The sequence below is a fragment of the Neomonachus schauinslandi genome, chromosome 4, assembly GCF_002201575.2.
Source record: "Neomonachus schauinslandi chromosome 4, ASM220157v2, whole genome shotgun sequence".
In the NCBI taxonomy this organism is placed as follows: Eukaryota; Metazoa; Chordata; class Mammalia; order Carnivora; family Phocidae; genus Neomonachus; species Neomonachus schauinslandi.
Genome location: NC_058406.1, coordinates 61,608,820 through 61,680,908, shown reverse-complemented (window position 1 = coordinate 61,680,908; position 72,089 = coordinate 61,608,820). Strand labels below are relative to the sequence as shown.

General features: G+C 37.6%; 3 protein-coding genes and 3 non-coding genes across 8 annotated transcripts in view; all 6 read right to left on the bottom strand.

Moving 5' to 3' along the window:
• MSH4 (mutS homolog 4) overlaps window positions 1-3,285 on the bottom strand; it is a 98,920-nt gene extending 95,635 nt beyond the window's left edge. Inside the window, exon 1 of the mRNA XM_021678131.1 lies at window positions 3,051-3,285. Coding sequence (XP_021533806.1) covers window positions 3,051-3,285 — 235 coding nt within the window. The remainder of the gene's footprint in view (window positions 1-3,050) is intronic.
• Window positions 3,286-5,766: 2,481 nt separating this feature from the next.
• RABGGTB (Rab geranylgeranyltransferase subunit beta) lies at window positions 5,767-14,230 on the bottom strand. Of its 3 annotated transcripts, XM_021678127.1 has the most exons (9): window positions 14,161-14,230; window positions 13,022-13,129; window positions 11,678-11,875; window positions 10,975-11,080; window positions 10,092-10,144; window positions 9,898-10,008; window positions 8,833-8,958; window positions 6,720-6,869; window positions 5,767-6,337 (listed from the first exon to the last, which is right to left on the bottom strand). In XM_021678127.1, exons 1-9 carry the CDS (start codon window positions 14,227-14,229, stop codon window positions 6,197-6,199), a joined length of 1,062 nt encoding a protein of 353 aa, XP_021533802.1. In that variant the 5' UTR covers window position 14,230; the 3' UTR covers window positions 5,767-6,196. The 3 variants fall into 3 exon arrangements, with proteins under 3 accessions (XP_021533802.1, XP_021533803.1, XP_021533805.1); XM_021678128.1 differs by lacking the exon at window positions 9,898-10,008; XM_021678130.1 differs by lacking the exons at window positions 9,898-10,008; window positions 10,092-10,144 and having other exon boundaries at window positions 8,833-8,942.
• On the bottom strand, window positions 11,458-11,529 carry LOC123324759. The gene has a single exon (XR_006540025.1). It is a non-coding gene; the product is annotated as a small nucleolar RNA SNORD45 (small nucleolar RNA).
• Window positions 12,609-12,692, bottom strand: LOC123324758. The gene has a single exon (XR_006540024.1). It is a non-coding gene; the product is annotated as a small nucleolar RNA SNORD45 (small nucleolar RNA).
• LOC123324760 lies at window positions 13,327-13,405 on the bottom strand. The gene has a single exon (XR_006540026.1). It is a non-coding gene; the product is annotated as a small nucleolar RNA SNORD45 (small nucleolar RNA).
• Window positions 14,231-31,980: 17,750 nt separating the features above from the next.
• ACADM (acyl-CoA dehydrogenase medium chain) lies at window positions 31,981-62,619 on the bottom strand. Its single transcript, XM_021678126.1, is given in 13 exon segments — window positions 31,981-32,517; window positions 33,859-33,888; window positions 33,890-34,108; window positions 38,658-38,753; window positions 39,344-39,484; window positions 43,255-43,363; window positions 45,799-45,929; window positions 54,842-54,922; window positions 55,761-55,861; window positions 56,431-56,500; window positions 56,621-56,718; window positions 58,978-59,065; window positions 62,423-62,619. Coding segments are annotated over 13 exon segments (1,266 nt in total). The 5' UTR covers window positions 62,453-62,619; the 3' UTR covers window positions 31,981-32,445.
• Between the last annotated feature and the right edge of the window lie 9,470 nt (window positions 62,620-72,089).

Sequence of the window (72,089 nt, the reverse complement as noted above, 5' to 3'; positions counted from 1 at the left end):
GTGAAAAGAAGGGCCATACGCACCCCAACGTTCATAGCAGCAATATCTGCAATAGCCAAACTGTGGAAAGAGCCGAGATGCCCTTCAACAGATGAATGAATAAAGAAGATGTGGTCCATATATACAATGGAATAGTACTCAGCCATCAGAAAGGATGATTACCCAACTTTTACATCAACATGGATGGGACTGGAGGAGATTATGCTAAGTGAAATAAGTCGAGCAGAGAAAGTCAATTATCATATGGTTTCACTTATTTGTGGAACATAAGGAATAGCTGGGTTAGCCCAGTGATGGGTATTAAGGAGGGCATGTATGCATGGAGCTCTGGATGTTATACGCAAACAATGAATCATGGAACACTACATCAAAAACTGTACGGTGACTAACATAACATAATAATATTAAGTTAAATTAAAAAAAGAAAAAAAAAAAAAAACGACTTTACTTCCAGACACTGAAACCTGAATTTCACATAATTTTCACATGTCACAAAATACTCTTCTTCTTTTACTTTTCAACCCTTTAAAAATGCAAGAACCATTCTTAGGTCTATACCTGCATTGTTCAATATAGTAGCTACTGACTGTATTTGACAATTTAAATAAAAATTAACTAAAATTAAAAATTCTGTTCGCCATACAAGCCACATTTTAAATGCTCAAAACCCACATTTGGCTATTGGCTACCATTTTCGACAGCACAGATATGAAATATTTCTATCATCACAGAAAGTTCTATCAGTGTGGCTCTATGTCCCTAAATCTACCTTTTAAATCTTTTTTTTTTTTTTTTAAAGATTTTATTTATTTATTTGACAGAGACACAGCGAGAGAGGGAACACAAGCAGGGGGAGTGGGAGAGGGAGAAGCAGGCTCCCTGCAGAGCAGGGAGCCCGATGTGGGACTCGATCCCAGAACCCTGGGATCATGACCTGAGCCGAAGGCAGTCGCTTAACCGACTGAGCCACCCAGGCGCCCTAAATCTACCTTTTAGATGTAAACTTTTAGATATCTTTCCAGAACTTTTAAATGTTCACAAATATACTCATTATCTTTCCCTCAAAACTTATTTATAACCAGTTTTGGCCAACTATAACATCTTGTACCTTGTCACTTGAGTCATAAACTCAGGAATCATTCGTAATTCCCCTTTCATCAATCCTAACACCCAATCATTTAAGTCTAGTAAAAAAAATTTTTTTAATACCACTAAAATTTCTGTCCGTCTTTACTCCTATTAGCTCATTTTAAGCCCATATCTTCTTCAGGCCTTCTGCAAGTCTCTTAATTGTTCTCCTTGCTTCTAGTATTATGCCTCTCTAATCCATTCTTCACAACATCACCAGTGATCTTTCTGACAAAGAAATTTCACCATTTATCTCCTTTCTCACAATTCCTCAGTGTCTCCCCATACCCACCATAGGATAAAATCAGACTTCTTTACACAGGTACCGGTAGGAATTGGATGACACATTCAAACTAGGACACTTTGAGAAGTTTGATAAAGAAAATATTTGCAAAAGTGTGAATGCAGCATAAGGATATCATCGTACAGAAGTGTATAGAACCCATGTGCTGCACTAGATAGACTTAAAGGAACTAAGGAAGGGAGTGGTTACCAGGAATAGAGACAGAGAGGCCTGTTTCTTGTCCTCAGGTTACTTTTAGACTCTAAGCTCCTTCTGGAAACTTACTCACTTATCTTAGTTGCCGTCCAATTTCCTTGACATCTATTTTGCTGTTTCTTCTTTATCTTCTCCCCTCCGGCCTCAAATATACTGGTAACTTTCAAATCTGAATCTCTCCTAAGTTTCTCTTCTTAATCCAAGATCCATATATTCAATTGCCTCAGTGTGACCATATGGATATCCTAGAGGTTCTTCACATTTAACATGTCCATACAGAACACATTTTCCTTCTAAAAGTTGCTTCTCCTACAAAACCCACTTTATCAGGAAATAGTACTACCATTTATCCAGTCACAAAAGCCAGAGTTTGATGCAATAATTCACACATAAAATAATGACAGCCTATAATGGCACAAACACAGAGCAGAAAAGAACTATTTAAAAGATAAACATAGGACTTACTAACTGTTTGGATGTTGTGAGGAAACTATTGAAGTCTTAACGGGTTTAAGATTTAGACAATCCAATGATTGAGTTAAGTAAAAGAAACAGCTCAGGAACTGTAGAGAGATGAATTCAATTAATAATATAGTGAGTCTGAGGTGTCCATTGGTCTCCCACTAGAAACTTCAGAAGACAGTCTGTAATAGGAATCTGGAGCATAGGGGAGACCTGAGCAGTGATAATCATAACCAAGAAGCGGCCTAGAAAAAAAAAACCCAAAACTCTTAAGAACAAACCATAATTTGGGAACTGATAACGGTGAGCAAAGCAGTTCTCTGAAAGACAGGAGAAAAACGGGAGAGCAGAATTAGGGAAACCAAATTAAGAGTTCAAGAGAAGACTAGTCAAGAACATTAAACACAGGGGAACTGAAAAGTGACCACTGGATTTGGCATTTGTTACCTTACCATTATGCTGCAATGGTGTGTGAAAAAAGTGATAGTTTTTCCATGAAGGGAGAGTTGTCCAAATATAAAAGGGCTGAACTCAAATTGAAAGACATACATTTTTAAATACTTAAACATATTATTCAACTGAATTAGACGAAATGCTAAATTTAATCTATTTCCATCCCATCTTAGTTCAGGAGCCAAGAGGAGCCACTCCTATCACCAAACTGCTGCACAAATTCTGCCATTTGCCATACGCTTTTGGGAGCGCAGAAAAGGGGCATTATACCGGATGTTACCGCAGCCTTCCTCAGAACTGAGCCATTATCATCGCGGCCTCGTACAATTTGAAGAGTCCAGTCTCTGACTCACTCAGACCCATCAAATTCCTAGAGCACCCCATTCTCACCCTCTCAGCCACATCACAACTCAAACTTCTCTGAGGTAACCACCCGACACCACTCCCCGAAACCGCCGGGAGCTGCGGACCTCTAGCTGACCGCTGAATCCACCCAACCACTCCTTGCCTTGGGCTGGCCGGGCGCGAGGCGGGTGGCGAGGGAGACTCGTGCTGCTGCTCCGGTCGCCGGCGGCTCCAGATGTGCCAGAAGGCGTGGACGCAGAGGCCTGCGCTGAAGGGCGGCTCTGAGGAGTCTCCTGGAGTCCGAAATTATAGCGAGGACCCTGAGACCGAGCCTCTCCCAATGAGGGGGAAGCCGCAGGGACAGAAGGCGAGACTGATAAGACCTCAGGCCTCAGCATCCTCACAAATCTTCCCAGGCAGAAATCTGAGATTGCTGAGCGCGCCTTCACCGACCTGAAGTACAGAAGCGTCGCGGAAAAAGGCCCGAGCACGGCGCGCAGACGCACAGAGCCCCAGTGCGCAGGCGTAGTGAGCCCCAGCTTCCCCCATCCACGCCTGGAGCCCTACTTCCACCGGTGACCAGTCCCTTCACCCGCCACTGGATTTGGCTTTGAGCTTAATCTGAGGTACAGCTCTCTTCAATCTGCAGGGATCAGCTGAACGGAATTCTTCAGAGCCTATCAATGACCATCCAATTTGGTAGCCCCACTATTCTCACAGCACTGTATTTTACTAAAGGTGTTTGGTGCTTTTGAACCACACCCCCACATACACTGAGCTTTTTAAATTTACAAACTGTCCACCACTAGACACCGAACGCCTATGATGGTGTGAACAAATGTGTTCAGCCCACCTACCTGCTCTTATGGAGAAACAGAGAAAGGAGCCATTGACCCCCTACAGCTTAAATATCCACAAGGCTGTTGTAATTATCACAATATTCACCCAATAAGCACATGACTGCATGCACAGTACCCTAAGAACCAGGTCAAGATGGATGAGATCGGGGCACGTGGGTGGCTCAGTCGTTAAGCATCTGCCCTCAGCTCAGGTCACGATCCCAGAGTCCTGGGATCTAGCCCCGCATCGGGCTCCCCCCTCTGCGGGAAGCCTGCTTCTCCCTCTCCCACTCCCCCTGCTTGTGTTCCCTCTCTCGCTGTGTCTCTGTCAAATAAATAAAATCTTAAAAAAAAAAAAAAAAAGAATGGATGAGATCGCTCTTGGACAGTTCCCAATTTATTGTACTGTAGGTACAAATTAGTTTTTTTAAAGATTTTTTTGACAGAGAGAGACACAGCGACAGAGGGAACACAAGCAGGGGGAGTGGGAGAGGGAGCAGACTTCCTGCCAAGCAAGGAGCCGGATGCCAGGCTCGATCCCAGGACCCTGGGATCATGACCTGAGCTGAAGGAAGACGCTTAACGACTGAGCCACCCAAGCGCCCCTGTAGGTACAAATTAGTTAAGAACAGACTATACAAATCCAAGCTCTAGCTTTTCAACAAATGATCTCCATGAAATTGTTCTGTGCCTATTTTCTTGAATATAGAAATAGTACCAACTTCAGAGACACTAGGATTGAGAAAATACTTTGGGATGCCTGGGTGGCTCAGTCGTTAAGCGTCTTAAGCGTCTGCCTTCCGCTCAGGTCATGATCCCAGGGTTCTGGGATCAAACCCCACATCAGGCTCCTTGCTCGAGAAGCCTGCTTCTCCTCCCCCACTCCCCCTGCATGTGTTCCCTCTCTGGCTAGGTCTCTATAAAATAAATAATTAAAGAAAAAATACTTTGGATACTGCTATTGGAAGATACTCAAACATTACTGAACATAACAGACTTGTGGAATCACTATGTTGTACACCTGAAACTAACGCAACACTGTCAACCATACTTCAATAAAACAAAAAACTGAATTCATACAACTGCTAAATTACCTCTTAAGTCAGGTGTCTTAACAGCATAGTTCACCCAGATGCAATGACTGGAATCCTCAAAATTCCTTCAAATACTTCCAGTGATAAAATTTACATAAGATTATATTCCACCCAGTTCCAAACTTCCAGAAAAATAGTGGCAATTCAGCCCAAACTCTTAGTGAACTGTCAAAATAATGGTAAACGTTTCAAGAATCTCATGTAAGCACTTTTTCATCTAGATGTTACAACTGACATTGGTGAATGATGTATAAGTGAACCACCACTACTCATTCTTCAGAAAACTCTACCCCAACTATGGGGCTAGAACTGACCAACCCAAGTCAAGAGTGGCATGCTCTACCAACTGAGCCAGCGAAGAGCCCCACTAATCATTCTTAAAACAACTACTAGAGTATTGGCAAAATGCTTGAGAAAATTTCAACTTCCATTTCAAGAGAAATGTTCACTGAAATACTTTCATAAGAATGTAAAACTCTCAGAATACTTGTGCTCATTTTTTTTTTTTAAAGATTTTATTTATTTATTTGAGAGAGAGAGAATTAGAGAGAGCACATGAGAGGGGGGGAGGGTCAGAGGGAGAAGCAGACTCCCCGCTGAGCAGGGAGCCCGATGCGGGACTCGATCCAGGGACTCCAGGATCATGACCTGAGCCGAAGGCAGTCGCTTAACCAACTGAGCCACCCAGGCGCCCCACTTGTGCTCATTTTTGTCTTTTGAAAAACATTTTCAAAAACATTGTGGAAACTATCAACTTCTATTTCCTTAAAGGCCAACAATTCCTTAGGTACACCGCTGGCATTCGAACATAAAAATGTTTAAAAAATAAGAACGTAGTCCAGAATGCAGTCCTATTCTAAGATGGAAATGCGCCATTTATCTAAATTACTGCGATCAATTCAGAGTAACCATAAACTTATGAAACAGTTCCAAATTTCAAGAGCCATTTATTCAGGTGCATCTTTTAATTCATATATGGATGGGTTTATCAATTATCAGTTAACATTCACACTGATATAGATGAATTTACATTAGCCATTATATAATATGAAAGAAGCAGATGGGAAAAACAAGTAGAACACAAGACTTCTTTAACTCAATAGTTCTTTGAGTTTGCTTTTAAGGAAACATACAAATAAATACAATGAAGCAGAAACAAAATACTGTACTCAGAGTAATAGCATTGCAGAAGGAAATCTAAAGCTGAAGATAAAGATTTTTATTTTACATTATGTATAATTACATAATTTATTAAAATTAATACAATTCATATATAAAATAGTAACACAGTGGTCATTTTAAGTTTGATCGGCACATTACAGAAATGTTAAGATGGCACAACTATACTAAGCAATGTCTCATGTCTCCATCAACATCTAGCTCACTAGTTCAGGCTGAACATTAACTCTCCGAAGTACTTCTTCAGGCATGCAAAAAACAGGACTAACAGGTTTAATCTGTTCTTCTCCCAAAAGCGACAATCCAGCAATTCCAAATAAAGTATGAAAAGGATCTACCTATTTAAAAAATAAGAATTTATAGAGTATTACAAAAATGAAAACTTCTAAAACCCTACTTCTGAACAAGTTATATTGGGTTCCATTGTATTTTCTTTACTTGAATAAATGCTTAGTTTTCTAAAATAAAAATGATGGCTTCAAATTGTGTTTTTTTTTTTAATATAAGACCTTTTACCATACAGTATTTTTTTGACAAGTGATGAGAAATTTCTGTAAACTTGTTTTATATCCTTCATATATTCTCAAATAAAAATTACCAGAAAAGTATCCTGCTTTAAAAGCAACACTTTAAATATCATCCATTTCTAAGTCTGGAAATGCAGTAAAAGTAACTCAAAGCAATGTAACTATTGCATGGACATGTCAGAAATATACTTGCCATATCTCCTGGTCGGTCTGCAAATCCTCCTGTTTCTTCATCTTGACATGCTAAAATGAAACTTCGAAGTTTCTCTCTATCAATCCAATGAAGCCTTCCAATTATCTTTAGGGAAGCCAACACCCACCATGAATAGCATACATCTGGTAACTAGGAGGGAAAAAACCACAAGCAGTTGCCACAATTTTATCCTCTAGTCCAAACATGGGGTGGTGGTGATTAAGGGATATACTGACATGCAGTTAGAGATGCTAAAATCCATAAATACATTTACTTAGAATTAAAGATCATCACTGGCATAAAGACCAAACATTTCAATCCACAGACACCTATGCTAAATGTTTCAGAGTTTAGGTACGCAGTGACAACTATCCCTGTACCTTTATTTTATCCGCAGTGAATGCCCCTTATCCAAGAAGCTGGTGGTTAACGCTCATGAAATCCATGGTGATATGTTCTATTTCCCTAGGTAGAGCATTTTCAACAAATGCTGTCCAGGTAGACATATACTTACTTAAAAACCTAAAGCCTGGTTCCTCAAAACATGGGTCACTTGGGTTTAAAGAATGCAGAATATCTCACCTCGATGCCAGAATCATTTCAACAAAATCGGGTGATTCATAGGCACATAAAATACTGTCCTACACTGTTAAGTGCAGATTCCTGGAAATCCCAACCCTGACCCATTTTCTAACTGTTGAAAGTTGCGCAGGTTTTTCATTGGATTGTAACCAGCTAGAAACCACCTGTGGGTATTTCCCAACCCAACTTGTTCATAAATATTGAGCAAGCAAAGCTAAAACAAAAATACAATGACCCAGACAAAGGAACCACCATGCCCTATCACAATACTGTCAGGGATCCAGCAAGCTACAGCCCTTGAGTCAAACCTAGACTACAACCAAAGAATTTTTTTATATGTGTAAATCGTTTTTATTTTTTTTTAAAGATTTTATTTATTTATTTGACAGAGAGGGACACAGTGAGAGGGAACACAGCAGGGGGAGTGGGAGAGGGAGAAGCAGGCCTCCTGCGGAGCAGGGAGCCCCATGCGCGGATCATGACCCGAGCCGAAGGCAGACGCTTAACGATTGAGCCACCCAGGCGCCCTGTAAATCGTTTTTTAAAATACGCAGTCTAAAAATAAAAAAAACCAACCCCCCCCCCCAAATAAACAGGAAAACAAAATACATAGTCTTGTGATAGGAAAATGATACGAAATTCAAATGTAACCACTGTTACTTTACTGAAACACAGCCATGCCCACTGGTTTCTTATGGTCTATGGCACCATCTGCTCTTTAGGGTAGTAATGTACTTGCCAACAAGACTGTATAACCTACAGAACTGAAAACATTTACTACCTGGCCCTTACAGACCCAATTTAATGTGTGAGAGCTAAAGCGAACTGTGGACGTGCAAAGGAAAATCTGATTCCCTTTTCTCCAAATCAAAATGTCAAAAACTGGGTCTTTCTTAAAAAATTTAGTAAGGTTTTTAAATAAAAATTTTGTAACATAATTTTTAAAAATCACTGATTTGGTAAATTGTCCTTTCACACCCATAAGTAGACATGGAGATTTCTGTACAAGATACATGTATTCATTTAACAGTACTCTTTGGGTCCCAGATATAAAGAAAGCTTTTAATACAGGACTGATTTTCTCTGGTATAGATCTAGAATTAAAAGTTTAAAGAAACAGCTTCATTTCAATGCCTGAAAAATACAAGACCTTCAGGATAGGGAAAAAGACACTTTAAGAATACATACTGTATCTGAATACAAATATATTTCAAAGCAATTTGACATTTTTTTGTTTTCCTTCAGATAACTCCAGAATCCACTTCAGGATAGGGAAAACCAGAAGACAGCTTTGTCATAAAAAGATCATCAGAAGGTAGCATACACATCTTTTCCTCAAGAGTCTTTTAAATGGATACCATAATTAATAAGTAGCTCCACTCCAGTTGTTTTACTTTTGCCAAGAGCATTTTTTTAGGAAGTACAACTGAAAAATTGCAATGCGGGGAGGGGTAAAAGCACATTATCAATTTACAAGAAGCTATAGTGGCTATAAAGCTATTAGAACACAGTATATCTTACGAAGCAATACCTTCTCTGGCCTTCCATTGAGTCCACCTGATGGTAACTGTCGTTCACAAAGCCACCAACCGAGTAAATCAGAATTTACTTGATGCAACTGGCTAGTAATAGCCAGAAATCCTGTGCAACAATAGATCTAAAATTACAGACATAAAGTACATGTGTATAATAATTTTTCAACAGTAATGTAGTGATAAAAACTACTCAAAATGCCATTTTATGTCTAAAAACTAATTTTCTATTGACAAGTCAGAATTGCAAACACATAAGTATCACATAGCTATCTGAACAAATCCAAACATACTAATTCTAGGATACAATTCTGCAATGAAATACTGTCAACATTTCCTCATGGCTAAAAGCAAAAATTTTTTTTAAAAGATTTTATTTTTAGAATACCCAACATGGGGTTCAAACTTACAACCCCAAGATCAAGAATCTTTTTTTTTTTTTTTTTAAAGATTTTATTTATTTATTTGGCAGAGAGAGACAGTGAGAGCAGGAACACAAGCAGGGGAAGTGGGAGAGGGGGAAGCAGGCCTGCTGCCAAGCAGGGAGCCCGATGTGGAACTCAATCCCAGGACCCTGGGATCGTGACCTGAACCGAAGGCAGACGCTTAACCACTGAGCCACCCAGGCTCCCCCAAGATCAAGAATCTTATGCTCTACAAACAGAGCCAGCCAGGTGGCTCTAAAAGCAAATTTTATTGGACAACTACTGACAGATACAATGTAAATACTAAATACTATTTAAAAATACAATTTGCCTCTCTGGCACAAGGAAATAGGTGTTCAGGATAGGAATAAGGGAAAATAAAAATGTTCCTTTCATGATAACAAACCTACTTATGTTTGCCCAGGCCAGGGGATTCCACCAACAGGGAATGTATATAAAACTACTGTAAAAATGCCTTTCTTTATCTGTATTTAAGCAATTCCTATGTAATATCCCACACTACATTTAAATTGACTTCAGTCATAAATAACAGACACTGATACTGCAATTACTCTATTTTCCCAGTTTATCACTTATCCCTTCAAAACTGACATATTTTAATCTGCATTAATAAATTACCTGCCCAGCATGGGATTCAGAACCTGGCCTGCAACCAAATCCACCATCAAAGTTCATACACGATAAAACAAATTCAATTGCCTTTTCCACATTAATAGCATCTAGCTTCCCCTACAAACAGAAAAAAATAAGCCTATTGAATTCCAGAATAATCACGGGCACTTAATTATTCCAATACAATATTCAAAACTTACCAACAGGGCCAAGGTTGCCACCGCACAAAAAGAGAATCTTGTATCAATTTCTCCTAAAAGAAAAAGGAAATCAAATCAAAACTAAGTGTTACCCGAGGCATCTGATCCTAATATATAATGCCAGTTAACTAAAAGCAAACTGTACAACTGCCATGTTTAAATTTCCATGAGTTCAAGCTTAACATTTACTTTTAAATCACGAGGAGGAAAGCTGAATCTGAGGTAAAATCACTTCTAAGGAATCCAAGAACTAGAAAGTTTTGATACAGCAAATTATCTTAAGTTGCCTAGAGCACCCCGAAAGGTAACACAGAACCAAAATGACTATTCAATTTCTAATAATGACAATAAACTTACCCTACTATATAAAAGTAGATTTTCACATCCCATGAGGCAGCTGGTCTCTCCGGCCTGCACTGTTTTCAGCCCTAAAGCAGAGATTATCTACATTTATCAAGTATAGTACTATTCCCTCCCTCCACTCAAATATCCAGTAAGTTTGTAAAGTTTTTTGAATATTTCTCCCTCTCAAGTAGTTCATATAAAAAAAAAAAAAAAAACTTTACAAAGCCACCAAATATTGGGGGAAAAAATTTCACCTACCTCAAATTTTAGACTGGCCCCCTCTGTTCCAGTTCTCCTGTATGCTGATATAACTAGCACAGTGCATGCTGGAACTTCCAGCAGACCATTTAACTTCAGTAAGACCAGCTGCTTCGTGGGACCTGAAAAGATCAAAACCTTAAAAATCTCCTTTAATTATTAACAAAGCCTCCAATTCATTGTATTTAAAAACTTTCAACAAACCTTATCACTACAATAAACACCAAAACAGAGTTTTTAATATTGGTATTTTGGATAGCATGGATTAGACTGACATTACCCCAAATATCTCCAGCAAACGAACCATCCTCTTTCTGTAGACTCTGAACATATTCCACAACTTTATTTACATCAATAACATTAACACTATCATACAGAGTAAGAATCTGTAACAAAAACAAAACAAATTAAATACTTCAACACTGCTAAGTTTGTTGTAATGATGTTCTTCCTCAACTACCTTTTAAACTGTCAAGCATGTCCTTTTGTCTATGCATATTGTGGCCTTTTCGCAAACACGCAGACTATCTTCTACTATGCCACAAGCATTATCAACAAATCCAAACCAGTAACAGAATTTATTTCCTCCATGTAAATTGTAGCTTAGTATTTCAAAACTTTCAAATATACTAACTTACATATACAGAAGTAGACTTTAAAGCCACAATTGCGCATCTTCACTATCATCAAAATTAAAACACTTAACTCTACCTGGTGATTTTCAAATTATTTATATATACTGAAAATAAACATTTTATCATTCAAGGTCTCAGTGTAATTTTACAGTTTACATCAACTTTGGATTCAGCTAATACATGCCATCACATCATTGACCTTGTAGAATACAGGCTTCATTTAAAAAGACTGGGGAAACTTTTTTGACAGACACCAATTTTATCATGTTCCTAATACCCAGTGTAATTTCTCCATTCTCAGCTAAGAGAACACACTACCAAGACTGTTAACTTTTAGTAAGTATTTACCTGGACAGCACTTAGAGTGTACAAAAGATGAGGGTCATGTCCGATACTAGCACTTATTCCACCACACTCGTGTTGACATGATTTAATAAATGTCAGAATTTCTTCTCTATTCATCCGATGTAGTTGTCCCATGAGATCCATTACAGTCAGACCCCAATAGATACCACTCATTCTCAAATACTCAGACATACAGTATTCCTAAAATACACAATTATTTTAATGTGCCAGTCTGAATTGATGCAGGGTTATTAAAGTGATAGAACACATAAAAACTAACCAGCCACACTTACTGTTTAATTCAATTGATTCTAACAAAGGTATTTATTTTAAATTTATGGCTATCAAATCTGGGGGTGGGGAAAGGGTAAGTATCTGAGATGCATATGATAAACTTATCTGCGACTAATACAAATAGGACTTTAATCTCTCCTAAGAGCCAACCAGAACAGTAAGTCAAAAATATACCAACTTTTTTCAAGTTTGGGGACAGAGAATTTCTTTCAGAGTACCTACATCATATTTATCAAACATCCACTCTATTAATATATGGACTATGTACAAAGCCTATCTACTACCTATTAGTAAATGGTACAATGACCTGAAAACCAAAATGGCCAAGGCATGCAAAAATTAAGATAAAATAGCTAACAGTAGCTAATCAGAGACCTAAAAACTGGTAGAGACTAGATCAGAAATAAATTTTTGCTAGTCACCAATGCATTACGTTAAGGTTCTGAATCAGGTGAGTAGTCTTAGGGAATTTAACAAGTCACAAATTAATCAATACTAGAGGTTTCCCAAGATGGTAAATTAATTAAGTTGTTTGGACACTACAGGGAAAAATATTTACTTTCAGTTTCATTACTTTTTTCTAAGATTGTCCCAGAGAGGAAAACTACTCAAGGTTTGAAACTTAAGGTAAAACTTTTTCAAGGTCTCAGCGTAATTCTAGAGCTAAAGTGTTGTTACACATCAGCCATATATTCAGGTAATACATGCCAACACATCACTGACCTTGAAAGTAATACCTCAAGTACAAAAATACAAATCTCTTCTGTACCTCAAACCTCTTAAAAATCTGGGCAGATGGGGAATCTATTCTGTCTGTCAAAGCCTCTGAGAACCACGGTTAATTCTGGTTGACCCTCAACCTCACTCAGTAAAGGGTACACTCACTGCACTTCATGGAGAGAACTTCAGTCCTTGGCATGGAGGAGTTACCATTTTTAAGAAACATGGACAAAAAAATAACATGGGCCACAAATATTGACCTACTTACTGTTTATGCATATTAGTCTCATTTCTTCAAAATAAAACAAACTTTCAACATGAAATCATACATACATAATCATCTTTCTTTGAGCCATAGGACGCGATATAATCTGCATGCTTCTCTAACAATAGCATATCAGGCGCATCTGACTTGATAATAACATCCTTCTGCGGTGTGCCCTTTCAAAATAATAAAGCAGTGACTTCGTAACTGTTCATTTTTTAATGTTTGACCACAGTGTATATATTCAGTATACATCTGAACTTTTCACTTTGATTCCATCTTGCCACACAGAAACTTTCTACATAAAAATTGCCAAGTATCTGACCAGAAAGAACTTAAGCACTAAAGCCCTTGTAAAGATTCGGGTATTTTTCAGGTCTCAGAGTAATTCTAGAGCTAAAGTAGTAATAATCAGCTTCAGATTCAGAATACATGCCAGCTCATCATTGACCCAAAAAATTATTACCCTCATCTGTTGTTGCTTATCATTCACTTAAAGTAAAATAAACACCACAGAAAATACAATCTTACCAATTCAAAACTTAGTTTACATGCAGCAGAAAGTTGAAGCATTAAAATTAGAACATTTATATATAAAATATAGCTAGCCCATAATTTGTAGTTAAGATCTTTAATGAAATCTTATTAATCCTAGGTTATTCAATTTATCAGTAAGCTCCTTTAGCCTCATCTTCTCCAGCTTTAATCTTGATTTCTTCATTTGCAACAAGCCCTCAGGAAATGATGCTGCTCTAGTTCCCCGCATTTATTGTAAACTCATTTTAAGTAGGTCATGACGATTACCGAAAAGAATTTAGTGAATTTCCATCAGATCCCATTTAAAATTCACTGCATCTTCAAAGACCATACTTTATAGATTTTGAGCCATAAAATACAGAAAATAAAAAGGAACCACTGACTGGCCCGGCTTTTTTGAGGAATTAAGAAATCGGGCCGTTGAATCTTGAGGCCCGCGTCTTAGGAAGAAGCCTAGATAAAATCAGAAGCCGTAGGTGGGCCCGCGAAGTCTGCAGAAAACGCTGAGTAATACTTCACCCTCTCTGAGCCCTAAAGAAACCGTCCAAGGCCAGTGTCTTAACCCAACCGTTCTCCAATACTTGCTAAAAAATTAGGGTGACTGAGCTGCTCAGTATTACTCCACCCAGACGCCACCCGGGCAGCCACTGCTGAGAACAACCTTACTCACCATGTCTGAGACCGAAAAGAGAACTTTGGTTCGTTCCTGGGTGGATTTGAGCGGCCCGCGCCTGCGCATAAGCTCCCCCCAGGTCCCTTCCAAGCACCGGCATAGCTGACCACACTCCCGCCTGTAGCAAGGAGCGGTGGCTTGACTGCCCTAGGACCCCGCCGACTGCTGATAGGTGTCCTCGCTGCCTGACCCGAATTCTCTGGCGCCCATTTTCTCGTCCTGTAGTGACCTTGATGTGTCTAAAAGTTTTAAGTAATATTTAAGTATCTGAATTACTTTTAATTTGAACTCTGGAGTTCTTGGGGCACCTGGGTGTCTCAATCGTTAAGTGTCTGCCTTCGGCTCAGGTCATGATCCCAGGGTCCTGGGATGGAGCCCCACATGGGACTCCCTGCTCTGCGGGAGACCTGCTTCTCCCTCTCCTGCTCCCGGTGCTTGTGTTCCCTCTCTAGCTGTGTCTCTCTCTGTCAAATAAATAAATAACATCTTAAAAAAAAATGAACTCTTGAGGAGGGCACATTCTGCATGGAGCACTGGGTGTTATGAACAAACAATGAATCATGGAACACTTCATCTAAAACTAATGATGTAATGTATGGGGATTAACATAAGAATAAAAAAAAATGAACTCGAGTTCTGAAGTGGATGGTAATCAGAATTCTTGCAGGTAGGAAGTGTTCAATAAATGTTTTTTGAGTGAATGTTAATAAAATACTCATATTTCCCTCCTGTTTGCCTTCTTGGTTCCAGATGTGACTCTCTCACTCCCTTAACTTCTTCAGCAAGTGCTACTAGCTGGAAGTTCTGTAAATTATTTTTGGAAAAGAAACATCCATGTTCTTTTCACAAGCTTTCCACTAAATTCAGATTTGTTATTACAGCTATTTTCATTTGTGCTTCCTTAGGTCCTTCATACTCAAGTTTTTGAGCAGCCATTAGAAAATATTGGCACCCCATACCCTTACAATTTATTACATTCAGTAACAATTTGGAGAAGGGTTCCTGACACAGTGACATATATGGGCTATCAATAATCAAGAGTGTTGAATCTGCTATGATGATAAATTTCTTTTTTTTCTCCCTGTAATTGATATTCCCATTTATAGTTTGAGGCTACTTTATTAAATGCATGTAAGTTTAGCATCTATTTCTGGTGAGTTGATCCTTTTACCATTAAGTGATGACTGTCTCTAGCCCTAATACTTTTTGTCTCAAAAAAAAGTCTGCCCTAAACACCTGGGTGACTCAGTGGGTTAAGTTTCTGACTTTGGCTCAGGTCAGGATCTCAGGGTCCTGGGATCAAGCCCTGCCTTGAGCCCCATGTCAGTCTCTATGCTGAACTAAATTAAGCTTGGAGTCTGCTTGTCCCTCTCCGTCTGCCCTCCCTCTGCTTGTGCACTCTCTCCCTCTCTTTCAAAATCTTCAAAAACAAAACAAAACACTGCCGTAAATATTAATGTAATTTCCCCAGCTTTGTTTTGCCTCTAAGTCAGGTAGGAGAGGGATGTGGTAGAGGGAGGAAAAACAAGGGAGAGAGGGAGTGGTGAGACTTCCTAGGGAAAGCAATCCTCAAAGTAATAATACAAGTATCAGATCCAAAAAGTACCATTCAGATTGAGTCAGTACTGCTGAAAGAATGAAAAATAAGCCTCACTTCCTACTTTATAAATTCATTCAACAAATATGTATTGGTGTCTAGAATGTGCCAAATATTCTTCTAGGTTCTAGGGGTATAATGGTGAGCAAAATGGAAATCTGTATAGGAAGCATATATTCTAGCAATTCTTATAATTATATTCAGCAATTCTATTTCTAGGTATTTATTCTACAAATACAGTCCTTTGAGTATGAAGTGACTTCTGTGCATGAATATTCATACTAGCAGTCTTTATAATAACAAAATATTACAAATATCTTCATTACCATCAAAAGGTTAAATAAACTAGGGGTGCCTGGGTGGCTCAGTCGTTGAGCATCTGCCTTCAGCTCAGGTCATGGTCCCAGGGTCCTGGGATCGAGCCCTGCATCAGGCTCCCTGCTCCGCGGGAAGCCTGCTTCTCCCTCTTCTACTCCCCCTGCTTGTGTTCTCTCTCTCACTGTGTCTCTCTCCGTCAAATAAATAAATAAAATCTTAAAAAAAAAAAAAGAATTGTAAAATATCATGTACTTAAAAAAAAGGTTAAATAAATATAATGTATTCATTAAAATATACCGTATTCATTATTCATTATGCATCACTGTATTCATTATGCAGCTGTTAAAGAGAATGAGGACGCTCTGCATACATTGCTATGGAAAGATCTCCAAAATATATTAAGTAAAAGCAAAAACAGAAAGTGCCAAGCTGTGTATAGTGTGCTACTATTTGTGTGGAAAACAAAGGAGAAAAATATATGGATATATTTGCAAATGCACAGAATTACTAAAAGCATTTCCCTACAGGAGGAGGGTGGCTGGGGACAGGATTAAAGGAAGGCTTATTTTTCACTGAATGCCCTGGTACTTTTGAAATTTGGTATATTTTACCTCTTCAAAAAATAAAAATATCCCCCCACCAAAGAAAAGTAGCTACAAAAACAAGCGAACCAAAAAAACCAATATTGAATAAGAAGTTCATCTCGGTGCACCTAGGTGGCTCAGTTGATTGGGCATCTGGCTCCTGGTTTCAGCTCAGGTCATGATCTCAGGGTCCTGGATCAAGCCTGGTGTTGGGCTCTGTGCTTAGCGGGGAGTCCGCTTGAGGATTATCTCCCTCTCTCTCTGTCCCTCCCCCAACTCAAGCTCACCCTCTCTGTCTCTCTCTCCCTCTGCCCTTCCCTCCCTTCCCCTCATGCTCTCTCTCTTTCTCTAAAATAAATATTAAAAAAAAAAAAAAAAACAAGTTCATCTCTGCCTCTAGACCTGTGCTGTGTAATATAGCTAAATGGAACACTTGAGATATGGCCAATCTGAATTGAGATGTGTTGTAAAATATAAAACACACACCCTATTTCAAAGACTTAGGAAAAATAAACTAAAATATCTCATTAACAGTTTAAAAAGTATTGATTGTTAAAATAATATTTAGGCATATTAGGATAAATAAAACTATATTCTCAACATTAATTTCATCTATTGCTTTTTATTCCCCCCTCTTTTTTCTTTTTTAAAGTAATCTCTACACCTAATGTGGGGCTCAAACTCACAACCCTGAGATCAAGAGTGTCATGCTTTACCAACTGAGCCGGCTAGGTGCCCCTCTTTTTACTTTTTTAAGTGTGACTATTAGAAAATTTATAATTACATAAGAGATCATACTATATTTCTACTGGACAATGCTGCTGTAGCCACTGAGCTTTATGGGAGCTGTAGCTGTGTCTGCTTTGTTCACCATTACATATTATGTAAATGAAAAAAGTTTTCTTTACCTACAATTTTGTTCAAAGCCCATATTGTGACTATGAACATAGTTTCATTAGCATTCAGCTAATGGAATAGCATTTCCAGGACAAACAATACCATATTTTACCTAAGATGTCATTGATTATAAGATACATCCCAATTGAAAATAACAGATGTGGGAAAAAACCAGCCAATGGCTATTAACATAAACTTTATCTAGATTTTTGAGATGTTAAATATGAAAAAATGTGCATTTTGGAATCAATGAAATATAGTAACTGAGTCATTCTGAAATATTAAGTGTAGAAGCAGAATATTATATGCTCCATGCCCCATATCCCACTTGTAGAAGTATATTACTTTCTATATATTATATGACATTTCTGATATCTCTACTCTTCCATTTTTTTATTCCATTCAAGCAAATGAAATCTTGTCTACAGTTTTAGAGTTGCATGCCTTCCTAACTAAGTAGTATCAAAAGGAATTGGATAGGAAAGATGCAGGTATAGAAGGAGTAGAATTCTGAAGCCATTTATTTTTTAAGATTTTATTTATTTATTTATTTGAGAGAGAGAGAGTGGGGGGGGTTGCGGAGAGGGACAAGCAGACTTCATGCTGAGCTGGGAGCCAGCTCTGGGCTCAATCTCACAACCCTGAGATCATGACCTGAACTGAAATCAAGAGTCAGATGCTTCTTTTAGGTGCAAAACAGTATATTTATTTGCAACAAGAGTTGATATTTGTCTAGAATACATTATAATTTACTCTGTTTTGTTGTGAATTGCCATTTCCTTGTTCACTTGTGTTTTTCTCTTGGTAATAGGGTCTACAACGTGGTATATATATGCTATTATTAAAGTCTACTGAGACAGCTCAGTTATATATGTGGTTTATATTTTTGTGATATGTGATTTTATGCACTACTACTTAGCTATTACAATCTAATAAAAATATGGCCAATTAATTTTCTTTCTTAAAGCTCTGTACATTAAAATATGTCTTTTCTTTAAAAAAAAAAAAAGAGTCAGATGTTTAACTGACTGAGTCACCCAGGTGCCCCTGAAACCATTTAGAAGAAACTTTTCAGATAAAGTTGGAGATGAAAAACATTTACTAATATAAAATCCTGAGGTGGGGGAATGGGCTAAATGGGTGATGGGTATTGAGAAGGCACTTGTTGTGATAAGCACTGGGTGTTGTATGTAAGTGATGGATCACTAAATTCTACACCTGAAACTAATATTACACTGTATGTTCACTAACTACAATTTAAATAAAAACTTGAAACTAAAAATAAAAAATATATATAAAATCCTGTTAATTATGAACTGTAAAAAAGACCTTGAAGTTTAGCTGTTTAAAACAATAATTGAGACTTCTAGATTTTAAGGTTTAAATTGGTTTTATTTACTTATTTTTATTTTTTTAAATTTTATTTATTTATTTGACAGAGAAAGAGAGAGAGGGAGAGAGGGAGAGAGCACCAGCAGGCAGAGCGAGAGGGAGAAGCGGGTTCCCCGCGGAGCAGGGAGCCCGACGTGGGCCTCAATTTCAGGACCCTGGGATCATGACCTGAGCTGAAGGCAGACACTTGACTGAGCCACCCAGGCACCCCTTAAATTAGTTTTAATGTCATATTGGTTCCCTCCCAGATTAATGACTTAAAATGTTTCACATGTGTTTATTTTATATCTATATGCATCATGATTTTACCATTCTGAAAATTATAACTTGTCAGTTTTAGGAGTCATCTACTTAGATATCCAAGTAGATCATCAGATACAGCCAAGTAAAGTGCCTTGCTTGAGCACAGCACATCAAGATCTACTTAAGCTGAGGCACAGCTTTTCTTGGCACTCAGAGTGATTCTCATGTGGCAATAAGGACCTTTTGACACTATTTGTATAGGTTTTGCCCTCCTTACTGATTTTGTGTTTTGTTTTCGTCACATGTTCTACTGACTGAGCCAGTCAGGTGCCCCTAAAAATTAACTTCTAATACTACGAATGAGCTAGAATTTTTTTTAAAGATTTTATTTATTTACTTGAGAGAGAGAGAGAGAGCATGAGTCAGGGGGAAGGGTAGAAGGAGAGAGAGAAGCAGACCCTGGGACCGTGACCTGAGCTGAAGGCAGATGCTTAACTGACTGAGCCACCCAGGTGCCCCTGAGCTAGACTTTAAAGGAAAAAAAAATCATCCTTATACAAACTGCTAGCCAGAAACATTTTTAAAAATTCAAGTTTACACGACTAAGATGAATCTTTGGGCAGATCAGAGAGGTTTAGCAATTTGGGTTGATGAAAAAACCAGCTATGTGTTGTTTTCTTTGCTTATCAGTGTTAAGTATAATACAAATATAGTACCATATGTATAAGTTTAGTTTAAAATTTTTTTAACATGTAAACAGTTTTTTCAAATTTTAATTTATTAAGTAATCTCTACCCACAATGTGGGGCTTGAACTCATGACCTCAAGATCAAGAGTCACATGCTCCACCAACTGAGCCAGCCAGGCACCCCAGTACAGTTTATTTTTTAATGAAGACACAAATTAGTCTGAATTTCCTAAACTTTTTATATTGGTTTATTGGTCAAATTGGCTAACCTAACTTCTACATATATTTTTAAGATTTTTAAAATTATAAATTTGGCTTCCACTAAATTGAATCATAATTCTAACAAACATTTTTTTCCAACAATAAGTATGTTTTCAATTATGTCAGATTAAATATAATTTCCAAGAACTTTAGGAAATTTAATTAGTTTGAGTTAATTAATCATGGCAAGCCTAGATTGTTTCTTGGATAGAATATTAAAACCCTGATTACTGAGCATAATTTTAAGTTTATATACTTTTAGTTCTTATTTCAATATGCTATGGAATAAGTGATATCTTTGAGTCAAGTTAATAAATGGTTCTTTTTGCCACTTTAAGTATAAGAGGATATGTACAGCTGTATAAAATTGTGTTAATATTCATGATCTTTGGGATGCCTGGGTGACTCAGTCAGTTAAGCATCTGTCTGCAGCTCAGGTCATGATCCTGGGATCTTGGGATTGAGCCCAACATCAGGCTCCCTGCTCAGCGGGGAGCCTGCTTCTCCCTCTCCCTCTGTCGCTCCCCCCTGCTTATGCTCTCTCTCTCTCTGTCAAATAAATAATAAAATCTTTAAAAAAAATATTCATGATCTTTGATGGTCTGCTAAAATGTTTATATGTGACAAACAGTTCTCAGGGACCTGCCTCCCAGCTTCATCTAGGAGTTAGTTTGTTTAGGACGTTGGTTTCTTTGATGAAGTCATAGTTATAAGGACGATTGTATAACTATAATAGGAGCAATAATGACAGAGAAATACAACTACATATTTTTATTTTTCAAGAAAAAAGAGTGGTTTCTTCCAAATTATCAGTTTATTCTAGAATATGAAAAGGCATAGTGAAAGACAAAATTTCAGGAAAGTGAATTTTATTTGTCTTGGTGTGTAATACCGGAATCTGAAAAGACACTGGACTGTGCTACAATTTTGGCAAAGTTCAGTCAGTTTTAAGGGGCTTGCTTCCCTGGCTTACTCATCAATCCCTAATGTAAAAGGTTCATCTTTAACTTCTGCTTAGACAGCAGAGGTTTTTGTCTCACCAGAATAAATTTTCTATGCTCTAAATGTTGATTTTATCATATCTTTAATTATTAAAAAGAAACAAGGAACAAACATTCCTCATTTGAGAAACATCTTAAGTTTCTTATAATCATGTTACAGTACATTCTTCTGTATTTACTTTTATTTATTGTCCCTTTAATTAAATAGATAACCAAGCATTCTTTCTCAGGCACCTATAATCCTATCTTAATCAAATGATCAAATCATCTCTGACATCTCTTTCAATTTTGCCTTCCCAAGGTCAAATTTTGAATGTAGAAAAATAAAAATTTCAGGATCTATTTTACACCTAAATTTTTTTTTTAAAGATTTTATTTATTTATTTGACAAAGACACAGAGAGAGAGGGAACACAAGCAGGGGGAGTGGAAGAGGGAGAAGCAGGCTTCCCGCAGAGCGGGGAGCTTGATGTGGGACTCGATCCCAGGACCCTGGGATCATGATCTGAGCCGAAGGCAGACGCTTAATGACGGAGCCACCCAGGCGCCCCTACACCTAAATTTATCTTTGAAATTTCCTAGGGGAGGGAGGGCCAGGGTGGGGAAAACATTCTTTCACTTTATAGAAAGAAAGATATTAGGGGCACCTGGGTGGCTCCGTTGGTTAAGCGTCTGCCTCCGGCTCAGGTCATGATCTCAGGGTCCTAGGATCGAGCCCTGCATCAGGCTCCCTGCTCAGTGGGGAGCCTGCTTCTCCCTCTCCCTCTGCCGCTACCCACTGCTTGTGCTCTCTCTCTCTCTCTCTGTCAAATAAATAAATAAAATCTTTTAAAAAATTAAAAAATAAAAAGATTAGAAATAATTAAGTTTACTTTATGTGCTCCATATTCCTTAATTATCAACACTATTGTATGAGCTTCAAAGGAAAGTTGGTAAATAAATCAGATCAACTCAACCTTCTTTAGCTTAAATTTGTAGTTAAAATGTTACTTAATATAAACATGGCCAAAGCTGTGTACTATATGAAAAGGACCTGAAGATTTGCCAATGTTGTTTCCCTCAGGGGAAATAACAGTTATATTCTTGTGAAAGAGTTATGTACTGTGCTTTCATAGAGATTTTTTTTTTACTTCCATTCTATTATTGGACATAATAATTACCTATAAACTTCAGTCTTAGCCATTGCAATGGAGTGAATGTTTCTGTCCCCCCCAAATTTATATGTTGAAATCCTAGTCCCCAATGTGATGGTATTAGGAAGTGAGGGTTTGGGGAGGTAATTAAGTCATATAAAAGTGGGGCGCCTGGGTGGTTCAGTCGTTAAGCGTCTGCCTTCGGCTCAGGTCATGATCCCAGGGTCCTGGGATCGAGTCCCACATCGGGCTCCCTGCTCAGCGGGAAGCCTGCTTCTCCCTCTCCCACTTCCCCTGCTTGTGTTCCTGCTCTCGCTCTCTCTCTGTCAAATAAATAAATAAAATCTTTAAAAAAAAAAATTTAACAAAAAAAGTCATATAAAAGTGGAGTCCTTATGGATGGGATTAGTGCCCTGTAAAAAGGGACCTCAGAGAACTCTCTGACCCTATTTCTGCCATGTGAGGATATAAGAAGTTAACAGTCTACAACACAGAAGTGGGCAGGTGCTTTGATACTGGACTTTCCAGCCTCCAGAATTTTGAGAAGTCAAACGGTGGTGGTTTAAGGCAGTCTCTTGTTTTGTTAGAGCAGCCTGAGCTGCTTTGATACTGGACTTTCCAGCCTCCAGAATTTTGAGAAGTCAAACGGTGGTGGTTTAAGGCAGTCTCTTGTTTTGTTAGAGCAGCCTGAGCTAAGACAGTCATCTACAGAGAGTTTTTGTTTTACTCTGATGCTAGCTTGAAGGCTCTACTAGAAGCTACAGGCCAAAGTTTGTGCGTTCAGGGACAGTCTCAAAGCCTCATGGAAAGGATCTGGTACTTTGAACCAGTAATAGATACTTCCAAGAATAGTCTTTTGGGTACAGACTTCCAAGTGGACAAAATTTAGACAAATTTCACAGCGTACCATTAGACTGAATCAGGATTTCTTAGGACTCTTTAGTCTGGAAGGAGAAGCTTCTTGAAAGCAGTTTACTGACTCAAGATCCAACAGAACAATTACAGAGAACTGAATGAGCCAATGAGGAGAACTTAATCATGGTCACTTATTTTAGAATATTGTTCATGCAGTTGTAATGTTCTGTTTTTATGGATATATGAGGAAGCCCTTTTTAATTCTTAGGCTCTCCTCGATTTAGTGGACTGTGCTTTTGTAAATTGGAAGTTTAAAATGGTGTCTGATTCTCACTGAGTCCCTAGAATTGAGAAACATTTTCTGAATCTCCTTATACTTTATGACAATATTCAAAATGAATCTGTACTCCTGTTTATTGTGTAACCAAGGCTATACCTGGACTGTCATATTTGAGAATAATTCTCATTTAATCAGGTTTGACAAGTACATTATTAAAAAAACAAGTTGACTGTGTATATTGAGTCAATGTTTACAACACTGTCCCAGTAAAACTGGAATGGTACAGGGTTTTAGTCTTACAGGTGGTAAGGAAGGGCCCTTTTTTTTTTTTTTAAGATTTTATTTATTTATTTGACAGAGAGAGAGACAGCTAGAGAGGGAACACAAGCAGGGGGAGTGGGAGAGGGAGAAGCAGGCTCCCAGCCGAGCAGGGAGCCCGATGCGGGCCCTGATCCCAGGATACCAGGATCATGACCTGAGCCGAAGGCAGACACAACTGAGCCACCCAGGTGCCCAGGAAGGGCCCTTTTTGGCAAACCAGGAACCTTAGTAAATTTTGGAGATGCTGAGAAGAGAAATTCACCCAAATTCTTAGGTACTACTAGAGAATTCTGGTGCAGTTTCTTGGGTTTGGTTCCATAGCCTTGAGATAGCAAATTATAGAGGGTTTTATTTTTTCTAATATTTAGAAAGATTTATTTATTTATTTGAGAGAGAATGAGAGCGAGAGCGAGAGAGCAAGAGAGAGAGAGGGAGGGAGAGAGAGAGCGGGGAAAGGGGCAAAAGGAGAGAATATCCAAGCAGATTCCTGCTGGGTATAGAGCCTGATGCAGGGCTCGATCTCATGTTCCATGAGATCATGACCTGAGCTGAAACCAAGAGTTGGACGCTTAACTGAGCCACCCAGGTGCCCCTATAGAGGCTTTTAAAAGTCTAATTTGAGTGTCCTTAGGAAAACTTTCAGACAGAAGTTAATCCTGCAACTTTGGTAATTGTTCAGCACAGTATGTCTCTGGGTTTGCAAAGTAAATTCAAGGACGCTTACATGGTTAATTAACACTGTGGCAATAATCTGGCCAAACATAATGAAACCTTTTTTGTATCAAGAATAATCTTGGCAGGTTATTTATGATCACAAGGAAGAGGCTAGAAACATTGTCAAGAAACATTGTCAAAAACATGGAAATGTATAAAAGGAATGACTGAGTGTCCTTTTAGTGGAATGCTAGGTATTATCTAATGGATCCTGAGGGTATTATCAAAAGGGGTATATACCTGTCATTGTCTTTCTATTGGCTAGGCTATTCTACAACTCTGTAAACTTAAAAGTTAAATTATAGAAAATGAATAGTAATGCAAATGAACAATGAACTACAGTTGATTTCTGCTCCAAGAAAAAGATGACCCTTTAGATTTTTTTGCCCTATAAATTATTATATCTGTTTTATATGTTAGCAAATTCTTTCAAGCATTTCTAACTGCCTATATGTCTGTTCTTCAAACTCTCCCTTATATCAGTTTTTACATCTTATTAGTTCCCTCATTCATTAATGAGTTAAATGAAATCTTTAAACATGTTAAAAAAAGGGGGGGGGCTTCCTGTAGGATTTAATCTTCAGTCTCCAAAGACCTTTTGTAGTATTTGATCATGGGTAATGCATTCAAATTAATGGACATCATTCCAGAGGCCATATAAACAGTCATTTTTTTAAATCCAGAGGAGTCTTGGAATAATCTCTTCTCTTTTATGCAAATGGATGACTATGGCACATTCCTTAAATATTCATTAAAATTGCCAGAAACATACCAGCTATGTTACAAACCATCAGTTCACAGATGTAGGCAATTAAGAATCACGTCTGTAGTCTAGGACTCTCCCCATGCTGGCTGTAATGGCCCCAGCCAGTCAGTTTATGTAAGTCACGAGAAATCAGATACATAAATATTAAGTCTTATTCTATCATTGATCAAAGAAGCAGAGAAAGCTAGGCTACAGAGTGCGGAAACAGTGAAACATGACAGAGAGAAGTAGAGTTGACAGGTAGAAAAACAGTATTTCATGGATTTCTAAAGACTATTTGGTTCCTAGACACTTCCTAAAACTGACTCCATTCCTGCTCTTAGGATCCATGAGGCACTTCAATACACTTAAAAGACATTTCCTCACTTTTTTCATAAAGTAGCTTAAGTTCACTTATGTTCCTTGTGACTAAAAAGTCTTATTTGATAGTTACATAATTGCTTAATACATATAATGAAGGGTACTTTAATAATTATTTTCATCATCATATGACTTTGAATACATTTATGTATCTAGAAGGCTTATGTTTAGAATTCGTAGGTAAATTTTTGGAGTTATTTAAGTTCAAATCTGCATTTGAAATATATTCTATTTAACTCGTAATTTGTGTAATACTCTTTTTTTCATTTCAAATTTTTATTTAAATTCGAATTAATAACATATCGTGTAATATTGGTTTCAGGAGTAGAATTTAGTGATTCATCACTTACATACAACACCCAGTGCTCATCATAACAAGTGCCCTTCTTAATACCCATCACCCATTTCACTCATCCCTCACGTACCTCCCTCCATCAACACTCAGTTTGTTCTCTATCCTTAAGAGTCTCTTGTGGTTTGCTTCCCATTATCTCTTTTTTTTTTCCTTCCCATATGTTCTGTTTTGTTTCTTAAATTCCACATATGAGTGGAATCCTATGGTATTTGTCTTTCTCTGACTGACTCATTTTGCTTAGCATAATACACTCTAGTTCCATCCACATCCTTGCAAATGGCAAGATTTCATTCTTTTTTAATGGCTGAGTGATATTCCATTGTATATATGTACCACTTCTTTATCCATTCATCTGTCGATGGACACTGGGGGCTCTTTCCATAGTTTGGCTATTGCTGATAATGCTGCTATAAACATCAGGGTGAATGCAGCCCTTTGAATCTCTATTTTTGTATCCTTGGGTAAATACCTAGTAATGTAATTGTTGGATTGTAGGGAAGTTCTATTTTTAACTTTTTGAGGAACCTCCATACTATTTTCCACAGCAGCTGCACCAGTTTGCATTCCCATCAACAGTGCAAGAGGGTTCCACTTTCTCTGCATCCTCGCCAACATCTGTTGTTTCCTGTGTTGTTAATTTTAGCCATTCTGACAGGTGTGTGGTGGTATCTCATCATGGTTTTGATTTGTATTTCCCTGATGATGAGTGATGTTGAGCATCTTTTCATGTGTCTATTAGCCATCTGGATGTCTTCTTTGGAGAAATATCTATCATGTCTTCTGCCAATTTCTTAATTGGATTATTTGTTTTTTGGGTGTTGAGTTTGAGAAGTTCTTTATAAATTTTGGAAACTAACCCTTTATCAGATATGCCATTGGCAAATTCCAATCATAGGCTGCCTTTTAGTTTTGTTACTTCCTTTGTTGTGCAGAGGATTTTATTTTGATGATGTCCCAATAATTCATTCTTCCTTTTGTTTCCCTTGTCTCAGGAGATGTATCTAGTAAAAAGTTGCTACTGCTGAGGTCGAAGAGGTTGCTGCCTGTGTTCTCCTCTAGGATTTTGATGGTTTTGTGTCTCACATTTGGGCCTTTCTATATGGTCTAAGAAAGTGGTCCAATTTCATTCTTTTGCATGTTGCTGCCCAGTTTTCCCAATATCATTTTTTGAAGAGACTGTCATTTTCCATTGGATTTTGTTTCTGCTTTGTTAAAGATTAGTTGACCATATAGTTGTAGGTCTACTTCTGGGTTTTCTAGTCTGTTCCGTTGATCCATGTGTCTGTTTTTGCGTCAGTACCACACTGTCTTGATAATTACAGCTTTGTAATATAGCTTGAAGTCTGGAATTGTGATGTCTCCAGCTTTGCTTTTTCTTTTTCAGGATTACTATGGCTATTTGGGGTCTTTTGTGGTTCCATGAAAATTTTAGGATTGTTTGTTCTAGCTCTGTGAAAACTGCTGGTGGCATTTTGATAGGGATTGCATTAAATGTGTAGATTGCTTTGGGTAGTACAGACATTTTAACAGTAATTGTTATTCCAATCCATGAGCATGGAATGTTTGTTTTTCCATTTTTTGTGTCCTCTTCAATTTCTAAGTTTTCTATAGTTTTCAGAGTACGGATCACTTTGATTAGGTTTTGGTGCAATTGTAAATGGAATCAATTCCTTGATTTCTTTTTCTGTTCCTTCATTATTGGTGTATAGACAAGCAACATATTTCTTCTGTATGCTGATTTTATATCCTGTGACTTTGCTGAATTCATGTATTACTTCTAGCATTTTTTTTTGGTGGAGTGTTTCAGGTTTTCTACATAGAGTATCATGTCCTCTGCAGATAGTGAAAATTTGACTTCTTCCTTCCTGATTTGGATGGCTTTTATTTCTTTTTGTTGTCTAATTGCTGAGGCTAAGACTTCCAGTACTATGTTAAATAGTAATAGAGTGGACATCCCTGTCTTGTTCCTGACCATTGAGGAAAAGCTATTTTTGTCCACTGAGGATGATATTAGCTGTGGGTTTACATATATGGCCTTTATGATGTTGAGGTATGTTCCAACTATACCTACTTTGTTGAGGGTTTTTAATTAAGAAAGGATGCTGTATTTTGTCAAGTGCTTTTTCTGCATCTATTGAGAGGATCATATGGTTCTTATTCTTTCTTTTAATGTGATGTATCATGTTGATTGATTTGCGAATATCGAACCACCCCTGAAGCCAGGAATAAATCCCACTTGATCATGGTGAATAATCCTTTTAATGTACTGTTGAATTCGATTTGCTAGTATCTTGTTGAGAATTTTTGCATGCATGTTCATCAGGGATATTGGTCTGTAATTCTCGTTTATAGTGGGGTCTTTGTCTGGTTTTGGAATCAAGGTAATGCTGGACTTCTAGAATGAGTTTGAAAGTTTTCCTTCCATTTCTATTTTTGGATCAGTTTGAGAATAAGTATTAACTCTTCTTTAAATGTCTGGTAGAGGGGCACCCAGGTGGCTCACTCAGTTGGGTGTCTGACTTTTATTAGTCTTGGCTCTGGTCTTCATCTCAGAGTTGTGAGTTTGAGCCCCACACTGGGCTGCACTTTAGGTGTGGAACCTACTAAGAAAAAAAAAGAAAAGAAAAGAAAAAAGAAAAAGAAAAAAAAAAAAAGTCTGGTAAAATTCCCCTGGAAAGCCATCTGGCCCTGGGTTTTTGTTTGTTGGGAGATTTTTGATTACAGATTTGATATCATTGCTGGTTATGGGTCTGTTCAAATTTTCTATTTCTTCCTGTTTCAGTTTTGGTAGTTTGTATGTTTCTAGGAATTAGTCCCTTTCTTCTAGATTGCTCAGTTTGTTAGCATACAATTTTTCATATTCTCCTATAATTGTATTTCTGTGGTGTTGGTTGTGATCTCTCCTCTTTTGTTGTGATTTTATTTATTTCACCTATTCATTTGTGATCTTTTCTTTTTGATAAGCCTGGCTAGGGTTTTATCAGTTTTCTTAATTTTTTTCAAAGAACCAGCTTTTATTTTCATTGGTCTGTTCTACTGTTTTTGCTTTGCTTTGCCTTTTTTTTTTTTTTTTTGGCTTCTATATTGTTTATTTCTGCTCTAATTTTTATTATTTCCCTTCTTCTGCTGGTTTCAGGCTCTATTTGCTGTTCCTTTGCTAGCTCCTTTAGGTGTAAGGTTAGGCTGTATATTTGAGACTTGCTTCTTGAGGTAGGCTTGTATGACAATATATTTCCCTCTTAGGATCACCTTTGCTGCATCCCAAAGGTTTTGGATTGTTGTGTTTTCATTTTCATTTGCTTCCATGTATTTTTTTGTTTTGTCTTTAATTTCCTGATTAACCCATGCATTCTTTAGTAGGATGTTCTTTAATCTCCATGTATTTGTGGTCTTTCCAAATTTTTTCTTGTGGTTGACTTCAAGTTTCATAGTGTTGTAGTCTGAAAATATGCATGGTATGATCTCAATCCTTTTGTAGTTATTGAGGGCTAATCTGGAGAACATCCCATCTGCACTTAAAAAGAATATGTATTCTACTGCTTTAGGATGAAATGTTCTGAATCTATTTGTTAAGTTCATGTGTCCAGTGCGTCATTCAAAGCCATTGTTTCCTTTTTGATTTTTTTTTTTTTTTACTTAGAAGATATGTAGGGGTGCTATTATTGTATTATCATCAATGAGTTTGTTTGTTACTTTTTTTTTTTAAGATGTTATTTATTTGACAGAGACACAGTGAGAGAGGGAACACAAGCAGGGGAGTGTAAGAGATTGAAGCAGGCTTCCCACTGAGCAGGGAGCCCAATGCGGGGCTTGATCCCAGGACCCTGGGATCATGACCTGAGCTGAGGGCAGACGCTTAATGCCTGAGCCACCCAGGTGCCCCTTTATGTTTGTTATTGATTTATATATTTGGGTGCTCCCAAGTTGGGGGAATAATATTTACAATTGTTAGATCTTCTTGATGTGTTGACCCCTTAATTATGATTTTCTTCATCTCTTGTTACAGTCTTTAGATTAAAAATCTAGTTTGGCTGAAAACAAGTATGGCTACTCCGGCTTTCTTTTGATGTCCATTGACATGATGAAGTTTTTTCCATCTGCTCACTTTCAATCTGCAGGTGACTTTAGATCTAAAATGAGTTTCTTTTAGGCCACATGTAGATGGGTCTTGTGTTTTTTTATCTTGTGATACCCTATTTCTTTTGATTGGAGCATGTAGTCCATCTACACTGGGTGATTACTGATTGATAGATATGAATTTAGTGCCATGTATTACCTGTAAAGTTGGTTATTTTTGGTGGTGTTCTCTGTTCCTTTCTAGTCTTTGTTGCTTTTGGTGTTTTTTTTTTCCCGCACTCAAAGAGCCCCCTTTAATATTTCTTGCAGGGCTGGTTTAGTGGTCATGAACTCCTTTGGTTTTTGTCTGGGAAATTCTTTCTCTCTCCCTCTATTCTGAATGACAGTGTTGCTGGATAAAGTATTATTGACTGCAAATTTTTCCCATTAAGCATGTTGAATATATCCTGCCATTCTCTTCTGGCCTGCCAAGTCTCTGTGGACAGATCTGCTGCAACCCTGATCTATCCTCCCTTGCAGGTTAGGGATTTCTTTTCCCTTGCTGCTTTCAGAATTCTTTCCTTGTCTGTGTATTTTATGTGACTATGATAGGTCTTGGGGATGGCTGCCTTTTGGTGAATTTAATGGGCATTCTCTGTGCTTCTTGGATTTTGATGTCTGTTTCCTTCCCCAGATTGGGGAAGTTTTCAGCTATAATTTGCCCAAATAAATCTTCTGCCCTTTTTCTCTCTTCTTCTGGGACTCCTATGGCATGAATGTTGTTATGCTTTAAGGAGTTGCTGAGTTTCCTAAGTCAACATTTGTGATCCAATCTTTCTTTCCTTCTTCTTTTCAGCCTCATTATTTTCCATAATTTTATCTTCTATGTCACTGATTCATTCATCCTCATCATTGCATCCAGTCAGTTTTGCATGTTGGTTATGGAATTTTTTTATTTTGGCCTGACTAGTTTTTAGTTCTTTTATCTCTGCATTAAGAGATTCTCTAGTGTCTTCTTTGCTTTTCTCAAGCCCAGCTAGTATTCTTATAATTGTTGTTTTGGGATAGCCTGGGTACCCAGCACTTGTGACTGGTACCTGAAGTTGAGTGTTGTCTGGTGGGACTGAGCCCTTAAACCTGTGGAATCCGATGCTAATGATTTGGAGTCAATGTCAGAATAGGATTGAACCATAGGATGCCCAGTTGGTGTCAGAATCAAAATGGTGTCAGAAACACCATTTAGTATAACATATTTTGGCAGTATTTGATGTTTAAGATTACAAATAAATATTAAATTCACAAACTTTGTTTCTTGCATTATTTTATATTTATATTTTTTGAGATGTCTAATAATATCATCTAGTGAAAAATAAGAAGGTAACTTCATGCAGTTCAAAATCAGAACATGACTTTTTTTCATCACAGTAAATAAATCAAGCGTACACTATTACATGAAGTAATAAAACTTCCTGGAAAGAATACAAACAGATATACTAATTGGCACTGAAAAATTTTATTTATTTTTATAATGTATGCACGTGAAATGAGATGTATACAATAGACCAAAGCCTACCCAGATACCAGGATTCATGTAAAAATATTTTAAGGCAAATTTTATTGATTTATTTCTAAATAAGGCAAGTGAAATGTAGATTCAGAATTAAACAAGATTTTCAGTAACTTCTGTTCATTGTATGGTGGGAGAATATGAACATCAAATTTTTGAGTATTATTGTACAAACCTGAAAACAAATGCTTTCCAAATTGTAGCAAAATGAACTCCCCCTAATATAATACCATTAAATCTACAAAGACACTAGCAAGTTATATGATGGCATCCAAATCCTATAATGCTTCCTCAATGTAAATTTTTTTTTTTTTAAAGATTTTATTTATTTGACAGAGAGAGACACAGCGAGAGAGGGAACACAAGCAGGGGGAGTGGGAGAGGGAGAAGCAGGCTTCCCGCGGAGCAGGGAGCCCGATGCGGGGCTCGATCCCAGGACCCTGGGATCATGACCTGAGCCGAAGGCAGATGCTTAACGACTGAGCCACCCAGGCGCCCCCCTCAATGTAAATTTTGGAACATTCTGAATACTTTTATAAGCCCACTTTTCAAAAATGTCATTGGAAAAATACTGAAATCCAAAGAACTTCTGTTACTTTAAGTGGTTAACCTAACAAAACAAATGTACTTTCCTAGGTTAATGTAATTCAAATACAGTAGTACTAAAGGTAACACATAATTTTAATGAAACCTAATCTTTTTGAGGAAAAGCAAGTCATAAAGTTAAACAAAAGTGGAAAACTAGTATTAGAATCAGCTGCATGGGTTTAGTTAACAGTATTTATTTTAAAGTTTTACCAGAAAAAATCTTAAAGCTCTTTCTCTTCTTTGGAGCTTAAACAGTGGATTGTATTCTAATCACTCAACAATTAATTATGTTTCTATAGCTATCTTTTTAATTTTTATACCTGCCAATGTGTTCACGGGCTATAATAAGTCTTTGAATTTGTGCTGTACCTTCATAAATCTGCAAGAAAAAAGAATACATGTAGATGAAATATCTTCATAAATACTTCAACTTACTCAGTATTTTGGACAGTACTATAAGCTCCACTGTAATACCAAACTGAATCAAACCATATATAGGGTCTGTAATCCACAGAGATTCCAAAACCTGATTTTGTAAAACCATGAAAATATAATTCTCTAAAGATTAAATTATAAAAAGTCATTTACCAAAATTTTGGGAGAGAGTCTTAAATCAAAGGATATCAACATTTCAAAAAGTTTGGGAAATCTAAAGTTTAATGTTGCAAAAATATTTATCCAACTTTTCTGAACTGTTTTTAGCTAGTTGTCATCTTCAGTCATTTTCCATTTTTACTCTTACACCTGTTTTTCTCTCTTGCTGACTAAGGAACAGAGTTGCTAAAGAAAAAGATGCTGGAAGGATTTGGTTTTAACTTAAGACATTCCTAGTAGCCAGTCCTTACTTCCAGTTTAAACCTCTAACCCTAGCAATTTATTACTACCAAATGGTTACTATCACTTTATCACTATCTCTTCATGTTGTTTTACTCCCAAATATGGTTTTTTGGTTTTTTTTTTTTAAAGATTTTATTTCTTTGACAGAGAGAGAGAGGGAGCAAGCACAAGCAGGGGGAATGGCAGGCAGGGGAGAAGCAGGCTCCCCAATGAGCAAGGAGCCCGATGTGAGGCTCGATCCCAGGACCCTGGGATCATCACCTGAGCCAAAGGCAGCCGCTTAACCAACTGAGCCACCCAGGCGCCCCCAAATATGGTTTCAATTAATTCAACAGTTGTCAAGCAAGATTCAAAATAAAATAATTTTAAATGATATGCATAGTTTTAGGAGAGCAAAGGGTGGATCACAATTGGCTAGGATGTTAAGACTCAGAGATGGCTGATCCAGACATATATGTACATATCTGTACCATTTACTTTATTAGCCTATTCTCTCTTAAGGCATATACTTAAAGGTAACATTCTTCTGTGTTAATTAGTTTTAAAAACTGGTTTATAGCCATTTATGATAGTTTATTATTTTTTAAGATTTTATTTATTTAGAGAGCACATGAGGGGGGAGGAGGGGCAGAGGGAGAGGAAGAGAGAGAATCTCAAGTAGACTCCACGCCTTGAGTGGAGCCCAATGTGGGGCTTGATCCCATGACCCCGAGAGCATGACCTGAGCTGAAACAAGAGTCGGACACTTAATTGACTGAGCCACCCAGGCGCCCCTATGATAGTTTATTATTCCTAATGGCATGAAATCCCTAAATAATTAGAAATGTGTCATCTATGAATATTCTTTTACCTAAAAAACAATAAAAATCATTTTTAACCTTACCTGATAGATCTTAGCATCCCTCATTAGTTTTTTCTACAGGATATTCTGTATTAAATCCATTGCCTCCAAAAATCTGCACAGCATCAGTAGCTAATTGATTTGCAGTATCTGCAGCAAATGCCTTTGCTATAGAGGCATAATAGGTATTTCGGCGACCAGAATCAATCTCCCAAGCTGCTCTCTGGTAACTCAGTCTAGCTAGTTCAACTTTCATTGCCATTTCAGCCAGCAAAAATGCTATTCCTTGGTGCTAGAATTAAAAAGAAAAAAGTTTAAGGATATCTATTAACTTTTTAAAAGTTTTTCTCCTAGAACTTTTTTTTTAAACTTTAAAACTAATTTTAGACTTAAAAGTTACACTCTGCTTCCTCCAAGTTAACATATTACATAACCACAATATAATGATCAAGAATAGGATGTTAACATTACTACAGTATTATCAACTAAACTATAAAATTTATTCAAATTTGGCCAAGTTTTCCACTAATGTCCTTTATCTGTTCAAAGATCCCATCCAAGATTTCAACTGTATTTTTCTTCTTAAGTCTTCCCCAGGCTGTTAGATTCTTCAGTTTTTCCTTGTCTTTTATGACCTTAGCACTTCTGAAGAACACTGAGTGGTTATTTTTTTGTAGAATGTCCCTCAGTTCGGGTTTGTGTGATGTTTCTCAGAGCTGGAATGAAGTTATGCATTTTTGGCAAAAATACCATAAAAATTATATGTACCCTCCTGGGACTTTTTTTTTTTTAATGTATGTATCTTTTTTTAAGTAAACTCTATGCCCAACGTGGGGCTCAAACTCACAACCGCAAGATCAAGAGTTAACATGCTCTACTGACTAAGCTAGCCAGATGACCCTGCTGGGGACTTTTTAAAGAAAATTATTATAGATAGATACAGTGAAAAATAACGTCATACTGTATCAGATGCTGACAGAGGAAAGTAAGCACGATGACAAGGACAAATAAAAATGCTTCTTATCCTCTCTCTAGAAGTTCATAATCGAAGAGGAGACATAAACCAAACACTTTCAATAAAAGACAGTAAGTCTTCTATCAGTTGTACGGCCAAAATGTTATACGATAGAAATATGTTCACCATGTATGGGTAAGTGAAAATTTCAAATACATAGTATGGTTACAGCTTTGGAAAAATATATTCATTAAAAAAAAGGATATGGAGCAAAATGGTCACTGTAATTATCTCTGGACAATGGGATTATGGAGGTTTTTAAAAATTTTTTATTGTTATGTTAATCACCATACATCATTAGTTTTTGATGTAGTGTTCCATGATTCATTGTTTGTGCATAACACCCAATGCCCCATGCAGAACATGCCCTCTTTAATACCCATCACCAGGCTAACCCATCCTCCCACCCCCCTCCCCTCTAGAACCCTGTTTCTTTTTCAGAGTCCATCGTCTCTCATGGGTCGTCTCCCCCTCCGATTTCCCCCCTTTCATTCTTCCCCTCCTATCTTCTTTTTCTTTTTTCTTAACATATATTGCATTATTTGTTTCAGAGGTGCAGATCTGAGATTCAACAGTCTTCCACAATTCACAGTGCTCACCATAGCACATACCCTCCTCAGTGTCTATCACCCAGCCACCCCATCCCTCCCACCCCACCCCCCACTCCAGCAACCCTCAGTTTGTTTCCAGAGATTAAGAATTCCTCCTATCAGTGAGGTCATATGATACATGTCTTTCTCTGATTGACTTATTCCACTCAGCGTAACACCCTCCAGTTCCATCCACGTCGTTGCAAATGGCAAGATCTCATTCCTTTTGATGGCTGCATAATATTCCATTGTGTGTGTGTGTGTGTGTGTGTGTGTGTGTGTGTGTGTGTGTGTGTGTATATACACCACATCTTCTTTATCCATTCATCTGTCGATGGACATCTTGGCTCTTTCCACAGTTTGGCTATTGTGGACATTGCTGCTATAAACATTGGGGTGCACGTACCCCTTCAGATCCCTACATTTGTATCTTTGGGGTAAATACCCAGTAGTGCAATTGCTGGATCGTATGGTAGCTCTATTGTCATCTTTTTAAGGAACCTCCATACTGTTTTCCAGAGTGGCTGCACCAGCTTGCATTCCCACCAACAGTGTAGGAATATCACCTTGGATTCACTTCTCTGCACGTCCTACTTTCCAGAAAGTGGTTGCTTTTCTGTTCAGAGTTGTTTCTATTCTTTTCTTCAATCTCCTGTTGAGTTCGTAGGTGTTCAGAATGGTTTGATCCCTATCCAGCTGAATTCCTGAGACCAGACAAAATCCAGGTCTCCTACTCCTCCGCCATCTTGCTCCACCCCCGAGCAATTTTATTATTTAATTTTACTTATACTGTATCACATAAATTATTCTACAATGAAGATGGAATGGAACATATGCTTTAAAATCATACACATTAAAAGAAGGCCTGTAGGCATTTAGAAACAAGAATACTAAAATTATTAAAAAGATGCTTTGTATCATAGGCAACATCAAAATGTGTTTTGAAGACTAAAAGGTAATAAAAACCACACAAGTTATGACTGTATACAGACTAATATGCACCAAAGGTCACACAAAACAAAAAACTGAGCTGTTCAATTTCATATATTTACTGTATTTAAAAAAAAACACACAATACTTTAGAATGTGACAAGTTGCTTGAGAGTAGCATAATAATTATGTCTTAAGAGGAGACAATTATTACCCAATATAAATAATTCCTATGTGGAACAAGGAGAGTAATATCCTCCCTTATTTCTTTTTTTTTTTAAGATTTTATTTATTTGACAGAGAAAGACACAGCGAGAGAGGGAACACAAGCAGGGGGAGTGGGGGAGGGAGAAGCAGGCTTCCCACAGAGCAGGGAGCCCAATGTGGGGCTCGATCCCAGGACCCTGGGATCATGACCCAAGCTGAAGGCAGATGCTCAACGACTGAGCCACCCAGGAGCCCTCCTCCCTTATTTCTACCTGCCTGATTGTGCCCATTCTTCTAAGCCAATGATTCTTTCATATTGTTTTGTTTTAGTTTTCACTCTATTTTTTGAATAGATAATTCATCCACCAGTTTGAAGTTCAAACTTTCCTCCTATCATCCCTGCTGTCCCCAACCCCATTTAATTCCCCTTCCTGGAGGTAACCAAGTTAACTGTTTTTCATCTTCTCAGAGGTATTATAAACATACATAAGCAAATACATCTATAGTCTCTTCCTTTTTTACAAATATGCTGGCCTACCATGTTGATGGTTCTTCATTTTGCTTTGCTTATCAATAAATGTGAGGGCTTTCTATGGTAATATATAAAGAACTTCTTTATACTTTTTTTTTTTTTAAGATTTTATTTATTTATTTGAGACAGAGAGAATGAGAGAGAGCACATGAGAGGGGGGAGGGCCAGAGGGAGAAGCAGACTCCCTGCCAAGCAGGGAGCCCGATGCGGGACTCGATCCAGGGACTCCAGGATCATGACCTGAGCCGAAGGCAGTCGCTTAACCAACTGAGCCACCCAGGCGCCCCTTCTTTATACTTTTTTATAGCTGCAAAATATTCCACTGTATGGATGATCAGCATATTGGTTGTTTCTGTATTTGGCTGTTTCTACACAATGCTGAAATGAATAAGCTATAGATATGTCATATTGCACATATGGGAGTAAACCTGAAAGACACATGTGAAATACAGTTGTAGAAAAACCACTTTTGATATATTGCCAAAATGTGGTTCATAAAAGTTATAGTGAATTATATTCCCACTGGCAATAAATAGAAGCCCTCGTACCACCACAGCTTTGGCAACCTGGTATAAGATGTCCATGCTTCTCCCATGAGATTGTGATAAAAAAATCCCAGTGAGTCTCATTCAGTTTCTTTTCAGCCCATGTTTTGAGAAATCCTGTTCTAAACATAGTTCACAATCCCTGTAATGTCTCTAGCCCACCCATGACAGTTTCTCCTTTTGGTTTTTCTAACCAGGTCTATAAGCTCTTACTTAGGGACTTAATCTTATATGGCTCTATATTATTTGTTAGTATTTGTCTTAAGATACGTATCTTTGTCTTAAGATATGTATCCTATCTCCATAGTAAAGTTAAAGGTTCCTGAGTACAGAGGCTACACCAAACTTCTTTTCTATTCCTGGAAATAGAACATGAAGTATGCAAAAGGACAGACTCTTTAAGTGACTACCTGGGTTCAAGTCTTGGTTTCATCATATATTAGGTGGACCTAATGTTTTACATGCAATAAATGGGACTAAGAGTCCCCACTCCACAGTAATGTGAAGATTAAATGAGTTAATACATGTAAAACCCCTAGGACAGTGCTTGGAACAGAGAACATATCCGATTATTAGTATTTTAATATAGTAGGTGTTCAGTTACTATCTGTTGAATGGATGAAACAAGTTCATAATGGAAACGTATTCTAAGTGCTAGGAGTATAAGGGTTACCAAAACAGAAATTCATAGCCTGTATGGCACTTACATTCAGATGGGAGAGTAAGGAGAGACTTACAATAAACAAACACAAACATGATATAATGTTGAGTAGTGTTAAGAACTATGGAAAAAAAAAACCCAAGTGGGATTAGTATATAGAGTGTTGGAGGTGTTATTTTACATTGGGTGACGAAGGTAGGTTCATTAGTGAAATGAATGAGGAAGTGGATTATTTGGCGGGTGGGGAGTAAAGGTGAAGACAACAGCAAAAGGCCAGTGTGGCTGACAGAAGTCCACTGTAAAGACTCTGGATTTTAATCTGAGTATGATTTGAGCACAGCAAGTACAGTATTAAAATTACCTCTACAAGCGGCTTTCCAAAAGTTTTCCTCTCCAGGGCATACTTGGTAGCTTCATCCAAAGCTCTTTGTGCTAGCCCCACAGCACCAGCTGCTACCTAGTATTTTAACATTTTACAAAGCATAAGTTAATGTTGTCTTTAAAACACAGTTCAATGACTATTTGCCTAAAATTCTAAGTTAAGGATTATATAAACAGATGACCTATACCTTCAGGCCACAAAAGAAGGGGTGGGGGAGAACAAGCATTTCAATTTATATTTTTTATGAATTAAAGGCATTTGTGAGGCAGAGGATCATAGCCTAGAAAGTCATTCCTTCTGTTTAACAAGGGAAAGCTTCTTCAGGGAAATATTCCTAATGACTAAGGGAAGAGGAAATGAGCATATAACAGCAGGAATGATCAAGTAAGGACTGCCTCTAACAACCTAGCAGTGACTACAGTAATTTTATATTTGCTAAAACAATTTCTGTAACAGGCAGCAAGACAGTTGAACAATTCTAAAAAAATAAAGAAAAATGACAGTATCTCTCCATCCTTAATAAAAGTAGGTATTAAAAAGGAAATACACACCCAAAAAAAAGAAAAAATAGAAATACATACAAAATATACCATGTTAAAATAAAACTACTCAACGTAATAAATAAAAGATCCTCTAAAGATTGTCAAGTCATTGATATTACTTACTGGAGGTCTGGTTTTATCAAAAGCTCCCATTGCAATTTTGAAACCAGCTCCCTCACCAATTAAAACATTTTCTTTAGGCACTCTCACATCCTCAAAGACAATTCCTCTTGTATCTGAACATCGCTGACCCATATTTAATTCCTAATAAGGAAAACAATATATATTAAGGAACACTTTCTGAGCTAACATGAATTTTGCTTTAACCTCTGTTTTAGGATTTTCTGCAATTATCTAAAACGGGTCGACAAACGATGGCTTCTAATACCTGTTTTGTAAAGAAAGTTTTATTGGACTACAGTCAATACCTATTTGTTTATATATCATCTATGGCTACTTTCTTGCTACAATAGCAGAACTGAGTAGTTAGGGACAGAAATCTTGTGCCCTCAAAATCTAAAATAGTTATAAACTGGATCTTTACAAAACAAGTTTGTCAACTCCTAGTCTAAAACAATGTTTCACAAACTTTGAAACCAACAATAGTTTAAAGGTCTACATGCACATATTACACTACAAAGACAAATTTCATATGTGTGAAGACTATCTTTTTTACCATGAATGTCAGGAAAAGCATTTAGCAAACATACTTTGATTTAGGATGTTTAATTTAGCTTAATGGAGCTAGCAAAATAATGTACCAGCTCTTTCTTAAAATTAGGTTTACTGAAGTGGAATTTACATACAGAAAAATTCACCCTCTTTACATATAAATCTCTAACAGTTTTGACAAATATATGTGTGGAACCACTACCACAATCAAGATACAGAATATTTCTGTACCCCCAATAACTCGCTTGTGCCCCTTTTAAGTCAACTCCCTTACTTTACTCCCAACCTGAAGCAACCACTGATCTGACTTCAGTCCATTAATTTTTCCTTTTCCAGAATGTCATGTTAAGTAGAATGAGAATAACAAGTAATACGTGCCTTCTGTGTCTAACTTTTCACTTAGCAGAGTGCTTTTGAGATCTACCTATATTGCTACTGCTCAGTAATTTCTTTCTTTTACTGCTGAGTAGTATTCCACTATAGGGATGCACCATATACCCATTACCTATTCACCACTGACAGACATTCCCGTCACTCCAGTTTTTAGCAGTTATATAAAGTTGCTATAAACACTTGTGTAGAGGCCCTTGTTTTCATTTCTCTTGGATAAATATCTAGGAGTGCTGGGTATGTGGTAAGTGCATATTTAATTTTATAAGAAACTGCCAAAGTAGCTATATTCAACTTTTCATTTTGAAATTTTTCAAATGAACAGAGGAGCTATCAGAGTAATACAACAAATACCTACGCACTCTTTACTTCAATTCACCAATTATTTTGTCACATTGGCTTTATTTCTGTCCTTTGTGTGTGTTAACTATTAGCATTATTTGCTGAATTATTTGGGAGGAAGTTGCAGATATGGTGACTCTTCTCCTTAAGGAAAAAAATTTTAATCTTGTTTTTAATCAACAGCGTGAGAAGCAGAGGAAATGGGAGCACAGAGCTGTAAACAAACTCTCTAACTTGCTTGCCTTAATAGTCATAGTCTACCTCTAGGACTGAAGAAATGGTAACAATAATATATAGTTTTACCAAGAAAGAAGCAACATCTTTTTTTTTTTTTGCCTTTATAAGTCAGTGAGCTCTAGTGCCTTAGACCTCACTCAATATAATGAGAAAACACTGTTTATAAAAAACAGTTTACTCTAGCCTATTTTCCAGACTCACTCCACCAACACTACAACATTTTTTTTTTAAAGATTTATTTTAAAGAGAGAGAGTGAGCCTGCACTCCTGCGAGCCGGGGGGGGGGGGGGGGGGGGGGGGGGGGGAAAAAAGAAGGGGGGAGACCCCCCCCCCGGGGGGGGGGGGGGGGGGGGGGCGCGAGGGAGAGGGAGAAAGAGCAAGGGAGCAGACTCCCCGCTGAGTGTGGAGCTGGTGGTCCTCAATCCCAGGACCCTGAGATCATGACTCAAGCTGAAACCAAGAGTCTGATGCTCAACTGACTGAGCCACCCAGGCGTCCCCAAACACTAAAACATTTAAAACCAAAATGCTTCCTGTACTTCCTCTCAAGCCAGATGACTTCTAAAACACAAAACATTTTAAAAACATCAAATTTCACAAATCTATAAAATGCCCATATATTTCAAAAAAAGATTTATGGAGGTCTAAATATATACAATATAATTATCTGTCTCTGTCACTAGAAAGTAAGTTCCCCAAGGGCAGGGATTTTTGTTTGTATTGATCCATATGGTATCCCCAATATCAGAATAGTGCCTAGTATGTAGGATGAACTCAATAATAAATATTGAATTAGAGATATTTTTTAAGTGAGAAAATTGGGAAAAAAAGAGACTAGAAATAGCATGATAAAATCACAAGCGTGTTACTACTAAAAACAGTATAAACTGTTAGGTCCTTTACACTTTCTAGAAATGGCCATAAATTTGGCCCTAAGTTTCTAGCAACAATCCCTAAAAAGGAGACCCAAATAGAACATAAATAAAAACAAACCATTTGCTTGGAAGAAGCACATCCATTCTTACAACTTATATTTTGTTATATACAACAACCTCACTATAATTTCACTGGTGAAGTATAGTCTACCTTTAATATCTACTCTTAAAAGAGAATATAGAAAAATAGGATTAGAAGCCCCATTGGGCAAGTTCCTAGGATACTTTAGTAGTGATCTCAACTCTGCCTCTAAGTATGTAACATTGAGTAAACAGACTGAAATAATACATCTTCCACCTTTAATATTCTGTGACCTCAAAGAGAAGTTACCCCTCTTCCATACTCTAGTAAATGCTTCCATTTTCAAGAGGCTTGAGTACAAGAGAGAGAGTCTGATGGCTTTTAATAAAACAGGATTATGTAACCTTTGGTAACTATTAATAAACTTCCATAATTTCTCCTTTTCCTTCAATATAGACATCATTTGGTCATTATTAGTTTTTCTTTTTTACAAACTCATTTTGCAAAGAAGAGTTTTACAGTTGTAAAATTGAGTCTCCTCTTCCTAGTCCAAAATTATAATCTTAATCCTATTTCCTTAGCTCTCACTAAAATGACTTTAATGACTTCATTTCTTCCTTCTTTGATTTGCTAAATCTTAAAACTCTTTAGTCTACTTTAAATGCTAGTGCTAAGTCATCTCCACGCATTCAAATTACAACCATTCTCAAATACGTTACATTACCTTTCCTTAAGTAAAATTTCTCGCCTTCCCACATTCAAGGCTCTTTACCATTCTCATACTTTCCTCAGGCACATATTTTTCTCTTAGTGTTGTTATATGATCTGGGGTATTGTTTTAATCAATACAATGGGCATAATGCCAGTTATCCTACCTAAAAGGCTGCTGTGAGGAAGGAAAAAGAGTGGAAAAGTCTTCTGAAATATCTAAAACTCTATTATTGGGCAGGCCACATAAATGACAGCTTCATTTCTGCTTCATTATCCCTCACAGCTATTTATTAGCATTCTCTATAGACTGGCACTATGAACAACCAATTTTTCAAATAATGAATCAAAAGGATTATTCTCAACATAAAACCTTCAGCTATAATATATAGACTATTTCACCTGATAACATCAAAACATAGCTTTATTTTTAGGGATGGGTTAAATAGGTGATGGCGATTAAGGAGCACACCTGTCTTGATGAGCACAGGGTGACGTATGGAAGTGTTGAATCACTATATTGTACACCTGAAACTAATACAACACTGTATGTTAACTGGAATTAAAATAAAAACTTAGAAGGAAAAAAAAAGGGGAAAAAAAGCTTTATTTTTATTGCAACTTACTACAAAGAAAATGTTTTCAATAAAGGAAAGTGAAATAGTAATTTTGAAATTTACAGTTAAAATAGTATTTGAGGCCTTAATCACTGATGAATATATATTTTACCTTTCTTCCAATCTGCACTCCTGGGGTATCTGCTTCCACAATAAATCCAGTAAAGGCTTTATTAGCAGGAGCCTTTGGATCCGGATCAGAACGAGCCAATAAGAAATACCTAATATATATATAGATATGATATAGAGATGATGACAAAGATAATGACATCAACAGTTAACACATGGTGATGGCTATCTCATTTAATCCTCCTAACAACCCCAATTATTATTCTGTTTTACAGATGAGGAAATGAAGAATCAGAAGGCTCAAAAGCTTGCCCAAGTCACATAGTTATGATGTGGCAGAGCTTGTATTTTAACCCAGGTCCACTTCTTAACTAATATGGTATTTAACTTTTTTTTAGTAGTCTGAGTTTTAAGTAAAAATTCCTTGTATCAAATTATACAATATAAGAAGAAAAGTATGTGCCATACTGGAAATGGCATTTTTTCTTTCCCAAAACAGTTTGATTCTTTAACGGACAAGCTTTCTGGAAAAGGACAACAAATAAGGCTGCCTGTGAAAGGAATAATAAATGAGATAAAGACCCCTATATTCTGCCTACTGTCCTCTTTTTGCAGCAAAATCAGTGTTTTTTGTTATTGTTGAATTATTATGAATATTTGCTAGGTTTTCGCTCCAGAATTTTTCTCAGGAAGATTTTAAAATGAAACAGGAGGTATGCAAAAACATCTAAATGTAACCCATGTTCTAAATAGCCTGATATGAGAATTTTTAAAAAATTCCTTAAACAATTTTCTATGCTTAACACTAATAAATTATCATTCACTCTACATTTTACTTGATAATAGTAAAAAATAGTAAAAATTGTTTTCTAGTTTCATATATTACCTAATTTGTCTTACTACATGGGAGTTATACTTAATGAATTCTTAAAATTATGAAAGCTTCTAATTGCACTGTTAGAGTTCTCTCAACTTGTTAAATTTTAATAGTTTCTTCATTTTTCTATTACTTTCTGATACTATAACGACTTACTTAAAGATAATGATCTAGCCCTCCTTAATACCGGACAGTCATAAAGGGGTTGACAAGTATGTTTAAAATAAACAAATAATTTCCTCGTAGGCTCATTCCAAGAATAATGCTTTACCTGCCAGAAAACTGCACTGCAGAGCACACATATATATTGAATCAGAATTTTTGCAGCCCATTTAGTTCATTATTCCAATCACCAGAGAATCCTTGTCCTAGGAAGTCTCTATCTGTATACTTGCAGTGATGGGTAAATACAATATTTTCCATGACAACTCAACACACATCGGACAGAACTGTTCTTGGAAAGCTTGTTCTTATGTTGAGCTATAGTCTACATTTTTCTAACTTTGACCCATTAATTCTAAACTGGCTTCCTGAAGCAAATATACAAGCCTGTTCTTGTTTCTGTGTGACATTATTTCAAAACTGTCAAACTCTTCCAAAAAAACCAAACTTAATTCCTTTACTCTTCACAGGACATGTTTTCTAGACTCTTCTTAATGAAGGATACTTACTTGCTTCTGAATTTATTCCATTTTGTCAATGCAGGTCTTAAAATGTGTCATACAGAACCATTACCACTTTTCCCCTCATTTGTATTATACTTCTATCATTTCAGCAAGAAATTACCTTTTTTATTTAGTAGAATGTTAATTCTTTTTTTTATTATGTTATGTTAATCACCATACATTACATCAGTTTTTGATGTAGTGTTCCATGATTCATTGTTTGCTTATAACACCCAGTACTCCATGTACATTACCTTCTTAAAGACAGTACATCACACTGTTGATTCCTACTGAATCTACAAGTATCCACTGTACTTTCAACTTTTTTCCACAAATCATGGTATAGGTTCTTCAACATTTTGTATTTATGCAGGTGATTTTATGAACCTTTGTTGAACTTCATGTCATTATTTTTGGACCTATACTTTTGGACTTTTAGATTTTACTAAAGTAATATTCTGTCTTCTCTAAAAGACAATCTGAGTTTTAAGACTGTCTTTGTCTGTTGTTCAGAATCAGAGAAGTGTACTATACCAATGGTTTTCCTTTTTCCTCAGTCTACAGGGAACAGTTCCAGGAGATGCTAGTATGGGGTACATACAGTGGAGATAGTAAGCCAAGTAGATGGATTCACATTCAACAAGAGCAGGTGTTTTTGTTTCATTCTTTTACAAATTAAACTTCTGAAAAGTTAGTTTGAAGAAATAATTCAGGGCTTAAAAATAGTTTTTAAAAATAACTGAACTACTTATGATCTTTTATGTACCTTATTTTATTTTTTAAGATTTTATTTATTTGACAGAGAGAGAGAGAGCGAGTGCACAAGCAGGGGGAGCGGGAGAGGGAGCTCCCTGCTGAGCAGGGAGCCCGACTTGGGGCTCGATACCAGGACCCTGGGATCATAACCTGAGCCGGAGGCAGTTGAGCCACCCAGGAGCCCCTAAAACTTACCTCAACTGTGGTGCTTTAATAATAAAGGAGAAAGGGAAGATTCTGATATGAAGTAATTAACAAGCAATACACAGAGATGTTTTAAACAACATACCAATTTGCTTTTCCTCCATTGGTTATCCACATCTTCTGACCATTAATAATATACTCATCTCCTTTCCTTTCTGCTTTGGTCTTTATACCAGCTACATCAGAGCCAGCTATAGGTTCTGTTACACAGTAAGCCTTAAATATATGGAAACAATAAAAATATTTAAATTTTAATTATTAAATTATGAATGTTTAGAACCAGGAGTATATATATTTTTAATTTTTTTATTGTTATCTTAATCCCCATACATTACATCATTAGTTTTAGATGTAGTGTTCCATGATTCATTGTTTGTGCATAACACCCAGTGCTCCATGCAGAACGTGCCCTCCTCAATACCCATCACCAGGCTAAGCCATCCTCCCACCCCCCTCCCCTTTAGAACCCTCAGTTTGTTTTTCGGAGTCCATCATCTCTCATGGTTCGTCTACCCCTCCGATTACCCCCCTTCATTCTTCCCCTCCTGCTATCTTTTTTTTTTTCCTTAACATATATTGCATTATTTGTTTCAGAGGTACAGATATGAGATTCAACAGTCTTGCACAATTCACAGCACTTACCAAAGCACATACCCTCCCCAGTGTCTATCACCCAGTCACCCCATCCCTCCCACCCCACCCCCCACTCCAGCAACCCTCAGTTTGTTTCCGGAGATTAAGAATTCCTCATATCAGTGAGGTCATATGATACATGTCTTTGTCTGTTTGACTTATTTCGCTCAGCATAATACCCTCCAGTTCCATCCATGTCGTTGCAAATGGCAAGATCTCATTCCTTTTGATGGCTGCATAATATTCCATTGTATATATATACCACATCTTCTTTATCCATTCATCTGTCAATGGACATCTTGGCTCTTTCCAGAGTTTGGCTATTGTGGACATTGCTGCTATAAACATCGGGGTGCACGTACCCTTTCGGATCCCTACATTTGTATCTTTGGGGTAAATACCCAGTAGTGCAATTGCTGGATCATATGGTAGCTCTATTTTCAACTTTTTGAGGAACCTCCATGCTGTTTTTCAGAGTGGCTGCACCAGCTTGCATTCCCACCAACAGTGTAGGAGGGTTCCCCTTTCTCCGCATTCCCACCAACATCTGTCATTCCCTGACTTGTTAATTTTAGCCATTCTGACTGGTGTGAGGTGGTATCTCATTGAGGTTTTGATTTGGATTTCCCTGATGCCGAGCGATATTGAGCACTTTTTCATTTGGCTGTCTTCTTTGGAAAAATGTCTGTTCATGTCTTCTGCCCATTTCTTGATTGGATTCTTTGTTCTTTGGTGTTGAGTTTGACAAGTTCTTTATAGATTTTGGATACTAGCCCTTTATCTGATATGTCATTTGCAAATATCTTCTCCCATTCTGCCAGTTGTCTTTTGGTTTTGTTGACTGTTTCCTTTGCTTTGCAAAAGCTTTTTATCTTGATAAAGTCCCAATAGTTCATTTTTGCCCTTGCTTCCCTTGCCTTTGGCGATCTTTCTAGGAAGAAGTTGCTGCAGCTGAGGTCGAAGAGGTTGCTGCCTGTGTTCTCCTTTAGGATTTTGATGGACTCCTGTCTCACATTGAGGTCTTTCAACCATTTGGAGTCTGTTTTTGTGTGTGGTGTAAAGAAATGGTCCAGTTTCATTCTTCTGCATGTGGCTGTCCAGTTTTCCCAACACCATTTGTTGAAGAGACTGTCTTTTTTCCATTGGACATTCTTTCCTGCTTTGTTGAAGATTAGTTGACCATAGAGTTGAGGGTCCATTTCTGGGCTCTCTATTCTGTTCCATTGATCTATGTGTTTGTTTTTGTGCCAGTACCATACTGTCTTGATGATGACAGCTTTGGAATAGAGCTGGAAGTCCGGAATTGTGATGCTGCCAGCTTTGCTTTTCAACATTCCTCTGGCTATTCGGGTCTTTTCTGGTTCCATACAAATTTTAGGATGATTTGTTCCATTTCTTTGAGAAAAGTGGATGGTATTTTGATGGGGATTGCATTGAATGTGTAGATTGCTCTAGGTAGCATTGACATCTTCACAATATTTGTTCTTCCAATCCATGAGCATGCAACCTTTTTCCATTTCTTTGTGTCTCCCTCAATTTCTTTCATGAGTATTTTATAGTTTTCTGAGTACAGATCCTTTGCCTCTTTGGTTAGATTTACGCCTAGGTATCTTATGGTTTTGGGTGCAATTGTAAATGGGATCGACTCCTTAATTTCTCTTTCTTCTGTCTTGTTGTTGGTGTATAGGAATGCCACTGATTTCTGTGCATTGATTTTATATCCTGCCACTTGACTGAATTCCTGTATGAGTTCTAGCAGTTTTGGGGTGGAGTCTTTTGGGTTTTCCACATAAAGTATCATATCATATGCAAAGAGTGAGAGTTTGACTTCTTCTTTGCCGATTCGGATGCCTTTTATTTCTTTTTGTGGTCTGATTGCTGTGGCTAGGACTTCTAACACTATGTTGAATAGCAGCGGTGATAGTGGACATCCCTGCTGCATTCCTGACCTTAGGGGGAAAGCTCTCAGTTTTTCCCCATTGAGAATGATATTCGCTGTAGGTTTTTCACAGATGGCTTTTATGATATTGAGGTATGTACCCTCTATTCCTATACTCTGAAGAGTTTTGATCAAGAAAGGATGCTGTACTTTGTCAAATGCTTTTTCTGCATCTATTGAGAGGATCATATGATTCTTGTTCTTTGTTTTGTTAATGTATTGTATCACGTTGATTGATTTGCGGATGTTGAACCAACCTTGCAGCCCAGGGATAAAACCCACTTGGTCGTGGTGAATAATGCTTTTAATGTACTGTTGGATCCTACTGGCTAGTATTTTGGTGAGAATTTTTGCATCCATGTTCATCAGGGATATTGGTCTGTAATTCTCCTTTTTGATGGGGTATTTGTCTGGTTTTGGGATCAAGGTAATGGTGGCCTCATAAAATGAGTTTGGAAGTTTTCCTTCCATTTCTATTTTTTGGAACAGTTTCAGAAGAATAGGTATGAATTCTTCTTTAAATGTTCGGTAGAATTCCCCTGGGAAGCCATCTGGCCCTGGGCTTTTGTTTTTTGGGAGATTTTTGATGACTGCTTCAATTTCCTTAGTCGTTATAGGTCTGTTCAGGTTTTCTATTTCTTCCTGGTTAAGTTTTGGTACTTGATACTTCTCTAGGAATGCATCCATTCCTTCCAGGTTACCTAATTTACTGGCATAGAGTTGCTCATAATATGTTCTTATAATTGTATTTCTTTGGTGTTGGTTGTGATCTCTCCTCTTTCATTCATGATTTTGTTGATTTGGGTCATTTCTCTTCTCTTTTTGATAAGTCTGGCCAGGGGTTTATCAATCTTGTTAATTCTTTCCAAGAACCAGCTCCCAGTTTTGTTGATCTGTTCTACTGTTCTTTTAGTTTCTATTTCACTGATTTCTGCTCTGATCTTTATTATTTCTCTTCTCCTGCTGGGTTTAGGCTTTATTTGCTGTTCTTTCTCCACCTCCTTTAGGTGTAGGGTTAGGTTGTGTACTTGAGACCTTTCTTGTTTCTTGAGAAAGGCTTGTATTGCTATATACTTTCCTCTTAGGACTGCCTTTGCTGCATCCCAAAGATTTTGAATAGTTGTGTTTTCATTTTCATTGGTTTCCATGAATTTAATTCTTCTTTAATTTCCTGGTTGACCCATTCATTCTTTAATAGGATGCTCTTTAGCATCCATGTATTTGAGTTCTTTCTGACTTTCCTCTTGTGACTGAGTTCGTTTCAAAGCATTGTGGTCTGAAAATAGGCAGGGAATGATCCCAATCTTTTGGTACCGGTTGAGACCTGATTTGTGACCTAGGATGTGATTTATTCTGGAGAATGTTCTATGGGCACTAGAGAAGAATGTGTATTCCATTGCTTTGGGATGGAATGTTCTGAATATGTCTGTGAAGTCCATTTGGTCCAGTGTGTCATTTAAAGTCTTTATTTCCTTGTTGATCTTTTGCTTGGACAATCTGTCCATTTCAATGAGGGGGGTGTTAAAGTCCCCCACTATTATTGTATTGTTGTCAATGTGTTTCTTTGATTTTGTTATTAATTGCCTTATATAATTGGCTGCTCCCATGTTAGGGGCATAGATATTTACAATTGTTAGATCTTCTTGTTGGATAGACCCTTTAAGTAGAATATAGTGTCCTTCCTCATCTCTTATTACAGTCTTTGGTTTAAAATCTAATTTGTCTGATATAAGGATTGCCACCCCAGCTTTCTTTTGGTGTCCATTAGCATGGTAAATGGTTTTCCACCCCCTCACTTTCAATCTAGGGGTGTCTTTGTGTCTAAAATGAGTCTCTTGCAGGCAACATATCGATGGGTCTTGTTTTTTAATCCAGTCTGATAGCCTGTGTCTTTTGATTGGGGCATTGAGCCCATTTACATTCAGGGTAACTATTGAAAGATAGGAATTTAGTGCCATTGTATTGCCTGTAAGGTGACTATTACTGTATATTGTCTGTGTTCCTTTCTGGTCTATGTTACTTTTAGGCTCTCTCTTTGGTTAGAGGACCCCTTTCAAGATTTCTTGTAGGGTTGGTTTCGTGTTTGCAAATTCCTTTAGTTTTTGTTTGTCCTGGAAGCTTTTTATCTCTCCTTCAATTTTCAATGACAGCCTAGCTGGATATAGTATTCTTGGCTGCATATTTTTCTCATTTAGTGTTCTGAATATATCCTGCCAGTCCTTTCTGGCCTGCCAGGTCTCTGTGGATAGGTCTGTTGCCAATCTAATGTTCCTACCATTGTAGGTTACATATCTCTTCTCCCGAGCTACTTTCAGGATTTTCTCTTTGTCTCTGAGACTCGTAAGTTTTACTAGTAGATGTTGGGCGGTTGACCTATTTTTATTGATTTTGAGAGGGGTTCTCTGTGCTTCCTGGATTTTGATGCCTGTTTCCTTCCCCAAATTAGGGAAGTTCTCTGCTATACTTTGCTCCATTATACCTTCTGCCCCTCTCTCTCTTTCTTCTTCTTCTGGGATCCTAATTATTCTAATGTTGTTTCGTCTTATGGTATCGCTTATCTCTCAAAATCTGCCCTCGTGATCCAGTAGTTATCTCTCTTTTTCTCAGCTTCTTTATTTTCCATCATTTGGTCTTCTATATCACTCATTCTCTCTTCTGCCTCATTTATCCTAGCAGTTAGCGCCCCCATATTTGATTGCACCTCATTAATAGCCTTTTTGATTTCTACTTGGTTAGATTTTAGTTCTTTTCTTTCTCCAGAAAGGGTTTCTCTAATAACTTCCATGCTTTTTTCAAGCCCAGCTAGTATCTTTAAAGTGATGATTCTGAACTCTAGATCTGACATCGTACTAATGTCCGTATTGAGTAGGTCCCTGGCACTCGGTACTACCTCTTGTTCTTTTTGTTGAGGTGATTTTTTCCGTCTTGTCATTTTGTCCAGAGGAGAATAGATTAATGAGAGAACAAAATGCTAGCAGGGTAACAATGTCCCCAGATAATATACTCTAAACAAATCAGAAAAGACCTGAAGCAGTGGGAAAAGGGAGAGAGAAAAAAGAAAAAGAAAAAGATAAAAACAAACAAAAGCAGAACAAAACAAAACAAAAAACAGAATGTGACCAAATATGATCAGGCTGGTACATAGATCAGTGCCACACACTAGATATTGGGTGTATTTTGGTCTGTTAGAAGGAAGTGCCTCCCAAAATTTTAAAGAAAGAAAAACTTATATATGTACAAAAATAAGGGTTGATATGATGAAGGGATGGAATATGACTGTAAAGATGGAAAGTATAAAAAATTTTATAAAAGGAATTGATAAGAAGTTGTTTGAAAAAAGAAAGAAGAGGATTTACAAAAAAAAGAGAAAAAAAAAGGGAGAGAATGTGATCAGGCAGGGGAGTAGAAAAAACCATACACTAGAGATTTAGGGTATATTTTGATCTGCTAGAAGAAACTATCTCAAAATTTTAAAGAGAGAACTTATATATATATGCCAACAATACGGGTAACTACTATGAAGGGATAGAATATGACTCTAAAAATGAAAAATAAAAATTTTTTTAAAAAAAGGGATTGATAAGATGTTGGTTGAAAAAGGGAAAAAAAATTCAAACAAACCAAAAAAAAAAAAAAGACAGTTAAAAAAAAATTAACTTTGAAAGACTAAAGAATCATGGTAAAAAAGCCATGAATTCTATGTGCATTATTCCCCTAGCACTGGAGTTCTGCCGTTCTCAGTAGACTTGGTCTTGGCTGGCTGTTCTCGCTGATCTTCCGGGGGAGGGGCCTGTTGCCGTGATTTCCAAAAGTCTTTGCCGGAGGCAGAATTGCCCCGCCCTTGCCCGGTCCGGGCTAAGTAATCTGCTTGGGTTTGCTCTCGGGAGCTTTTGTTCCTTGCAAGCTTTCCGTGCAGCTTTGGAGGCGGAGAGTGTAAATGGCGGCCTCCCAATCTCTGCCTCGGAGGAGCTGAGAACTCGGGCCCCGCTCTTCAGTGAGCCCCCAGAGAAAAGCCGTCAGTCACTCCCGTCTCCCTGGTCTCCGGCTGCACTCCGTGCTCACCCGGACTGTGACCGAGCGTTTCTATCTCTGGCACCCGACCCCGTGTGGAGTCTCCAAACCCAGCAGATCCCTGCGGTGCACTCCCGCACCTCTCCTCCTGGGGGAAGAAGGTGAGTCTCCCCGGATCTGCTGCTTGTTGGGTCCCTGCTGGAGGAGCAGTGGCCCGACTGTGCCGCAGATCACGGTTTATGGCAACCCCGAGCTGAGAGCCCGCGCCTCAGCTCTGTCTCTGCAGCCGGCTTCCCCGCTCCAATACCTGGGAGCTCTGCCGCACTCAAGCACCCCCGGTCTTTCTGTGACCCCGAGGGTCCTGAGACCACACTGTCCCACGAGGGTTCCACCCCCCGCTTAGCCACTGGAGCGATGTCCCTCAGCGGAGCAGACTTCTAAAAGTTCCGATTTTGTGCTCTGCGGCTCTATCACTTGCCAGAAGCGGCCGACGGAGGCCCCTCCCCCGCCGTCTATCCTCCCAGATATCACCTCGGATTCACTTCTCCGCATGTCCTATCTTCCAGAAAGTGGTCGCTTTTCTGTTCAGAGTGTTGTTGGTATTCTTTTCTTCAATCTCCTGTTGAGTTCGTAGGTGTTCAGAATGGTTTGATCCCTATCTAGCTGAATTCCTGAGAGGAGACGAAATCCAGGTCTCCTACTCCTCCACCATCGTGCTCCGCCCCTCTATATTTTATTTTTTAAGTCAGTATTTTAAACATGTTTAAATACCTAAAAATAAAATGTTCTCAGAGAATCAAATAAACTGCTCAAATGTAGAAAGATTTAATATATAATTTAAAACTAGATGTAGGATATCAATAAACCATATCAATTAAAATGTAGATATCTTCAACCAAGTTAAATTTATTCACGTGTAATCATCCATTCAAATGTTTATTTAGTATCTACTATGTACCAGGTTATGAACCAGGAGATGGAAAAAACAGAAAAGACATCCTATCTTCAAGACTTCCACAACAGTGGAGATGAATACTAAATATAATGTATTTATGTACTAAAGTCATACACAATGGTCTTGTGAATCTAGTTTAGCTTTAGGGTGTCAGGAAAAGCTTTCCAAAGGTGATGCTCACATCAAGTCTCAAAAAGAAAAAGGAATTCTTTGGGGATAAAGAAGGAATGTGTATTCCAGGCAGAATAACATATGCAAATGGTACTGAGATAAATGCAGGGTTACCCAGCATTTGTAATTCCAAAGTAGCAGAGTTCCATAACATGTAAATTCTGTGTATGTAAGGGAATTGACTATTTCCATTTTCACCCTTGACTTCATATTTTGGGTACATTTACTGCTATTATGCACTAGCAGGGGGAAAATGTATAGTAAACCTTAATTAATTCAGAAGTTAGAATAACTTAGGGACTACAGTAAATTTATTTTTATATATACTGAAGGTATTGATAACAAACAGCCAAAAAATATTTAAAATACCTGAACTATTTTTAAGGACTTTTATCTTAGAAATACCTATTTATAAGCAATAATTATAAATATTCTTATCAATGCATTAAGGTAGGTTCTCCTAAGCATGTCTATGCTAAAATTTTTTAGCCTATTTCTAGTATTATATGTGCTACAGAAAAACAATCTAAATGTGTCACACAATTCTTAGACAATATTGAGAATTAGCCTACTAAATTCTCATTTGTTGAAAAGTAACCAATTAACTAAGAAATCTGTATAAATGTTTTTATTAAGCAGTTTGCCTTATTTTTATAAGGTACCTGAAATAAGAAACCTTGATTTTTTTTTAACTATGACTTTCTACTCTTTCAGACCAATTTTCACAATTAGTTCAAAACAAATAACAATTTACTGTATTTTGGTATCATAATCACACCCTAAGTTGAAATCTGTTCAACTGATAAACAAAAGAAGTCGAAATCCTTATGTAAAAACACTTTCAGAATAGATCCTCAGTATGGGTGTGTATATATATATATAAATATCTTTTTTTTTTTTTTTAAGCAGGCTCCACACCCAATGTGAGGCTTGTACTCATGATCCTGAGATGAAGAATCATCTGCTCTACTGAATGAGCCAGCAGGGGGCCCTTGTAACTATCTTTTTTAAATCCAATTTAAATATTTGTTGAGTAGTGCTCAGGGAATTATAATAAAATCTATAAATATTCTTCCCAAGTCACTCATTCAACAAATAGAATGATAACTTTTCAGTCACATTAATTTCCTATTAGTTCAAAAGACTACTAGTTCAAACACCTACCGTCCTACATTCAATCTGAACTTCCTGACACAATCACTCAGGTCTTGGAACTGCAGAGTGCTCCATTAAATAGTAAATCTTTCTTTCTTGGAAATAAGATAGGAGACTGTGACACTTGCCTGGTACCCCAGAAACACCATTACACCTAAATATGTTACTAACTTTTATCTTCATGTGTTATAGCCCAGTGTACACATTTGTACTGGAAAGAAGAAATAGCACCCTTGTTCCCAAGCAGCAGCTGTGTATACTCACACACATCAGTGGCTCCTCAGTCAGCCTCCTCAAATACTTCTTTTGTTGTTGGTCATTTCCAGCAATAAGAAGAGGCATTTGCTACCAAAGAAAAGTGACATTGAAAAAAACAAGATATTTTTATTAGGTATGTACATTCAGAGATACTATAATTCAAAGCAAGAGAACTACTTTCTCCCAAGGGGTAAGTCCACAGAGAACTGGCCTTTATTCTTTAAGGAAGCTAAACCCATGAGGAAATAAATCTGTGAATCCAGGATTTTCCAAAATTAAGTTATGTAGGACTTGTTGGTAATATGTAAAAATCCACTGTAGTAACATGCACAAAGAATTACATTTTGGATAAATGGTGTGATACGTATGACCAGGCCTCTTAAGAACTGCTCACTAAATTTAGCACTGCCAGCAGTGTGGCAAGCCATTGCCATCCTTCTCTCCTGAATGCTTGTTTTTGGCCTTGCCCTTACCTAAGAATTGCCCTGAAGCAGCAAAGTATACAGTTTCCCTACAAGGACAGCTAGGACTCCAATTACTGGAGACAACAGGGACAGAATGATCAACTTAGGCAATAAGAACTCAAGTCTTCACTGCAGAATCTTGTGTTCCTTTTATTTATCTTTTTAAAAAAGATTTTACTTATTTATTTGACAGAGAGAGACACAGCGAGAGAGGGACCACAAGCAGGGGGAGTGGGAGAGGGAGAAGCAGGCTTTCCGCCGAGCAGGGAGCCCGATGCGGGGCTCGATCCCAGGACGTTGGGATCATGACCTGAGCTGAAGGCAGACGCTTAACGACTGAGCCACCCAGGTGCCCCTCTTCTGTTCCTTTTAAAGAAAATTGTGTTGTACCAACTAACGTAACCTAGCAGTACTGTCTCATTAATGGTTCACCTAGGCAATTAATTTTCTAAGAAACTTACCCCCAAAGAATTTGCTTCAATAGCAGTCTGAACCCCTGTACATCCGTAAGCCAGTTCTTCAGTAATTAAACAAGCATCAAAAATTCCAAGTCCAAGACCTCCTATAGTATCAAAATATTTTAAGACCCATTATAATATGTAGTATATCTCGTTAGAAATAAAGCTGAGCTATTTTAATTAACAAACTAAAAAGTGTTCTGGTTAGCACAGTAACAAATTATACTTTTCTAAAATAAGTTTTAATTTCAAAAAATTTTCTATTTGTAATCTGGACCTGTCTTCCTATTTCTACTTGGTTTTGTAAAAATTTGTTTCAACTGTGCTAAAACTTTGACTCTTTCACCTGAAGGAGTGACAATCTCACAGAAAAAAAGTCTAAACAAAATGTAAAATCCAAGGTAGAACCAAAATGCAACAAATTGACTAAAGAGAAATTACCAACGTCTAGGATGAAGGTTGAAACGAGTTATAAAGGGAAAGCCTTGAAGTGCTAATACAAGGTTTCTAAAAACAGCCAAATACCAAAGTCTGAACAGAAAGATAAAGGTAGAAAGCCCTTTATCATAAATGACTTATAGAAATGGCAGCTGAAAGAATGACTGAGTAGATAGTTTTACCATCTTCCCTGTTCATATGCATTGTAAGGATTAAAAATGTGAAGAAAGCTTACCACAACTCTCTGGAATGTGTGTATTCATTAAACCAAGTTCCCATGCTCTTTTAATTAGGGGGACAGGGTACTAAAAGGAAAGAAAAAAGTGAAAAAAAACCCCCAATTATATTAAAATCTACATAGTTCAATTATATAATCTTATAAAAAATGTAAAAAACTTTTTTCTCTTTAAAATGCATAAACCTACGTCGCCAGTTTTATCATATTCTGCAGCAACTGGGATTATTTCTTCCCTGGCAAATTTACGAGCGGTAGCTTGAAACTCTTTTTGCTGTTCAGTGAGCTCTAAGAGAAAGTCATTTAGAAAACATTAAAACAAGATAATGAGCTGAGGAAAAAAAGTCCTATGAAATCAGTATGTGAAAATTTATAATGGTGTCTTTAACTCTTGATTATCCAGAAAGTCCACAAATAAACCACAAAGACCACAATACACTTTTGGACTAGCAAGATTTCACTGTACAATATAAATAAACCTAGGTCAATACAAGTACCAAAGGAGGTAGGTAAGATTTCTAGCTTTTACAAATGAGTAACAGGCATAAACTTGTTTTTCTCTTCCAATTGGTGAAAGTAAAAAAAATTTTGTTTTTACTTGTTATTAGTTCCTAAGCAGATCTATCAAATGTTTAGTAATACTGAAATGAAACTAAATATAAGACACTTCCTGATCTCAAGAATCAGTCTAACTAGGAAGATGAGACATGCTCAGTGACCAAAAACCAATAAAACTTATTCCAAAATATCACATAAGAATACCAATACTACAATTTTACTCTTCCTTTAAACTCAGATAACTTAAGGTTATAAATCAGCACAAAGGAACTGGTAAAGTGGTGGGAGGGTTTCTCAAAAGTTAACAGTAACATAAAACTCTAACTCAATTGTATAAAATACAAGGTTCTGTTGTTATAAAACTAGTAAAATGAATATGGTGGCTGGACTGAGGACAGGAGCCGATCACTTGGATTTTTTCAAATCCACACTATCATTGGGTTTTAATGTGGTTGTGTCCAACATCAAAGGATAGATAAGATTTAAAAGAAATATAGGGTATTTTGGGTAAGAGCAATAAGAACAAAAGCAAAGAGTAAGAATGAGCAAGCATACTCAAAACTATAATAATCATTTGTATAGGGATGTGAGAAATAAAACGTAAAAGACGTGAGAATTTTGGTGTTGGATCAAACAGCCTAAAATCGAATCTCTCATTTTATAGGTAAGGAAACAAAAGCTCAGAATGAGGACACGATAGCCTCAGTCTTACAATGAATTAGCAGTAAAAGTATACTTAGAGTTTCGGTCACTGTTCTCTACATCACAATTTACTTCTAATATTGGGACCAGCAGATACCAAAGTCGTGGGTGAGTAAAGGACAGGGAAGGCAGGGACCTAGTTTGAATTATTCATTGAGAACCTACCTAAGTCCAGTCACTGTGTATTAGGAACTTTCTATATATCGTATATTAATCTTCAGATAAATTCCATGTTGTAGGTATTATCTCCACTTTAGAAAGAGCCAGATACAACTGCCCACAGACGTTATCCCTAGTCCTTTACTTAAGCCTTACAACCTCCCTCCTTCCTCCTTACAACACTTGTATCTATCTCATCCTGTTATTCACAAACCATTTCTCCTGCTGGTTACTTACTACTAAATACCAATCCCTATGTGACAAACTGAAACTAAAGAGCAATTATACCTAACCTATGTTAATCACACAATAAAAGAAAATCCAACACCCCAATGCTATCCTCCCGGGGCCTGAAATTTTCCATTTAATTCTTTTTAAAAAACTATAGAAAGCTCTGAGTTTGTCATTTTTATCTGGGTATGAGTTTATTATCTGAGCTGCCTTTTAACTATTTTCGGAGACCAAGAAACCAGAGAAAATGGATTTTTAACTAAAGGAAAGGTAGTAATTTTCAAGCAAGAAGCACTTTAGGAGGTGATCGATGCTAAAAATAGGGATTTATTTCAATTTTTTTTTCTTTGCTCAGGATCTTCATTTTAGAGAGCAAAGGGAAAAAGAGATCTTATTCCTTTTTCTTCCAATACCACATGACTCCCTGATCCCAGGACTTTAAACCCTATCCATTAGCACCAAAACTGCAATTCAGATATATTAAGGTCAAAACAGGCTTTGGCTTATTAGCAGGTACCTAGCGCTATGTATCTAAGTGTTCAAAACATATTTTTTGTTTTCAAAATTCAAAATTCAAAATTCAAATTTCTAACTTGAAGACTATATATATCAGTAAATTCATTATTTATTTTAGGGTTACATACTTAGGAAAAAGGGCACAGATATTTATGTCTGCTGCTAACACAGACCTCTACATAGGATATTATGCTGGAAAAAAAAGAGATCAGGAAGAATGGGTGTGACAGGAAATCTGTGGATGGTAATTGGTTCTATCCACTGACAGACATTACTAAGATGATTTACAAATATATTCCAGACAAATACATATATAATGCAATATAAATGCATGTGTATAACAAATATGTTTAAAGTCAAAACACAGAACAAAACATATACCAAAATTAAATCCCAATCTTGGTTCATGCTGTAGGGCAGCTTTTGTATGTTGTGATCTCCAGTCAAAACGAGAAAGACTTTTTAGGACCTGTAAAGGACAATTTTATTAAAATAAATTTGATAAACATCAAATAAGAGAATACTGGCAATTACAAGTGAGTACAGCAACTTGTTTGACTATACTCAAGAGCATAGTTTTTTAAGCATTACTTAAATACCTTCAACTGTAATTTAATTTCTATATTAAATAAGCCAAGTACTAGATGTATGAACGCTTATTACGAAGGGAATTTTTTTTTTTTAAAGCAATGAAAATAACACAATCAGCAGTATTTGTACTACTGAAGTGGAGTGTCTCCGAGACAAACAATAGTCAGGGGTAGTAGCAGACTTAGGACTGCTATTCTGGAAATCTCACCTACAAGCTTTAGGACATTTGTGATTGAGAAGTTGGGGTGGGGGCAAAAATAGGACAGTATAACGCTGTGTTCAAGAGTTCCCTAGTCTACCAACTTTGATACCCTGTTCCTGTGAGCCTCAGAGGTATGCTTCTGGGAATCTTCCCCTTGGAGGATTCCATTTTCTAAGATACCTCACTCTATTTAACAAAACAAATTAGCCTAAAACTATGTTCTATACTTTCTGCTGTAGTCTATAGGCATTCTTAGAATATTCTACAACAGTGGTCAGCACACTATGGCAGCCACCAGTTTTGTAGATAAAATTTTATTGACCACCATACTGTCTATTGCTGCTTTTCCAGCAGAGTTGTACAGTTGCCAGAAACCATATGGTCCACAAAGCTGAAAATATTTACTGTCCCTTTACAAAAAAGTTTGCCAACCCTATTCTAAACTACTGATATGCTACATTTCTTAATATCTGCAATATACTATTTCTTTAAAAAGTATAATCAGATATACATATATTGTTCCTTTGCAATCCATTTTTATACTCATGACAATTCAATGTATACAAAAGTAACCATTTGCGTTTATTAAAGTTAATGGAAACCATACTGTAACTCCTTCCTATGTTTGAGGACAGCAAAATCCGTTTATACTTCAAAGGATTTGATGCAAATATCCCTATGCAATTCTAATATTCCAAAGAAAAGAGAAACTGAACAATATACTAGAAGATCAAGAACCAAACTTGCTTATGTTTTTTGAAAACTGTAAAAAGCAGCTGTCCATTTTGTGGATGACAACTTTATAACCACCTACATTTAAAGTGACAACAAAGATTGTCAAGTATCCAAAAAGCTCTTTCAAAATAATACTTTATACAATTTTGAAAAAAAAAACTAGAGTATAAAACTCATATTTTCTTTGCAATTTTCATTAATTTTTGAAGTAAAACATGGTTTCTCTAATCTTTATTGTTCAGTCATCATAGACCAAATCTATACTTGTTTACAGTCACATTCCACATATTAATTCACTGAATCTCCAAGTCAAGCCTAGGATTAAGGCACTACTTTTATTCCTATTTTGCATATGAAGAAACAGGCTCAGAAAGGTCAAGTGAAATTGGCCAAGGACACTCTATTAGGTAGTGGAACCAGGATAATAACATTTACTATAGAGAATTCATACCATCAACCACGTTGCTATACTGCTCTTTCAATTTAAGTCTCCTAATTGGTTTTTACATTCAATAAAGAAAAACATCCCACAAAAATCAGACCAAAAAAACTTGGCTCTTCTAAATGTGTTTACACACCAGTGCACAAAAATCAGACCTCATAAGACAGGTAAAAGAGTCTGCCGAGACTTTAAATAGGGAATTATTAGTGGATTTAAAATAATTTACAAAAGTTTACATATTATTTTTCAGGAAAATGTTAAACAAAATACAAAAGTAGCTACAGTCAGGGAACAATCCCATTGATCTGCTAATGATATATAATATTAGCCATTTAGAGAGGTGGCTCAGTAGACACAGAAAATAGAAATAGATTATTTGGATTTAGAATGGTTTAAGTCTAGACTCCACAAGTATTTTTCAGACTTTGCGCCAATTACAAACTTCCTGTAGCTTCTTTTCAAACCTAGAAAATGAGGCTTTTCTTACTGGATAATTTGTTGAGGTGATTAAGAGTCTTGGACGCATAATGCCATATAAATATTGATTTTATTACTTTGGGCTCTCTGCCCAGAACAATCCAATTCCAAATCTCCAAAAGACAGCATCTTCAATCAAGCCTCAATTCTGCAATAATAGCACAACTATAATTAAATGCTTTTGTGTATTTCTTAGGAATAGAAGAATCTTAAATTTTATGGGAGTGTCAAAGAAGAGATGGAGGTGTAAATTTTCTGGATTAGGTTTTTTCTATATTTTTCCTTGGAGAGATTGAGAAATCGGTCATTTTGTTTTCCTGGTGTCAGAATTAAAATTCATTTTTAAAACCCCCAATTTCTGCCTTCAGGGCCCCTTGTTTTTGTTTTGTTTTGTTTTAAAGATTTTATTTATTTGACAGAGACACAGCGAGAGAGGAAACACAAGCAGGGTGTGTGGGAGAGGGAGAAGCAGGTTTCCCATGGAGCAGGGAGACCCATGCGGGGCTCGATCCCATAACCTTGGGATCATGACCTGAGCCGAAGGCAGACGCTTAACGACCGAACCACCCAGGCGCCCCCAGGGCCCCTTAACTTGTATAGCAATAACAAATATTGGGCAACAATCCATTAGAATTCTTATAAATTCTAAAACTTCTACTCTTTTTGGGCCAAGAACATTAATTTATTAACTTAATTATAAATGACATTTAAATGGCAGTCTTGTGTTAATATACCAATAATATTTCAGATAAAGAGCATCTAAGTGAGTGAGACAAGTTAGAACCTGTGAGCCACACTAGTATAGACAGCTTGGAGCAAAATTCTGCGGTAGGTTCTTTTTACTTCCTAATGCACAGAACGTAAGCGGTCTCCTCCATAGTCCAAAAACCAAAAGCGTATTAAACATATTAAGCATCCCAAGAGGCAGCTGCTTCATTTTCCTTTTCCCGGTAACTTTGCAGGCGCCCAAAATAAGGCTGTCTGAAATCTACACTTTCTGGCCTGTAGCAATTGCACGATGAAATTTACTTTATGATTTTTTTCTTGGGCTGGAGATAGAAAGCCAGCAGAGTTTTCTCAAAAACATACTGCAAAAACAAGGCCTTTGCTCGTTCTGAGATGCGCGCGCAATTCAGAGACAGGTTCGCGTTCGGGAAAGGGTGAGATTCCTGGAGAAAATATCTGGAAAGTTCCCGGGCCAGAGGGAGGGAATAAAAAAGGACATTCTGAAAGTGACTGCCGCCTACATTGGTACGGGGGAGTCCCCCTCCCAATACCCCAGGACAGCACCTATTTTCATCCCATGCTTCCCTCTCTCCCACCCCTCCAAACATCACAACCTCCATTTCCCACCCCCACCGAGCCTTGCTCTCTCTCACCCCGCAGCTACGCCTAAACACCGCGGCCATGTTGACTAGCGGTCCGGGTCCACAGCTCCTAAGTCACAGCGCAGCGCCAAGAGGGCCAGAGTCCTCCCGGGCGCGAGGCGCTAGATCCGTCTCGCCCCGCCCACACCCTGGTCCCGCCCACCGGCGTGGATTTGGGTGGGGAGGGAGGGGAGCGGTTGCGCCGAAAGGGGGCGAATAGGGGAAAAGGAGACGGGGAGGCGGGGAGGCGGGGAGGCGGGGGGGATGGGGGGAAGTTGCGTGCGCAATGCGGCGGGACGCTTCTGCAGCGTCCGTACGACCTTGGGCGGGTGGGGGAGGGATGGCTAACGATCTCCTGGGGCCTAACGGGTCCCGAGGGGTGGTCCACAAAAAGGCTTCGTTTCCCTGGAGCCGTGAGTTCAGACGACGCGACTTCTCGGTGGGAAGCGGAGGGCCGTGCGGAGAGGGATCCCGGAGTCGCGTTCCTTGGCTGGAGCCGGGCAGACGTCGAGGGCGGGGGAGCTGTCGGCGCGGGGCCAGCCGGGAATCTGGGTGAGAGGGCGCGGCCAGGGACCTCTGCGCGGTCTGCGCCTACTCCTGGCGGAGAGATACCTTCCTGGATGTCAGCCTTGACCCTGGTCCAAAGACCAAAGGATATGCTGTGCTTAAAAAAGACAGAGAAATTGACTCACCTAGATAAAGTTGACCTTCACTAATATGCCCAAGGCTGTTTATTACCACCCACGTGTGTGGATGTGCAGTGTCCTTGGAAATAAGATGATCGTATCTAAAGCTCCTGGTTCAGCGAATGAATGTTGGAAGTGAATGTCCGCCTGAAGAATACTACTTAAAGTCACTCTCTTCCAGTTAGACCCTGAGTTCGGAGACGGAAGCTATAATGTTACAGTGCTGGGGGTTTTATAAAGCTGTACAAGTTTGGATAGCTTTTTGTGAAAGCTAGTAAGAGCCCCAATGCAACGGGAGTGTAAATGTACGCCGTAATTCCCAGGACTTTTAGTTCTCTCTCTTTTTTTTTTTTAAGATTTTATTTATTTTTTTGACAGCACATGCAGGAAGAGCGGCAGGCAGAGGGAGAGGGAGAAGCAGGTTCCCAGCCAAGCAAGAAGCCTGATGTGGGGCTCAATCCCAGGACCCAGGGTCATGACCCGGGCCTAAGGTATCTGCTTAACCTTAAACCACTGAGCCACACAGGTGCCCCAGGACTTTTCATTTTTATTGCTACCGTCCTAGTTTAGGCTCTCGTCACTCACCAGTAAATCTTGTTAACTTGCTAAATAATCTTTTTTTGCCTGGTAAAGGCCAGCCATAATCTCATTCTAATTTAGCTTTTTAATTCCTATATCCTGTTATTGTAGTCTCCTACAGGAACCTTTCCACTTTGTCTTCTGGGGATTTTTAATGTATTTATTGAGACTGGGCACAAGGCAGAATGTTAATTATGTGCTAAATTCAAAGTTAAAGTACCAGGGTAACTCGGAAAATGGAGAACACAGTTTGTCCTGGAATCATTAAGAAAGCCTTCAAAGAGGTGGGTAAAACAAAAAGTGGACTGTTAAAGATAAGTAGGATTTAGCCGGGGGGAAAAAAAGATGGGTAGGATTTGACTAATGCACCTCTAATTTTTTCAGTTTCTTATTTGAACATTTCAAGCACAATGAAGATGAACAAAAAATACAAAATCACTGTTATGCCCATCACCTAGATTTAAAAATTGTTATTGTCCACTCATATGTGGAATTTAAGAAACAAAACAGACGAACATAGGGAAAAAAATAATTGTTATTGTCTTATTTGTTTTATTTATGTGAGTATGTGTTTGGTGTCATTTTGTTTTCGTCAGAACCCTAAGTTGAAACATTAAGATACTTCACTTCTAAATACTTTAGCAGTACATCTCCTGTGAGGACATTGCCCTATGTAACTACAAAACTTTTATCACACCTGAGAAAATGAACTATTATTCTCTAATATCATTTAATATCCAGTTAATATTTATATTTCCCCAGTAGTCCCCTAAATGCGTTTTGTATGTAGTTTGTTTTTGAACCAGGATCCTATCAATAATTACATATTGCAGTTGGGTTTTAACTTTCTTTGGTCTCTTTTAACCACAAACTTTTAATCTCATCTCTTTACTCACACGCCCCCCCAATAATTTTGATTTTTTTTTTTTAAGAAACAAAGCCAGTTGTCCTGAAGAATATCATATTTCTGAGTTGTCTGATTGTATTCATTTTTGCTTCTAAACCTTGTATCTCCTATAAACTGCAAGTTCCTGGAGGCTTGAGTAGTTTACATTAAACATATTTTGCAAGGCTACTTCTTACTCAGGTCATACTGTGTAATGTCCAGGTTTATCTCACTGATACGTTTGATCATTTGATTAAGGTGCTAACAGGCAGCTGTGTTGTAAAGGTATATTTTCCCCTTTGCAATTAAGTAATCTATAGGGTGATATCATGTCAAATAGTATTTCTAAATTTTGCTCAGTGGCAGACATGGAATCAGCTCTCAATGAACACTTTTTGAGTTGGACACTGTTCCACAAAACTTTTACTACATTTTTAGGTGGAATAATTCAAATAACTCCCCGATGTTCCTTCATCCCTTGCCATCTCTCCGTAACTAATGGGAATATGACATAAAGATAGGTAATTCTTAACCTGGTGGTTAAGTGGTTCTTAACCTGGGACCCTTGAATAAGCTTTAGGTGGATGTGAAAATCTGTGGAGTTAAATGAAGAATTTGCTATGTATGCATACATTTCTTTCTTTCTTTTTTAAATTCTATTATGTTAGTCACCATACGTTACATCATTAGGTTTTGATATAGTGTTCCATGATTCATTGTTTGCGTATAACACCCAGTGCTCCATGCAATACGTGCCCTCCTTAATACCCATCACTGGGCTAACCCATCCCCCAACCCTCCTCCCCTCTAAAACCCTCAGTTTGTTCTCAGAGTACATAGTCTCTCATGGTTCATCTCCCCCTCTGATTTCCCCCCTTCATTTTTCCCTTCCTACTATCTTTTTTTTTTAAAAAAACATGTACTGTATTATTTGTTTCAGAGGTACAGGTCTGTGATTCATCAGTCTTACATAATTCACAGCACTCAACATAAGCACATACCCTTCCCAATGTCCATCACCCAGCCACCCCATCCTTCCCACCCTCCACCACTCCAGCAACCCTCAGTTTGTTTCCTGAGATTAAGAGTCTGCTATGGTTTGTCTCCCTCTCTGGTTTCATCTTGTTTCATTTTTCCCTCCCTTCCCCTATGATCCTGTCTTGTTTCTAAATTCCTCATATCAGTGAGATCATATGGTATTTGTCTTTCTCTGATTGACTTATTTTGCTTGGCATAATACCCTCAAATTTCATCCATGTCGTTGCAAATGGCAAGATTTCGTTTTTTTGATGGCTGCATAATATTCCTGTGTGTGTGTGTGTGTGTGTGTGTGTGTGTGTGTGTTGTGTGTTTATATATATACACCACATCTTCTTTATCCATTCATCTGTTGGTGGACATCTTGGCTCTTTCCATAGTTTGGCTATTGTGGACATTGCTGCTATAAACATTGGGGTGCATGTACCCCTTCAGATCACTACATTTGTATCTTTGAGGTAAATACCCAGTAGTGCAATTGCTGGGTCGTAGGGTAGTTCTATTTTCAACTTTTTGAGGAACCTCCATGCTGTTTTTCAGAGTGGCTGCACCAGCTTGCATTCCCACCAACAGTGTAGGAGGGTTCCCCTTTCTCCGCATCCTTGCCAACATCTGTCATTTCCTGAATAGTTAATTTTTGCCATTCCGACTGGTGTGAGGTGGTATCTCATTGAGGTTTTGCTTTGTATTTCCTTGATGCCGAGTGATGTTGAACACTTTGATGTGTCTGTTGGCCATTTGGATGTCTTCTTTGGAAAAATGTCTGTTCATGTCTTCTGCCCATTTCTTGATTGGATTCTTTGTTCTTTGGTGTTGAGTTTGACAAGTTCTTTATAGATTTTGGATACTAGCCCTTTATCTGATATGTCATTTGCAAATATCTTCTCCCATTCTGCCAGTTGTCTTTTGGTTTTGTTGACTGTTTCCTTTGCTTTGCAAAAGCTTTTTATCTTGATAAAGTCCCAATAGTTCATTTTTGCCCTTGCTTCCCTTGCCTTTGGCGATGTGTCTAGGAAGAAGTTGCTGCAGCTGAGGTCGAAAAGGTTGCTGCCTGTGTTCTCCAATAGGATTTTGATGGACTCCTGTCTCACATTTAGGTCTTTCATCCATTTGGAGTCTATTTTTGTGTGTTGTGTAAAGAAATGGTCCAGTTTCATTCTTCTGCATGTGGCTGTCCAGTTTTCCCAACACCATTTGTTGAAGAGACTGTCTTTTTTCCATTGGACATTCTTTCCTGCTTTGTTGAAGATTAGTTGACCATAGAGTTGAGGGTCCATTTCTGGGCTCTCTATTCTGTTCCACTGATCTATGTGTCTGTTTTTGTGCCAGTACCACACTGTCTTGATGATTACAGCTTTGTAATAGTGCTTGAAGACTGGAATTCTGATGCCACCAGTTTTGCTTTTCTTTTTCAACATTCCTCTGGCTATTCAGGGTCTTTTCTAGTTCCATACAAATTTTAGGATTATTTGTTCTATTTCTTGTTGAAAAAGTTGATCGTTTTTTGATAGGGATTGCATTAAATTTGTAGATTGCTCTAGGTACCATTGACATTTTCACAATATTTTTCTTCCAGTCCATGAGCATGGAATGTGTTTCCATTTCTTTGTGTCTTCCTCAACTTCTTTCATGAGTATTCTGTAGTTTTCTGAGTACAGATTCTTTGCGTCTTTGGTTAGATTTGTTCCTAGGTATCTTATGGTTTTGGGTGCAATTGTAAATGGGATCGACTCCTTAATTTCTCTTTCTTCTGTATTGTTGTTGGTGTATAGGAATACCACTGATTTCTGTGCATTGATTTTATATCCTGCCACTTTACTGAATTCCAGTATGAGTTCTAGTGGTTTTGGGGTGGAGTCTCTTGGGTTTTCCACAAAAAGTATCATATCATCTCTAGAGAGTGAGAGTTTGACTTTTTCTTTGCCGATTCAGATGCATTTTATTTCTTTTTGATGTCTGATTGCTGAGGCTAGGAGTTCTAGTACTTTGTTGAATAGCAGTGGTGATAGTGGACCTCCCTGTCGTGTTCCTGACCTTAGGGGAAAAGCTCTCATTTTTTCCCCATTGAGAATGATATTCACTGTGGGTTTTTCATAGATGGCTTTTATGATATTGAGGTATGAACCACCTATCCCTACACTCTGAAGAGTTTTAATCAAGAAAGGATGCTGTACTTTGTCAAATGCTTTTTCTGCATCTATTGAGAGGATCATATGGTTCTTGTTCTTTTATTAATGTATTGTATCACATTGATTGATTTACGGATGTTGAACCAAACTTGCAGCCCAAGAATAAATCCCACTTGGTCATGGTGAATAATCCTTTTAATGTATTGTTGGATCCTATTGGCTAGTATTTTTCTTTCTTTTTTTTTTTTTTTTAAAGATTTTATTTATTTATTTGAGACAGAGAGAATGAGAGAGACAGAGAGCACATGAGAGGGGGGAGGGTCAGAGGGAGAAGCAGGCTCCCTGTTGAGCAGGGAGCCCGATGTGGGACTCGATCCAGGGACTCCAGGATCATGACCTGAGCCGAAGGCAGTCGCTTAACCAACTGAGCCACCCAGGCGCCCTATTGGCTAGTATTTTGGTGAGAATTTTTGCATCCATGTTCATCAGGGATATTGGTCTGTAATTCTCCCTTTTGATGGGGTATTTGTCTGGTTTGGGGATCAAGGTAATGCTGGCCTCATAAAATGAGTTTGGAAGTTTTCCCTCCGTTTCTATTTTTTTGGAACAGTTTCAGAAGAATAGTTTTTTTTTTTTTTAAAGATTTTATTATTTATTCATGAGAGACAAAGAGAGAGAGGGAGGGAGAAGCAGGCTCCCCGCTGAGCCGGGAGCCCTACGCGGGACTTGATCCCAGGACCCTGGGATCACGACCTGAGCCGAAGGCAGGCACTTAACCATCTGAGCCACCCAGGCGCCCAGAAGAATAGTTATTAATTCTTCTTTAAATGTTTGGTAGAATTCCCCTGGGAAGCCATCTGGCCCTGGGCTTTTGTTTGGTGGGAGATTTTTGATGACTGCTTCAATTTCTTTACTGGTTTTGGGTCTGTTTAGGTTTTCTATTTCTTCCTGGTTCAGTTTTGGTAGTTTATACTTCTCTAGGAATGCATCCATTTCTTCCAGATTGTCTAATTTGCTGGCATATAGTGGCTCATAATATGTTCTTATAATTGTTTGTATTTCTTTGGTGTTGGTTGTGATCTCTCCTCTTTCATTCATGATTTTATTTATTTGGGTCGTTTCTCTTTTCTTTTTGATAAGTCTGGCCAGGGGTTTATCGATCTTATTAATTCTTTCAAAGAACCAGCTCCTAGTTTTGTTGATCTGTTCTATTGTTCTTTTGGTTTCTATTTCATTGGTTTCTGCTCTGATCTTTACTATTTCTCTTCACCTGCTGGGTTTAGGCTTTATTTGCTGTTCTTTCTCCACCTCCTTTAGGTGTAGGATTAGGTTATGTATTTGAGACCTTGTTTCTTGAGAAAGGCTTGTATTGCTATATACTTTCCCCTTAGGACTGCCTTTGCTGCATCCCAAAGATTTTGAACAGTTGTGTTTTCATTTTCATTTGTTTCCATGGATTTTTTTAATTCTTCTTTAATTTCCTGGTTGACCCATTCTTTTTTTTTAAATTTTATTTTATTATGTTATGTTAATCACCATACATGACATCATTAGTTTTTGATGTAGTGTTCCATGATTCATTGTTTGCGTATAACACCCAGTGCTTTAGTAAGATGCTCTTTAGCCTCCATGTATTTGAGTTCTTTCTGACTTTCCTCTTGTGATTGAGTTCTGGTTTCAAAGCATTGTAGTCCAAAAATATGCAGGGAATGATCCCAATCTTTTGGTGCCAGTTGAGACCTGATTTGTGACCTAGGATGTGATTTATTCTGGAGAATGTTCTATGGGCACTAGAGAAGAATGTTTATTCTGTTGCTTTGGGATGGAATGTTCTGAATATGTCTGTGAAGTCCATTTGGTCCAGTGTGTCATTTAAAGTCTTTATTTCCTTGTTGATCTTTTGCTTAGACAATCTGTCCATTTCAGTGAGGGGGGTGTTAAAGTCCCCCACTATTATTGTATTGTTGTCGATGTGTTTCTTTGATTTTGTTATTAATTGGCTTGTATAATTGGCTGCTCCCATGTTAGGGGCATAGATATTTACAATTATTGGATCTTCTTGTTGGATAGACCCTTTAAGTAGGATATAATAGTGTGCTTCCTGATCTCTTATTATAGTCTTTGTTTTAAAATCTAATTTGTCTGATATAAGGATTGCCACCCCAGCTTTTCTTTTGGTGTCCATTAGTATGGTAAATGGTTTTCCACCCCCTCACTTTCAATCTAGGGGTGTCTTTGTGTCTAAAATGAGTCTCTTGCAGGCAACATATCAATGGGCCTTGTTTTTTTATCCACTCTGGTACCCGGTGTCTTTTGATTGGGGCATTGAGCCCATTTACATTCAGGGTAACTGTTGAAAGATATGAATTTAGTGCCATTGTATTGCCTGTAAGGTGACTATTACTGTATATTGTCTATGTTCCTTTCTGGTCTATGTTACTTTTAGGCTCTCTCTTTGGTTAGAGGACCCCTTTCAAGATTTCTTGTAGGGCTGGTTTCGTGTTTGCAAATTCTTTGTTTTTGTTTGTCCTGGAAGCTTTTTATCTCCTTCTGTTTTCAGTGACAGCCTAGTTGGATATAGTATTCTTGGCTGCATATTTTTCTCATTTAGTGCTCTGAATATATCCTGCCAGTCCTTTCTGGCCTGCCAGGTCTCTGTGGATAGGTCTGCTGCCAATCTAATGTTTCTACCTTTTAGGTTACATATCTTTTCTCCCGAGCTGCTTTCAGGATTTTCTCTTTGTCTCTGAGACTTGTAAGTTTTACAATTAGATGTCAGAGTGTTGATCTATTTTTACTGATTTTGAGGGGGGTTCCCTGTGCCTCCTGGATTTTGATGCCTGTTTCCTTCTCCAAATTAGGGAAGTTCTCTGCTATAATTTGCTCCATTATACCTTGTGCCCCTCTCTCTCTTTCTTCTTCTTCTGGGATCCCAATTATTCTAATATTATTTTGTCTTATGGTATCACTTATTACTTGAATTCTGCCCTTGTGATCCAGTAGTTGTTTATCTCTCTTCTTCTCAGCTTCTTCATTCTCCCATCATTTGGTCTTCTGTATCACTAATTCTCTTTCTTGCCTCATTTATCCTAGCAGAACCTCCATTTTTGATTGCACCTCATTAATAGCCTTTTTGATTTCGACTTGGTTAGATTTTATTTCTTTTATTACTCCAGAAAGGGATTCCCTAGTATCTTCCATGCTTTTTTCAAGACCAGCTAGTATCTTTAAAATCGTCATTCTGACCTCTAGTTCCGACATCTTACTAATGTCTATATTGATTAGGTCCCTGGCAGTCGGTACTGCCTCTTGTTCTTTTTTTTGAGCTGAGTTTTTCTGTCCTGTCATTTTGTCCAGAGAAGAATAGATGAATGAGAGAACAAAATGCTAAGAGGGTAACAATGACCCCAGAAAAATATTCACTAAACAAATCAGAAGAGACCCAAAACTGGGGGGAAAAGAAAGGGAAAGAAAAAAAAATATATGATCAGGCTGGTGAATAGATCAGAACCACACACTCTATTTTGGGTGTATTCTGGTCTGTGAGAAGAAACTGCCTCCCAAAATTTTAAAGAAAGAAAAACTGTTGGGGCACCTGGGTGACTCAGTTGTTAAGCGTCTGCCTTCAGCTCAAGTCATGATCCCAGGGTCCTGGGATCGAGCCCCGCATCGGGCTCCCTGCTCAGCGGGGAGCCTGCTCCTCCCTCACCCTCTGCTTGCCTCTCTGCCTACTTGTGCTCTCCCTCTCTCTTTGTCAAATAAATAAATAAAATCATTAAAAAAAAGAAAAACTTTTATATGTACAAAAATAAGGGTAAATACAATTAAGGGATGGAATATGACTGTAAAGATGAAAATTATAAAAGATTTTATAAAAGGAATTGATAAGTTGGTTGAAAAAAGAGAAAAAAAATTTTAAAAAAGGGAGAGAATGTCGTCAGGCGGGAGACTAGAACAAAGCCATACACTAGAGATTTAGGGTATATTTTAGTCTGTTAGAAGAAACTCTATCCCAAAATTTTAAGGAGAGAAAGGCTTATATATATAGATAAAATAAGGTTAACTACTATGAAGGGATAGAATATGACTCTAAAAATGAAAATTAAAAAAGATTTTAAAAGAATTGATAAGGTAAGATGTTGGTTAAAAGGGGGAAAAAAATTCAAAAAAATAGAAAAAGAAAAAATTAAAGAAAATTTTTAAAATTAACTTTGAAAGACTAAAGAATCATGGGGAAAAAAGCCATGAATTCTATGTGCTATATTCTCCTAGTGCTAGAGTTCTGCTGTTCTCATTGATCGGTAAACTTGGTCTTGGCTGGCTGTTCTCGCTGATCTTCTGGGGGAGGGGCCTGTTGCCAT

Coding starts and splice junctions, on each gene's coding strand:
- RABGGTB (XM_021678127.1), bottom strand. CDS start 14,229: ATGCGCAGGCGCGGGCCGCTCAAATCCACCCAGGAACGAACCAAAGTT. Junction 10,145..10,974: donor GTTTGCTGGAGATATTTGGG/GTAATGTCAGTC, acceptor TTTTTCTTTTAG/GAGAAATTGATACAAGATTC. Junction 6,870..8,832: donor TCAATGGAAGGCCAGAGAAG/GTATTGCTTCGT, acceptor TTTCCCTCCTAG/TTACCAGATGTATGCTATTC.